The sequence below is a fragment of the Hesperophylax consimilis genome, chromosome 24, assembly GCF_061612785.1.
Source record: "Hesperophylax consimilis isolate HC1 chromosome 24, BYU_Hcon_1.0, whole genome shotgun sequence".
In the NCBI taxonomy this organism is placed as follows: domain Eukaryota; kingdom Metazoa; phylum Arthropoda; class Insecta; order Trichoptera; family Limnephilidae; genus Hesperophylax; species Hesperophylax consimilis.
Genome location: NC_142859.1, coordinates 11,714,399 through 11,786,487, shown reverse-complemented (window position 1 = coordinate 11,786,487; position 72,089 = coordinate 11,714,399).

Genomic DNA, 72,089 nt, shown 5'->3' with positions numbered 1-72,089 from the left:
TTGAGGTATATTGTAAAACAGAAGAGAGTGAGGAGTGAAAGGCGATAAGGAAGATGAAGGTTTAAAAGAGCCAGCCTGCTCTGATCTGGTCTCTAAAGATTTAGATTCTCAACCGTGGTCCTTCATCTGGACGATCTTGAGAATATCTACTAAGATGTCATCTAGAAGGCAGGTGCCTACATACCAGTGACGGTCCGTGACTTTTCAGTGATCAAGAGTGGTAAGATTAAAAAATGCGACATTATTCATATTGTCATATATGAAAAGATTTTTTTTTATTTATTTTTTTTATTTTTTTTTTATTTATTTTTTTATTTTTTTTTATTATTATTTTTTTTTAATGAAGATTTTCATTATTATTTTAGTTGAGGGAAGCAGAGCATTCCTAAACTGAAATTTTTAATTTTGAAATAGTAAATATTTTCAGCTGCGACATTATTGAGGCGATGCAATCACATCGTGTAACATTTGGAATCGGGCTAGCAATAACACTCCTTATGTAGATGGCGATAAGATTTAAATTAAGGTACCTGTTTTGATTTACATTTAAAAAAAACATCGTCATGAGTTGTATTTTAATTTATTTGCAAAGTTCAGAAACAAATATTATGTATTGTAATATAATTTTCTTAAGAACTTAATTTGCCACATTATACAATTAAACCACAACCAAAAGTGGGTTTGTAACTAGGAGATTTGGAACTTTAAAGGCAGTTTTTAAAGACTTGATACTATTTTTTTCTTGGCTTATAAAAAGACTGATCGAAAATATCCTGCATTATTTCAAAGGCCAAGAAGTGTTTTATTCGCATTATTTAATTAAAGAATTTTAAATATTTCAAAGCAATAATTAAAACAAAAAAACGCATGATTTAGAATTACTTATGTCGTTCTTTTCAATTTATTTACTGCTTTAGCTCACTTAAAAATATATATAAATTAATAAATAATGAATAAAAATATTTTGGTTTTGGCCTCCTCCACACTTACATAATGTAAAACATTGTTTATAGAAATACAATATAGCCATCAGAAAGGTATCTATTCGCAGTTCAACTTATGTTATTGTTACACGACGGCAGAACAATAAGCTAACAGCTGTTGACATAGCAAAACTAACTGAGCCTACCATAAGACATAACATAACTTGGCTAAAAGTTCTAGCCGTCGCTTTGTGTAATTAAGGCTGTAAAGCTGTACCTAACATGTATGTAGGTATTAGTCAGGAATTCCTGGTTTGCCCCAGTTGACTGTAACATAACCTCGCGATATCAGATTGGGAAGTTTTGTTTTACTGATATTGTAATCATTGAAGATCATTAATTAAATATAATAAACTAGCTAAAGTCCCGGCGTTGCCCGGGCTGTACGCAGAGTTGTTATAAACCAGATGTAAACAGTATTTTTACCTCTCGTTTTGAACTTCAAGTGTGCAAAATTTCATAAAAAATCTGATTTAAGGGATGAGAAAAGGGGACGGGGGGTGATTCGACCTTCATTTTGTTTTGAGAGTGAAATGTGAATTTTCATCAATCTTGGAATAAAACTGTAGATTTGTATGAAAATCAAATCTACGCCCCCGCCACATGTTGTGAAAGAACGCCCGCTGCATTCACTCCCCAGCGGGATTGATGAGGTCCACAAGGCGACGCCTGAGGCCCTTGACTAGCTAACTGACCTAGACGTTCCCATCTGACTCCCCACCATACGAAAGAAGAAGAAAAATAAGTAGATGTTATTCCCTCCACGTGTTTAATTCTCGCAGGGAGTGGTAAACAACATCTAGAAATAAATTTGCAAAAAAATACAGTAAATCAAGGCCATCACAATAAATACATTATTAACGATTGCGTATTCAGGATTACTGGGCACTCAGTACTAATATCAGTACTGTGTGGCCAGGGGCGGTGATATAGTACTACATTGTGTCAGGGCGTATGTAACGGGTGGCCCAACAATTCGGCGGAATATTTTTGGTGATGACCCTTTTTGGCTTTTTTGCACTAATTTCCGTCCCGGCTTTAACTGCGGATCCGGAATGACTTATTTGATACATATATGTATATTCGCCCTGGGTCAGTTTTATACGCATCACGACTGTAATAAATTCTACCAGTGGCGTAGCGTAAATTTAGTAATTTATTTTCTTCAAAAGTATTTTACTCAAGTTTTAAGATTATTCGGTTTTACGACAGAAAGCTGAATGATGAGGGTTTTTGGCGACATCCGTGGCAAAATTGTAAGCTCTTTGTCTCGGGATCAAACGGTGCCCGGAAAGCAACCCGGTGACCGTATGCGAATCTTATCTTATTGACATGGCGTGTTTTCAACACATAATTTGAGTAAAATAATGTAATATTTGATTTTATGCAACTTGATCCCCAACAGTTGATCCTTGAGGTATGTATATAGTATTTTATTATAAGCAACACTTATTCTTCTGAAATACTCAAACAAATTGAGAAAGAATAAACGAAATTTTTTTTTTTCAAACTATTTGTTTTTTATAATAATGAGTTTTTATGCTATGCATATAAACCTTGTCTTATGAACATAAGTTTATTTTTAAAAATAATAATATTTGACAAGTCGATATATGTCCCACGCTGAAACACCACCACAACCCAACAATTTTATAAATATTTTGGTGTCAAATGGTTTAACCAATTACCTCTTAACTTAAGATTGGAAACGAATTATAAAAAATTCAAAAAGTCAATAAAAACACTACATCAATAACATATTAAAATCGTTTATACTTAAAAACACAATATTATTATAATCTCTCATTTTATTACTATATTGAAATCCTTTTCTCTTATTTCTTATTCTTATTTTCTTATTTCTTATTTCTTATTCTTATCTTTTTCCTTCTTTTACATCCTTTTCTCTTTTCTATTTTATTTATTTATTTATTTAACGCCCAGAGGGCTTTTACATGGTTGGTAGTATAATTTTAATTTGACAAATACTTTCAAACTTAAAAAATAAGAATAAAATTACATTTGATAAAAGCTATGTAACAAGTTAAATAAACACAAGAAACAAAAACAGAAAATTACAGCTATTTGTTGGTTTACATGATGTGTTTAGGAGTATTGTTGAAATAAAAGTTTTAAATGATCCACAAAACTTGCCAAGTTGGTATTGAATATGTCAACATCACCCAAGTAATGATTTCCCATGGTGTGAAGTCGTTGTATCGGAGAGTGGGCAATGTAGTTACGCTTATGTGTATTGTGTGCTGCTGTAGAATATTGTATTTTGTCGTGTTGTTACTGTGGGTGTATGTATGTTTATAAGTTGCAGGAGTTCACAACAGTCGAATTTAGAGTTAAGTATTTTGAATAAGAACGTTAAATAGTTTATTTTATATAATTATGTTATATATGTGTTAAATTATTATTTACACGCGTTTTCTCCGCCTTTTCAACACGAGCATTTGCTCTAAAAAAGGTGTATCAAGATGTACTAAAAATAAAACACACTCAATGTAATTTAATAACATGTAATTGTAAATTTAATGTTATATTTGAACTTCATCATAACTTGAAATTACCTAATAAAATAAATATATATATATATATATATATATATATATATATATATATATATATATATATATATATATATATATATATATATTTCGACGCGATTTAGTCGGAAATTTATATTTATATATAAATTTATATATATATATATATATATATATATATATATATATATATTTCGACGCGATTTAGTCGGAAATTTAGCACTAATAAAGCCTTTCCCACAACATTTAAGTTGGTTGTTTGCAGGTTGAAAAAAATCTAATAAGCAATATTTTATTAATGAGAAATACCTGTACATATTTAAATATTTTGCGGGTTTGGAAAAGGCCGACGTATCTTAATGGTCAGAGCAGCTGACCAGCAATCAGCTTAAAGGGAATTTTTTCAATTTTTAAGGGTATTGCTTATAATATTTTTTTATACTTTGTGTTGTACATAAAAACCCTGTCTTATAAATATTAGTTTATCATTACAAATAATAACATGGTATTTTCGCCAAGCCGAATGCACAAATAAGCTTGTCGTCTTTGTTTTTCGGTGGTATATCCTTTCTGCATACTCCTTTGGTACTCTTAGTTATAAAACACTATTCATAAGTCTTAGTTGTATGCAGAGATGTGCTTTATTTCAAATAAATCCATTTCAAATGGAAATGCAAAATGGGTATTTTCCATTTTGCATTTTAAATGCTTTTCTAAAAAAAATTTTGCATTTTGCATTTTAAATGCTTTTCTCAATGCATTTTCAATTTTAAATGCTTTTTTGCAACATTCTTCCTACTATCTCCACACATTTTTTTTTCATAAGCCCCAAATATCAGTCGGTCCTCAACCTCGCTATGAGAGATAATTTACATTTGTCAAGTTGCTCCCTGCTAGGAGCCCTGGCAATTGAGTGATACTGATTCAAATATTGAACATGGGGCCATGACGCTGTAATATTAAATATTAGATAGCAGTTTCTATGTTTTTACGTTGGCAACATTAGTCCCGCGCAAATTTTTTGTGGTTTCATAATTTGTAGTGGTGGTGTTTTTGGATATACCATCATGTAATATGTTTGTTTTACATTGATGTCCATTATTAAATGACAAAATTGTTTAAAAATTCTATAATTATTTTTATTGTTTGACCCGAGAAACCATTTTACATTTTCAATGCATTTTGAAAATAGGTATTTTGCATTTTGCATTTGAAATGCTTTTCTAAAAACAATTTTGCATTTTGCATTTTCAAATGGAAAAGTTTTGACCCATTTCCATTTTGCATTTCAAATGGTTTTGGGTACCCATTTTGCACATCTCTGGTTGTATGTCTCTAGCTATTTATCTTAATTATAAGCCACCAGTAATAAATCGTAGTTATGGTCTATGAGGTAGGAAATATATTACATTATAAATTACGTTAAGCGCTCTTGAGGTTGTTTTCTCACGAAAACGGCGCTATAGAAATGCTTCAATCATTATTATTACTATGGTATTATTGGTTGTTAGCAAAAATATTTGTTCAGCGGATTTCCAGTCAGGACGCTTGCTGATGCAGGTGTATGTAGGTATAATGACTCTGTGGCCGTTAAAAGAGACGAAATACAATATAGATAATCATTTTGGGGATCAAATATCCAAGGTATCAGCAGAGGTATCAACCGGGGTATCAACGGTCGGGAAGTTAATGTCCCGTTCCAAAGCGGTAGCCATTGTTCTATTCGCCTTGGTGAAAGGCTTTCATAGCATTTAGAAATAGATAGCATTTCAACACGGCTTTAGCCATGTTTAGTACAAGATATCAATTAGACGGGTAGGTACTTTCTGACTCCAAACTTCCTCTTTTTCGTTACTTCCTTAAGCCAAATAATATACCCCAAATTAGGGATGCCTCAATCCCACTTGATCCGGGCAGATGGGGCTCTTGTGCGGTAATTATTAGAATGATGGTAACAAAATTATCAAATGTGTTTAGTGGCGCCATCTATATTGAAACAATGTGTAACATTTCAAATAAATTTCAAGAACAATAAAGATTATTCTTTTGTCTATTGCGAAAATCAACGTGTTTTAATAGGTTAGGTTAGGTTAGGTTAGGTTTTGCGGTCGAAAATCTGTTGGTGCTTGACAACCTCGCAAACTATATCAAGTCGGAGCCAGATAAAAATTTCGAGTCAAAAGCATCAGATGACGCAAGAGCCAAGGCGAAGCTAGTTTTAACTATTGACCCTGGATTGTACGTGCATATTAAGGAAACAAAAACAACTTTAGAGTTATGGATTAAACTGAGGTCTATATTTGATGACTCAGGCTTTTCTCGTAAAATATCTCTACTAAGACATTTAATCTTGTTACGACAAGAAAATTGTGATTCCATGACTTCATACGTCACGCAAGTGGTCGAAACAGCTCAGAGATTGAAGGGCACAGGATTTACAATTACAGAAGAATGGGTCGGATCGTTACTTCTCGCAGGTCTGCCAGAAAAATTCATGCCAATGATTATGGCGGTGGAGCACTCAGGAATGCAGATTACCACAGATTTAATAAAATCTAAGTTGATTGATATGGAGGTTTCAAAGAATGACGTGGATTCCAGCGGCGCAGCATTTGCTGCAAATAAAAGCTACAAGCAGAAATTTAAAAATGGCGCGACGTCATCTAAAAATTCGTTTTAAGTGTTTTAATAGTAATCATAAAAGAGGGTGTTTAGTATTGACACAGTTTTAGATAATACTTATAATTTTTTCCATCATTTACTGTCATACCTACTATCCATTTCCCTCCTTAAAAACAGCCTTACCCACACTTGGAAAGAAGAAGATGATTTGTTGCTTTGTAAATTGTCGCAAGTACAGCATTCGAATGCGTGTCGTGTAGCAAGAAGGTGCAATCGTCGTGTCCTCGTCTTATTATTCACATGATTTGTGCTAGGTTTGCAAAATATCAAAATCATATTAAAGATTATCTCGTTTTGGAGGAAATTTCATCCCGTGAACAGTGCAAGTTTCGCCGAGAGCCCTATTGCCGGGATTCTTGGGAATTCAATTTAGGCTGTTCCTTCATTCCACTTTTCCCGTGATTTTTCAAAACCAATTGAATGACCTATACATTCTTATAGCAAACGAAAAACAGTGAAGTGAGAGTATGATACCTTTGTTTAATTAATTATGTTTTTAATTTCGTTTAAAGTAGTAATAACGGTTTACGGCAATAAAAATCGGCAAGCACATTTCAAAATTTGTTTGAGTTCAAAATTCTAGTATTAAAAAATTGCATACGTGGATTTTCAAAACTAAAATCTGGTCTTTCGAGTCTTTCGTCTGCTTTTAAGAACAGTATCTTGAAATAGTTCTAAAACAGCGAATCTATCTTGTATCGAATGTAATATAAACAAATTTTCCGAGCAATCTGCATTCTGACACTTCTCATATGTGATGCGAATTGCAAAAAGGCAGAGGCTTTAGGGCTTAAATTATAGGTACTTACTTTATTACTTCCATGGAATTCCACCAATTATTAACAGTTGATAAAATAGACATAAAGAAAAGTGTTTTGAAACTTTGTCGAAGTTAGTAACAAAAAAGGTTTTATTAAAAAATGTTCTAACATGACTACTGCTTGCGTATAATATTCAATAATTATTTTTCCACATTTCATTCGCAACATTCAGCGAAAAAAATGACATATAAAACAATTTTATTTCGTTATTGCCCTGACCGGGAGGAAAATATGGCTGGGTATTAAAATATATTGCCTTTTTTGGTTTTATAGCGTCGCTCTGGCCAATGCTGAACGCGGACCGTTAAGTTTTAAGTCTCTGCAACAGAATATGAGATTGCTAGCAGTAATGAACGTATGTCTAAAAGGTATGGAAGAGACATTCGTATATGAAAGAGACAGCATGTATAAATGGGTATGTCTTATTTTGCTAAATCTTTTTTAGTAGTGGCTTTCTAAGTAATACGTACAAGTAGTGCGACAATAAAATGCAAACAGTGTACCTGCACTCCTGCATTATATTATTGTAATTATACACAGAAGAATTAGTTCATTCGCCACAAATTGGTGTAGTCGATAATGTAGAGATATCATTTACCAACGAACCAAAACGCCATTTCTGCAGCGGTAGGTAGAGAGGATAAACCAACAGACCACTTTGTCTTGGCACACACTTTTTATTTCACACACCGTCTAATGCATACCTACTTTTCTGATAGTCTTGACATGATCCTACTCAAGTATGTGATTCACTTGATCGTGCCATATTATCTTCCTGAATGCTGTGTTATTACATTTCTTATTTTATATTCTTTACGTTAATTTATTATTTTCTTGATGTATCCGAAACTGCATACGAATTACCAGCTTCAGATAAACTTGAAATGGACTATAAACAATAACGAAATGAAATTGTGTTTGATGGAATTGAGTGCTGGTATATGAAGGATAGAAAAAGGTATGGAAGGAAAAATAATGAACAATCACTTACCATTGCGAAAGAGAATACACCGTTACCACCGTGACACCTCGAAATAATTATCGCTAAAACGAAGGAATGAGGTCTAAAATTTTGAAATATCCAACAATTTGCTGCCATGACAGACCATAACATCTTCCTTCTTTGTTCAAAACAAAACAAAAAACACTCGAACTCAATTTTCTTGCAAATGTTCCAAGTTTTTAACAGTTTTCCAGCTAGTTCCAGGATGAGCTGTACCGGGGAGCAGCATCGGGCGAGCGCAGTTTTCTCATACTTCTGAGCTCGCAGCTGCCATTCAATTGAGCCGTCGTTCAATTGAGTAGATTCTATGAGCCGTACGAAAACATAGAGCTGGTACCGTGGCTCCCGCTCTTAATAAAATGAGTCACGACCCATCGCTATAACGAAAGTAATGTATATTTTTGCTGTGAAGTTCTTCAACGAATGGCCAAACATGTAGAAATCGTACCAAATATTATGACAACCTACCCGGCCGAGTGATTAAAATCCTCAGCACCGGATCCATAGATCGTGTGTTCAAAACCCGCTGTGGGCAAATAGATCTGTTGTTTGTATTATTTTATATCTAAGTAAAGTGATATAATTGTGGCGCACTGTGGAAGCCAAATAGTGCTTGAAATGACTCTAGCCGCAGTTAGCAACGAGATCAAAATAGCCAGGTACTTCCGAACCTTTCTCTTTCCAACTAGGGATGCCACTGGCTCCGGGAAGTATCTATCCTCGTACAATATTCATATTAAAAAAAACATGAAGAAAATGAAAATATACTGGCAAGATAAATGGTATTCCAGAGGAATATTGGTGGTAGACGCAATGGAGGAAGACAAGGGCATCTCGTGATTAGTAAACCTTTGTAACTGGTACCGATGCAATTCCACTAAATCGTTCTGCACTGGAGTTAGTGGGCTAAATATGGCCCCGATGATAGCCAACCTCCAATAAGAGAGGGCACTAGAAGAAGACGATTGACTGAAAGTATATAGTTGTTATTTTTAATGGAACCTTCAAAGGATTTTTTTCGAACAAAAGACATTTTTATACAAAATTTGAAAACTGCATCAGAAAGTTTGGTTTGATTTTAGCGAGAAAGACAAATGTGTAATAAGAATGAAAAACTTTGTAAAATTATAACGTATTGATAAAAGCCATTTAGAAATGAATCATTTTGAAATATCAATTAAAAATTAAATTGATTCAATCAAAACTTTGCTGAAATCTTTCCTACAAATTGAATTAAACTTTGTGAAATCTTTCTCACAGCGAAGGCGATAAGAAAGGCATTCCGAATTTGAAAAGAGATAGCTATTTCAATTAGTCGAAATTTTCACAGAAGTTTCAGGAAATTAGTTCTTCTTATAACGCCTTAATAAAATATTATTATTTTTCAAATTTTCAAATAGAAATAAATACCTATTTAAACTTTTTCTTCTCATAATATGTAATTTATTCATTATTTTTATTTCCTACGTATTTTTTACGTGAATACAGAACAAGAGTCCCAACTGCTCTCAACTTTCCAGAGTCAGTGGGACTATGGCATCTCCAACTGTCAAATCCATGGTTAGGCTGAAGTAGAGAGAGGGAGAAGATGGAAAAGAAGATAGGCGTAAGAACCTGTCTAATCAGATCTGGTCACAATCACTGTTTCAATTCTGAATGGAGGTTTTTAAATACTGCAAAGCTGAAAGTATCTGTCATTCTGGAATATAATTCGTACACGAAGAAAATGAGTATTGCTGATTTATTAAAATCCAATTAAAAAAGTGATAGCGAGCCATTTCCTAAAAAACTTACATCAGTACTTACATAATATGTCGCTACAAGTGTTCATGCAAACTCCAACGGCTCGGAGGGCTTTGAAGCAGAGAATGGACGGTTATCTCGAGAGTATTTCCTCCTAGGGTAAAAGTAATCTCGTCGAATTTAATGTTTCAAAGACCCAATCCTGTCTGATTACGTCTAAAAGGGGATCTAAATGATAATCTAGTCTCCTTCAACGGAAGCAATCTTCCGAACAGGCCTTCCATTGATATGCTTGGTGTAACTATAAGTGACCAGCTCAGGTATGGGGGCTCCATCGAAGCCAGAGTAAAGCTGGCCTCTCAGAAGCTGGGCGTACTGTACAGGGCCCGCAGATACTTTAATAATACACAACTGCTGACCCTATACAAATCGCAAGTGCGCCCTACTGTCGAATTTGGCAGCCATCTCTGGTCCGGAGCCCCTAAATACCTGAAAAAAACCCTTGACTCTGTGCAAAAACGGGCGGTCCGTTTGATAGATTCCCCAATCTTAACAAACGGACTGCAATCTTTAGAGCACAGGCGTCAGGTAGGTATGCTGTCCTTGTTCTATCGGTATTACAATGGAAGATGCTCTGAGGAACTAGCGTCATTGATCCCTTCGGCACCGGTGCGTAGTCGGGATACACGCCAAACGCGTGCCCAACATTTGTACACGGTTGACACTTGTCACATGAGAACGGGTCGCTTCTACGATTCGTTCTTAAGTTCAACAGCTCGGCTGTGGAACGAACTGCCGGCCTCTGTGTTTCCTCCCTCCTACAACATGGGACTCTTCAAGACCCATGTTCACTCCTTCCTCTCCACAAAAAGACCCTCCACACAGCATCCCCAAAGATGACATAGGCCCTGAGGGAAATTATTTTCTTCAGGGCCTCCTGTGTGGAGTTAATATAAAAAAAATAAAAATAAAAAATGCAGCTCCGTTAATCCTGTTATTATATAATGACGAAATGCGAACATATTAGAATTTTTATGAACACGTATTCCGACATCACCATAAAACATTCGTGTTTTATTGATAGTTTATTATGTAATCTGTCAAATCATTCGTTAAAGGCCTGCAGTCCCGTTTTTAACTAAAATACGAATAATTTTGCAATATTTTAGATCAGTTAGTTCCTCCGTGTAATATTAAAAGTTAATTTTTAATCAATCTGCCATGACAATTATGAAGTCATTTTAGTAAAATTGAAAATTGTAAAATTTGAGAATCAACTTTTTTCAATCCGATGATAAAATCGTTTTTCTTAAAATAATGACGGTAATTATTTGCGAGGACTAATATTGCAAAAGTATTAAATATTTATATTTGAAACTCCATAGGTCACGATGAAAATAACATTGCAACATAATATTCTTCTTCTGTCGGAGGTTGGCTGTCATCAAATTGTTGGTATGAAAAACGAAAATTTGAAACAGAAAAATCGTATCTTCAACTGATTTTTCTGTTTCAAATTTTCGTTTTAGAATCGCTAATATTGTCTTCAATAATTAAGTGAATGTTTGATTATCATCCTTTTTTAAAAACAGATAGAGATAACGATATCTCCAATGGGATCTCCCATGTTGAGGATTAACTTTAAATGCTAAAATGAAAATACTTTAAATAAAATGTAAATGTTGTTATTACATGGTTTTTTTGGTGCAGTTTTCGAGTGGAAGGTTTCGATTTCAGTCTGTATTTGGTTTAAGTAATTTTTTTTATTTCTGATCTATGTTTTGCATTCAGCTTTTTATTTGTGATTTAAACCTTATAATGTTGTTGTGATTTTTGAATGAGAGTGGGATTTTGTTGCAGAGTTTAGTACTATAGTACCTATAAGAAGCTCTTTTTGCCCAAATTTTGTAATTGCAGTTGCATGTTGATTATGTTTTTTACCCCGAGAACTAATATGTATATAAGTTGTTGTTTCTCGTGTTTTGTATTTATTAAAACAAAGGATTATTGTTCTAAAATAGAGTTGTTTAATTGATATGATGCCAAGATTAATGAAGATTTCATCAATGCTAGTTCATAATTTATAAGCGAAAACTTTTCTAGTTTACGAAAATCAACAAAATGTGAAACTAGATATCACTTTGTGTATTTGAAAGCGACCATCACAAATAGATTCTTTGTATTAAAAAATAATCAATCGCCCTAAGTTCCTCGAAAAAATTGAAAAACTTTTGAAGTGCTCTGCTGACGATTCAACGTGGGTTTAGGGTATGTATTATATAACTGCAGAGGGTACAGAACGAAGAAAAAATTAGGAATAATGGTAAAAGTTTGAAGATGTTTCAAGTAATATATATTATATATAATCACCTTTCAGACAAAACATAATATATCCTTATTCCCTAACTTAGCGGTATAGTATATACATAATTTTTAATCTTCTAATAATTCTCTAACTTTTCCATCCACTTCTTGCAACCCAAACTAGCCGTACATCATTTTTTCTTATTTTTCTATTTTATTTTATAGTAATGTATAGATTCTATGTCGGTAAAATGTAAAATTCACCCGCCATAACACAGGGTCATCACTAGCATGGAGGGTGAAATAACACAAAAAACCACATGTACTCTCTAAATCATGTATCAATAAAATAAATAAATAAAATCACGATGGCACAACATTTAGATACAATTGGCAATGTTCATGATTTCGTGATGCGATGAAAAATTTATTTGTATAACTTAAGGTTGAAAACATACTAGAGAATATAGAATACATTAACAGTTTCAAGCTTGTCACAGGGGCATTTTTGTCAAAGTTTGAATTTTCATGTTTTATGCATTCCATTTCCGTTACTTTTAGGTTCCACTTGTCCAATATCAGAGCAGACGTGTTTACACATCTGCCCCGATGATGGACACCAATGCTGTCCAAAACATTGGCTAAAGAAGGAGGAAGCGCAACATTGCATACTATCCCAAAACTAAATATCTTTCGTACTTTTGAAGTGAAAACCTTAAATTCAGAATTCGAAAATATAATTTAAAAAATTACGGATTATTAGAGATGTATAAAGGGAGATTAGAGATAGGTAGTTAGAGTGTAGAATGTATGGGTGTTTTGATTTTTTGTATGAAGATTTTCAGGAAATTCAGGAAAAAAAATGATATCTGAAATTTCATGAAAATCTTTTTACAAAATACGTAATTTCGAAAAAAAAATAATAATCGTTTTCAGCTACAACAACATCAATAATGCCATTTTTTGTAATATTAGCACTCTACTAAACTCAAAAGTCACGAGCCGCCACTGCTCAAATACCTACCTACATCATTACAACCCATATAATATTTTATGTAACATTATTAGTCTACAAAAAATACAGCATTACGGAAATATTATGAAATAAACCTCGATAGATCTTTTTCCATTTAGTTTGTGTAACCGTTTCCCCTGAGAGCAGATCGCGAAACTTTAATCTTTTTACTTGGGGAAAATTGATCGGTTAAGTCGTCCTTGCTCCGGAAACGGGCGCACAATGGCGGCGGCCATATCCTTTTTGTGGCGATTAGGCGGAAAGACCCGGACTAAAGCGCCATCTATTATTTCATTCGAAATTTTTGCAGGTACCTACTTATTCAACGAAGACGCGGACAAGTTTGGTTGAAAGGAAAAATTGTCGATAAAAGCATTAATTAATTGTAAACTTAGAAACTTTTTCTCTTGTTTTGTACATTTAGGTATGAAATAGAATACGGGGAGGATAGAACAATCCCACATCACATATAAAAAGTGTGTATAAGTGTAATATAATAATATATATGTAATAGTGAAAATTTACCTAAGCCCACTAGAAGAAAAACTTATATCTTATTTATTAATAACTAGTTATCCGACCCGGCTTCGCACGGGTGCAATTTACCAATTTGGTGTCATAAGAATCTGATCGAAAACTGAGGTTGGATTGTTTTAAGCTTTCACAATTAATTCAAAAAATTTCTTAAACATATCTTTAATAAGTAGTAAACGGATTATCACAAAAACGCTCATTTCAGACCCGGCATTCTGAGTTTCAATCGACTTATTAAATACACCTCTTGAACACTTAGACAGGTTATTTATCGAATTTAAATAATTCTCAACATTTCAAAGTAAAAAATCAAGTTTTGTTATTACATCATTATGGGCCAGTTGCTTCTAAGAACTGAAATAAAAACACACCTTGAAAGGAACTTTCACAGAAGTTGAAAATTAACTTCGAAATTTGAAGAACTGTCCAAATTTTGTGAAATAACTGGCTCTAAGTTTTAAGCTCTTATATTATTATTATTTATTATTAGATAATTAACGGATTTACGTCCAATATATTACAAAGCGACACGAGATTTGGGACAGTGTAAAATGCAAGAAAGGATGGTACATAAAAGCAGAGACAAACAGAAGAAAATAGAAATGATATAGAAGTGTAAAGTCAAGTCAAGACCTTGCTAAAAATAAAGTGATGCAAAATATCCTCTATTGGATAGTGAGTGACAAAAAACATTCTGACTTATACCAAAAAAAATCCAGGTCTTGACTTGAGTTGACCATTCTAAATATTCTGGACAATGGTGAATTAAAATCAAAATTTGTCGAGTGTTGATTGAGGAAGAGCAGTTCTTTATTTCTGAGTCTACGAGAAGGTATATTGAATGAGATGAGTTTTAGTAATGTAGGTGAGTGAATAATTTAAAAAAATTTAAAAGAATTTTAAAGAAACAAATGAGTTCAAATTTTTTCCGACGGTCTTCTAAAGGAGAAAGGTTAAGAATTTGTTCAATTTCATAATACGAGTAATTGCCTCTTTCTAATCCTAGCCTACTATCAATCCCTTTTAGGAACCGATGTTGAACGGACTTAATATAACGAATATGGATAGTTATAAAAAAATCACTGCATTTCTTCAAATGCTACTTAACTCAGATGTCAAGGGTTGCTCTATTCTAAATAATTCGAGTTTGATGCAATATTTCCTCAAAGTCGCTTAAGCTTACCAATTATAATATATATAATATTAACGTGCTCCCTCTAGCATTTGTATTTATATATTATCTCCTTTTCAAACTACCTTACTTCTTCTTATAATACTTCTTCTTCTTGTTGAACGCTTATAACGAAGCCTTAAAGATAAGCCTCATTTATTATCACAATACAGCCATTTCAAGCAACCTTGAATTTCTAATACTTGGCTTATAACAGGGTGATACTGCAAGTAACTTAACGCTGTGAAAAGTTTGAATATTAAATTCAGAGTGACTTTAAACGGCAGCACTTTCCGTAATGTTAAATGTATGGAGGTATGATAATATGGAGGTTGAACTGCTGAAAGTAGAACTGGGTCGATCGATCGTTTTCACTGCCGAATTGATCGGGTCGAGTGTACCCGCTCTTTTTTTACACCTGAAATGCTATAGAGAAGAGTAATCGATGCGCCGGCTGACCGTAAGTCGAAATAATCCGCCGTACCCGAGACCCGAGTATCCGTCGAATCAGCACAAGTGGCAAGATGTTAAAATATCAAAAATAAAAAGTGGTTTTTGTCATGATATACTCGTATAATATTGGCAATATTTCTAAAAATGCAAATTATTGGAAGTGAGCGGGAAGAGATTAATTTGTATGTTGGAAATTGTAACGGTGGTACCTATATCTGGGTTTACATGACCCTTCCCCGTACTTACAAGTACCGCGCAAGGGTCTCAACTGTTCCCAAAGGTCTGGTGCCATCTCCAAGAGTATCCCCAAATTGGGTATGTTGTGAAGATAAAAGTAGTAGAGCGAGGAAACAGATGGGGAAAAGGAAGGTGGGAAAGTAACTGAATATTCAGAGCTAGCCACAAACGCGGCTAAAACGATTTCGTTTCTGAATGGAGGTCTTTCACCAGAGCCGCAAATATACTACATATTATTTTTAATTAATAAATTAGATATAACATAAATAAATCAAATAAAATCAGGATTTGAACCCGAGACTTGCGGTCTCGTAGCCAAGGATTGTTATCACCACAGGGAGGCCGCACGTTATTCTCTTGTGTGGATTAATATTCACAAGTTACATAGAGTTATTGACGATATAACAAACAGAAGGAGACACTTAAGGCTTAATAAATTAAAAATAATTTGAAAAAAGACGCACATTCTCAGTTCTGTTGTTTCTACATAATCTGCTAAATAATAAAATAGATAGTCCCGAATTGCTATCCCTCATTGGTTTAAACGTTCCAACGAGGCGTACCAGGCATACTACACATTTTCATATTGAAACCGTTTATTCTTTATTTTATATTCTTTATTTCAAATTATGTAATTAATTTTTTTTAATAGGAACACAATAGGAAATTTTATTTTAAGTTTATTATAGTTAAGCGCACTTGAAGTGAAACAACACAAAACTGCGCTATATAAATGTTATGTTATTATTATTATTATATAAGCCAAAAATACTAATGAAGCAAACAACTCAGTAATTACTCGCGCAATCACAACTTACACCCACTATGAAAAATTACTACATTTAGACATCTTCCATGATTTTTTTCTAACATCCAAAACTTACTTCTTTAATTTCTTAGCGTGACATATTTCAAAAATACTTTCAATTCATTTTTCAAAACTTCTATGTGTTCGAAAATTCGTGAGCATATTATAATTCTTGATTTCAATTTATTTATCTCTCCACACACTTTCTTCCTTTTATAACAATCTCAGGCGAAATTACGTAATGATATTTTATGGACATATGTAATAGGTATTACAACTATGTAATAACGAAAAATATCCTTAACTGTATCTTATTGTACTGTGTATGTCTTAATAAATAAATATATATATATATATAATATAAAAATATAAACATATAATAGTATTTTATACATTGGAGCAAACATTATTATAAGTTTGAAATAAATGACATCCATTTCGACCTACGAATTTACTAAAACCGTACGTAGTTTTGACTAAAGGCTTCCATTCCCTTTTTCAAATCCGTCATTAAATGCTCCTCAAAAGCCGTCCACAAAAAGTATTATAATTGGAGCGAAATTAATGATACGTCAAGCTTTAAGTAATCCGGGAACAATTACACAACCCCCCACCCCTCTATATCCGCGGTTAACAACACTTTTCACGAAAGGATTGTGTTTAAATTAGCCCGGGGCACCGGGAACATGCTTGCAGAGTGATTGTGGAATTTGCGCATTAGTGGCTTAGCCTAAGAAATGACTTCTTAATGTTAAAGAGAGGAAAACGAATTAAATTTTAACATGGCAGAAATTCGCAAACTGTGATCCGTTGAGTGATAGGTACTCTCAGTATCGCCCTGCTGAAAGATCATCATTCAGAATCGAAAAAATCCCTTGAAATTGTTTAAGATGTATTTGGTTACAAGACCTGAGTAGCCAGATACTCTCTGTCGTTTCTGGTCACAGCCAGTAGGTTGATGATTGCTCTGATGATAGCCAACCACCCTTGGAAAGGATACAAAAAGAAAAAATAATATATGGCAAAGAGAAGTCACCAGAAGAGGAAGATGTAGATAGAACGGTTAGTAGCTGAGGGAATATGTGTGTAGGGTTCTCACTCAGGCATCGTCGTTGGTTCACTTCCCTCCCAGCTAAGTTCAACATCATTAACCCCCCGCATACCCAATTTCTACCAATTTGTTACAAGTTTGTCTTTACGTTTTTAAGGTCCAAAAAAAAAATTTGAAGATAGTGTGATAGTTGTGCCGAAATGTTAGTATATGAAATTCTCTCGATGGAAAAAAATCGCAAAGTAAGGTTCGAAAAGTATTTAAAACAAGTTTTATTGCGTTATTTAATATGTCATAGGCATCAAAAAATTTGCAGTGCATCTTTAAAAGCAACTAAAGAATTTTTCTAAAAATTTTTCAACGAGTCGTGTTTTATTAAATATTTTCACCATTTTCGCTTGTTCTAACATTAGTATTTACATATCGCCCTTTCAAACCATCTTTGAACATTTTACACTTATAATGATTGTAGCAGATAAATACCGGGTTTTCCAATAAGTGGTGTTATTTTGAATAGCCCGCTATTTTGGTAGATGTTACTTTTGAAGCTGTCATTTTTTGACATTTGACAAGTAGAAACTACGACATTAATACAAATGGAATGATACACGCTTCAACAACGCATTGAAATTATTAAAATTCACTTGAGTGAATCAATTGCATTGATTCACTCAAGAGTGATGAGGCCCATTTCCACCTCGGTGGCTTCGTCAACAAGTAAAATTGTCGCATCTGGGGCTCGGAAAACCCAAAAGTTATTGTTGAAAAGCCTCCTCAACGTGTGACTGTTTGGTGCGGTTTATGGTCCGGCGGTGTCATTGGACCATACTTTTCCGAAAATGAGGCTGGAGCAACGGTGAATGGATTGCGCTATCGAGAGATGATTAATGATTTTTTATGACTAAAATTGGATGATATTGATTTAGACAACGTTTACTATCAACAAGACGGCACTACGTGCCACACAAGCAACGAAACCATTGATCTTTTACGATTGAATATCAAAACAACACCTCTTATTGGAAAACCCTGTATATTGTCAGGTTATTTATAACCCGGGAATTATTTGTTTTACCTTCAAACAAAATAAATCTTTACTTCTATTATTTAAAAACACAGTTTAACAAACGCCTTTAATAAATTCAGCGGCCTGGTTTTTTCACTGTCTAAATATTAAAATTAATCTCTGAATAAATTAATTTTGAACAAACAGCCCGCAGCATATTTCTGCGGAATATATAAATTAAATGGCCATCCATCCCTCATCCCCTAACACAAAGTTACGCTCTCTTAAAACGTGGATTAAAGTATTTGGGTTTCTATTTACATTAATTTGTGGACGCAGAGTTTCGGGTGATTGTCTGCCATGCGGGCTGGTTAAATTATAATGGACCATCTTAATTCACAAGGTCGTGGATGTAAGATTATGGAAAAGCAATTTTGATAGACGAGTCGTGATGTGTTTGAAATTCTTGCGGGTTTCGAAATCAAACCATCCGATGGACTAACAAGTGGAAATAAATAAACAACTTTTATTTTTTAAATATTGAAGATTTGTGATTTTTAAACGAAAATTTAAAAGAGAAAAGGTGTGCTCACATCTAGGACTTGAACCCATGTCCTTCGCCTTGCCGGATCGCTGCTCTACCAACTGCGCTAATTGGACCCTATTCCCTTCAAAAATATAAAAAAATATTCATCCCAGAATCATGAATTTATACTATGTTGTATGGCTGACAAGCCAACACGGGTACTTTGTAATACTTAACTTAGTCAGTAGAATGTTATTGTTATTAAATTTAAACGTACTGCCTAACTATAATTATAGTTTGAATAACTGTAGTGTTCATTTTTGTAATCATTTTGTAGGTTTGTATTTTCATTAATATTTTAATTTAAAAAGTTTTTATTTATTTACCACAATTTTTAAGTTGCACATCTTGACACAAATCTCCCTAGTAATTGTTAAAATTAAGAATCTATATACAAATAAAAATGTAAATGTTCGTTTGTTCAAAATCTTAAATCTCCGAAAGTTCTTTACCTATTGTTTTTAAATTTAGACACAATGTTGCATTCGAATACGCGTGGGTTTTTATATACTTATGACTTATTTTTAAATAGCGCCATCTGTAGGACATTAAAGCCACAGGCGCTATTTTATCTCTATCTGCACAGACAGACTGCGCCACAGCAACGCGGCGGGTACAGCTAGTTTTCTTTAGTAAATAAATAAATGTTAATGTTGACCATCAAGGTTTGGACAGTGCGATTGGTAATGTGAAAGAAAAAATACGTATTTAACCGGTCCCTTGTATAGTTCTAGTTACATTTTTTAATCTGCAAGGCAGGACTTCTTCGGCTAATATTTTTGTTTATTGAGGCAATGGAAAAAACGTGTCAAATGCACAGCGGATAAAATACGAACAAAAGCTTTAGAAATTGAGAGGCGCGTGTGGCCAAACAATGAGCCACCCTATACATCTATACCCCGAACACGGTCCACCCTGGATGTTGTTATATTACGATTTCTGGAACAGAGGTTGACAAGCTTTTGTGTTTGGAACACCATTGGTGATTTTTCAATAATTTCAATTAAAATTTTTACATTTTTTTTAATTACCAATCAAAAAGATAAATAAATACAAAAGTTACTTTCTAAAAAAAGCAATATAAAATGTGGTCGTTATGTCAAATTATGACTTATATTTATTTATTTGTTTTCAGGAAATCAACAGTTTATACATGTCAAAATAAAATCAGTTTTAGCATTCCTGTTTGTGACTGTACCTCCTTTTCTCAACGTAATAAGAGTAAAAAATATAAATTTATTAGAAAATAATTTAAAAAAAATTTGTTTGTTTGATATTTAAAACATTAAAAATATCTTCCAGCTGGAAGGTTCTAGGTTCATGTAAGTTGCATTACAATTCTAGGTCACCTTTACTCTTTCAGCGTGCAATACAAGATCCGTATGTACAGTTTTTAAACGTACTGTGGGGTAAATTAAATGGAGTTTACATCTCCCGAAAATAACTTCAATATTATTTTTACTAAATTCTTGTGAAGCTGGTATCATTGTAAACCTGCGCGCGGTACCTCGCGCGGCAAATAATATCATTCTATCTCCAGCAGTCTTGCCGTCGGGTTGACCCTAAACCTCCTCTAGCGTACGCGATATATTTGTTCATAAAATTATTTTGTGTGAGTTTTGTTAAAATAAAAAAAAACTAAATTAGAATTATCCAAATTCTCGTTATTTCACATTGAGAGTAATCACGCAACCTCGAATTCTCGTTATTTCACACTGAGAGTAATCACGCAACCTCGAATTCTCGTTATTTTACACTGAGAGTAATCACGCAACCTCGAATTCTCGTTATTTTACACTGAGAGTAATCACGCAACCTCGAATTCTCGTTATTTCACACTGAGAGTAATCACGCAACCTCGAATTCTGCGGATTGGAGAACAGCAGAATCATTTAGCCAACGACCCATTTAAACTGGCGATGATAACCAATCCTCCAAAGTACAATTATCTTTTATGAAATAAAAGCTCTAACGTTTAATTTTAAATGTAAATACCTCATAATAGTCCCAATTGTCTGGAGCCAGTAGGACTATTGCATCCCCATTTGGGGTATGTTGTGAGACTGAATGTGTTGGGGAGGGAAAGAAGATGGGGAACAGGAACGTGGAGAAGCGCCTGACTCTTCAGATCTGGTCACCCAACAAGACTCATTAATATAATAATCAAGAAGTGATACTGAAAGTATCTCTAGAATACCCTTGAAGGGTAAGAGTCAGAAACATATAAATAAATAAAATAACCTTTTCCGTTCATATTCATGTTTACCTAAAATAGTAGGGAAATTTTGATAAAATATGATTTAAATATGGCGTAAAAAGTATTTTCAAAATAACTTATTTTATTTTCTGTTTTGCAGGTAAAATCCTTGAACATTGATTATTTACTGTCTCGGAACATTTACAGAGTATAAATATTATGTAGTTATATAATCGGAATTGCAAAGGTGTGTGTGGATCTGTTAATAATCAAATTAAAAATGTTAGAACTAAATTAATTTTATTATGTATAACAATTAAAAATAACAAATTACCGACAAGAAATACAAATAAATAATATAACGTAAAAAAAAATACAAAATATTTTAAATAATAACAAATTATTATAAGCTATAATTATTAGCCCAAAACACCCATACAATTTTAAAAAAATCTTCCGAGAAAAAATAATAAATGCCGTGGACGTGTTATTAAAACATAATAATAATATTCGATATTTCAAAATATTTTGCCAATAAAAGAAGAAATACAATGTGTATCAACCCCACCTAGTAGGAGATGCAGTGTGTAACAATGCCTTTCCTACAAAAATGAAGTTGTTTTCATGTAAAAAAATGCAATAACAAATAATTGTTGAATTAAAATACTATTAATAATTTGGAGGGTTTTAAGCCGACGTAGCGCAATGATGGAGTAGCTGACCGGAAATCAAAAGAAAGAAGATTTTTTGAAGTTGTATGGGTTTTTCAGGCTAATAATTTGTTATCCTTTGCGCTATGCATAAAAACCTGTCTTGTAAACATTAGTTTATCATAAAAAATAATATTAAATTACAACAATTCATATTCAAGTTGAAAGATTGAACTATTTATTCACACGACACGTCATTTTAGTATATTTCAAATTTTTGTATATTTTTAACCCTTCATTACTTTCATCACATTTGTTCAGTTTGCAATTTTTTCTGTGTATTTCAATTGCGCTATATGCATCTTATTTTTAATTTTCCCTAAAAACAAATACTGTTTTAGAAACAAGACACAATTATCTTTCCGGTGTATGCATTTAAAATAAACATTACCATATCTAAATAATAAAATTTAAATATCAAACGTAAAAAATGTTGTAAAAAACGAAAACCCCATTTTTACTTAATTTTTTAGTCCAATCATAGAAAAGTTGAGAGAACTCAACATTTCGAAAACACGTTCGTTTTTTTTGGGGAATTCTTAAGAAAACTTTACCTTTACTTTAATCTCGTTCATATAATAAAAAAACCTTTTTTTTTATTTTAACCGATTATTACGAAAGCGGCGCCAAATTTGTATTTATCATTTTGGCTTTTTTAGGATTTGATTAATGGATTTCAGTATAAATATTTGAGACAAACTGAAAATAATAATAATTTTTCTTTCCATAATATCTAATATGCGATTTTTTTATAAGCTTATATTATAGTCAAATCAAGTAGAACAGGTTTATTGTGCATATTATTAGATTCAGTTTTTCATAAACCAGATGTTGCACAACCCTGAAATGAACAAATCTCTGAAATAAATCCTAATCTCTGTATTGAGATCACGCCCTCGCAAGGCCGATGCCAAATTGAAAGAACTAGAACGAAGAAATCTCTAGATTTATGGCTTATGGGACTAAAGGTGTTTTCTGGAAATATAACACATAATATGGCTTTAATATTACTTCAATGCGCCAATGCGGGGCTATTAATTGATCGGCTAATATTGCTAACCTTTAATATATAATGTCCCATCCACACAACACTAAATTACCAAATCTTTTTAATAACAATTTTTTTAATGTGGTTTTATACCGCACAAGAAGAGTCTGTATAATCGTCTGTGGCCAGTGAGACTATGGCATCCTCAATAAATTGGGGTATGTCGTGAAGCTGAAGGCAGTGGGGAGGGGAAGGAGATAAGGAAGAGGAATGTGGGGAAGAACCTTCAAATTCACAGCACACAAGAATATGTGAATGTTGTAGCGCTAACATTGTAAATTAGTATTCTTAAACGAATACCTTCCAGACGCATTTGATTATATATCGATAGAGATAAGAGTCGAAACTGCTCCTATACGAGTGGAGTAAGTGATACTATTGCATCACCAATTGCGGTATGTTGTCAGGATGAATATAGTGGCGAGGGGAAGAGAACGAGTAAGAGAAAATGAAAGAAGTACTAGGCTATTCAGATTTGGTCACAAAATACGACTAAAGTCATTTAAAGCAACGTTTCAATTTTTACTGACAGTATTTTATCGTGGCGATACTTTAAGTATCTACGACTCTGGAGAGTGCCTTAAATATTTTTTTTAAAAAACAAAGACAAACGTTCCCGAGTTACAGATCACCTGAAATTTTTTTAAAAATCTCCTAATACCACCACACTAAGCGGAAAATTTTGTTGTGTTGTGATGGAGGAATTAACGAGCCGAAGAATTGAATACACTACGCCTGGGTGAGACCCAAACGCGATGTCAACTCAGCCACCGACCGGTCAATTCTAAACTACGATATATTATTTTAAATTAATAAATTGTGAAATAACGCAAAATCAGATAAAATTAAATTGCGCACACCGGGATTTGAACCGGTGTCATCCGGATTCGTTGCCAAGAATCGTAACCACTCAACCACGGAGGCCGTTGGGATCTGGTCACCAAGCAAAGCTAAAGCCATTTTGAGCAAAGTTTCAATTCTGGGCGTTGCTGGGAGTACCTTTAAATCTTGCTGGGAGTCATACATACAATGCAGGAGAATAAATTGTTATTATTGATAAGTTTATATAGTTTAAATTAATTAAAAAACCTCCTAGAACGCACCCATCAATCAAGAGTAAAATATTCGGCTTTTATTTTAGCCAAATTCTAAAAAACCTCCCTCATCAATATCGAGTAAAGCCTCCACCGGAATGTAGAGCCTTCTGTAGGCAACCTTCCCTACATTGTATGCATTATTATTTATTTCGTAAATACACCAAGTATTGACGGGATATGATATTCATCCCCTAGGAAAGGAGGAATAAAAATGAGGCATCGCTTTGCCGCTCTGGAGTTTACAATATAAACCCGATATTATTTTTTGCCTGAAAATCGAGCCTTTTTCTTTACTTACTGGTTCATCTTTCCACTATGTCCACAAGGCGGGGATACGAAAAATAATATAAAATCTGTCAGAAAAATTTGAAAAGGATAACTTTATTAAATACAAGCAGACACCACAATGCTTCTCTATTGCTAATGTTTTTTTGTCGCCGACTTCTTTCATTTTATACCACAATGTTACCTTTAAAAAACTACATTACACCGATTTTAATTCGATTTCGTATCTCATTCTGAGGCAGAGTTATTGTGTTAAGTATTCCTGGGGCGTCCTCGATATCTTCTACCATCTAAACCACTCCTGGCACTAATAAAAACAAACTTTGAAATTTTCAGCGATATCGGTCGACTACTTTTCGAGTTTAGCGAGCACAAACATACGCAGGCTCAATTTTTATATATTAAGATTATCTGACATGTACCCAGCGTTACTGTGGGTTATCCTTAGGAGATAGCCATACACCATTGTTGAATTTTCTATAGGCCTTTTTAAGATATATAATTCCTTAATACATAAGTTTGATGTTTCTCTTAAGGTTTAGCCAGCGTTAGCAATGTAGTGCCCGAAAATATATTTTTTCAACTTTATTATAAAACATCGGCTTTTCTCTAGTTTTTATAAATATAATACCCTTGTATTATATACATAAACCTTCCGGAAGAAATTTTCTAAACAATAGTGAAAACCTTATCAAAATCCGTAGCGTAGTTTAGAAGAACTAAGTGCACAAACAGACAGACTCGGAAAGTGAATTTATTTTATACTATTTATAAATTAAGATGTACCATAAATTTTATTGGCACATTTTTTGCTTGTGTGTGTTAATGTTATTCTTATGCTTTTAAAATTACTGAATAACTTCATAGACTGAAATATACTAGACTCCACTATCTTTTTCTCTGTGACAATCATAGCAATAGCGATTCATATCACTCACCCACACAGATCTTTTCGAAATACACATTAAAACCTATCTGTATGCATAAAAAAAATTGTTGTAAGGGAAACTTATATGTATCTCTGTAAAATGTTTGGAACAAAATAAGTATTTACTGTACATACTGATTTACTTATTTATATTTCTGAATTATGTTAATTTTTTCAACTTGTCTTATGTTTGTAAAGGTTCTACGGGCCTTAATATAAATTTAAAAAATTAAATCTTAAAAAAGTGAAACCCTGAAAAAAACACAATTTTTTTACAGAGTTATAGGATAATAATAGACAGGGAAAATGAAGTACATAATGCTAATTTATTTAAGAATCTCTGTTAAAATTATTGTTGATTCGGTTAAAAACAAGATTGCAGGCCATTTCACATGTTCATGCACCTGCATTTACGTTGATATTATATAAATACTGATATTATATAATTCTTTTAATTAATGTCTGTATCTGTGTTTTCTCCTTAAATAAATAAATAAATGACAAAATGCGATAAATATTATAACATGTGTTCCGACATTGTGATAGTATATTAGTATTTTACTTAAAGTTTAACAGGAAACCTATTAATTAATTCTTTAAGGGCCTGCAATCTCGTTTTTAACCGCTTTACAATAATTTCAAGAAATCTTAATAAATAAGAAATTCTCACTTTTCTCCTTGTGGGATCCCCATTTGGAGAATGTTATGAAGCTGAAAGATGTAAAACCTGGATCCTGCCTAATCAGATCTGGTCACCAGTATTTTTTTAAAAATGGTTGTACCGCACATAAGACCCAACTGCTCCCTGCTAACCGCAGCCAGTGAAACTATAGCATCACCAATAGGGATATGTTATGAGGCTGAAGGTAGTGAGGATGAGAAATATATGGGGAAAATAGAGGTGGGGAAGCTAGCTCTTCACATCTGGCCACCAAACACAGCTAAAGCCATTTCAAGCAACGTTTCATTTTGAATGGTTGTCAACATCTTACAATGTCTAATTTTTCTATTCGTGTTTTGCTTTTCGCATTATTTTATTTTTATTTTTAAACTTGTCCCCAAAGTAGGTCCTCAATGAATATATTTTTTTTATTATTGTAGAAAGCAATGACTTTGTGGTTTGACATATTTAATAAAATAAAATACTTTTTTGTTTTAAAACCACGATATTTATTAATTTAAGAATCGACCGGTTTCGCTTTACTTAAGCATCATCAGGGTACAAATTAATACTAAACAAGAAGTACATAATGTGTGTATATATATAACAAAATATAGAGGGAGACAACATGATACAAATATAAGCAACACAAAGACGGTCATAAAATACATTAACATAAGTGCACAAGTAATGGGAAAACCGCCAGATAATTATGTAGACTAATGGGTTATATCAATAAATCGGGAGAAACAAAGCATCAACTAGCATGGTGGTAAGGAGGTAAGGAAAACTGGGAATTTTTTTATTATGGGTTTATTGGAAACAGACCTAATATTGGACTACTTGATATGTCTAATTGATTATTAAGTATCTGACTTTTGGTTTTTACAGCTTTTTTAATTTCTAGTGCCTCTAAATTGTTTAGTCTGTTACCATGCCCGTTTTTATGTAAGATGTGAGCACCGGTGCTATGACAGGATGTATGATCTATATCGATATATATTTAAATTTTATAGATTTAATCTTAAATAAAAAACTAAAACAAATAGCCATTAATCGCTTCCTCTTCGCTAGTCCTTGTCCTCAAATCATTGATAATAATATTAATTATCAATGGCGGCGAATTTTATTCATTAATCACTTTTCTACCTTAAGTGTAAAAAACCTTCCTTCTGAAGTCAAACCGGCCTTTTATACCAATAACAATATAGGTAAATTTCTAATTAATTCTAAAGATAAGGACGATAAATTAAGTCATTCAGGGGATTTATAAATTAAATTGTAATAATTGTTCGGCTTTCTATATCGGTAAGACATCACGTAATGTTAATATTAGGATAAAGGAGCATCTTCGTTGCCTCAATAATAACGGTTGTTCCGAATTCGCAAATCATCTGATCGATAAAGATCATACATTCTGTCATAACACCGGTGCTAACATCTTACATAAAAACGGGCATGGTAACAGACTAAACAATTTAGAGGCACTAGAAATTAAAAAAAGCTGTAAAAACCAAAAGTCAGATACTTAATAATCAATTAGACATATCAAGTAGTCCAATATTAGGTCTGTTTCCAATAAACCCATAATAAAAAAATTCCCAGTTTTCCTTACCTCCTTACTACCATGCTAGTTGATGCTTTGTTTCTCCCGATTTATTGATATAACCCATTAGTCTACATAATTATCTAGCGGTTTTTCCATTACTTGTGCACTTATGTTAATGTATTTTATGACCGTCTTTGTGTTGCTCATATTTGTATCATGTTGTCTCCCTCTATATTTTATTATATATATACACACATTATGTACTTCTTGTTTAGTATTAATTTGAACCCTGATGATGCTTAAGTAAAGCGAAACCGGTCGGTTCTTAAATTAATAAATATCGTGGTTTTAAAACAAAAAAGTATTTTATTTTATTAAATTTTTTTTTTTATTTAAATACGTAATTTTTATAAAATGATCTGTTACAAGATCATACTGTTTTACAATGAAAGGTCCGACCTTTGAAAGTAATTAAGTCGGTATTACACGACACGAAACTAATTTTTATGTCCCTTGAACTTCGCCTAGAGCTTATGAAGATAAATCTGACAAAAGAAGAGATACCTCCCACCCCAAGTCTAGATGAAACGATGATTTCCTCGCACAGACAAATTATCGCCGAACAGCCTTTAATATACTTTTAGACAACAGTCAACTAATAAGTACCATAGAGCGAAGAACCTACCTAGACTACCTACCGTCAAAAAAATATGATTTATATTGAAAGTTGGTCGGTGGAATCAAAGGTTAGTTTGTACATTTAAAAAAATAATTTTAGCCGCGATTTAACGTGTCAAATCATTATTATACTGATGACATTATTGTCTCTTGCTACATCTGTTGTTTTTACACTTTTTAAATCATAAAGACCCCATACCCAATTAGGAATTTTATGTGGAGGTGAAGGATATGTTTATTTATTTATTTTTCATGTTCTCCGTAAAACGGTTATTCACCAATACATTATGGAGAAGATTACAAATTAGACAAAAATTATAGCAAAACACATAAAAAGGTCAGTTTCACTACTTTGTGACATACGTCAAAAGATAATTGTTAAACTGCCTGTAGGTTACGTTAAAAATGTCGATGGTCAATGCAGACTCGTTGAGCAGTTCAGTCGCTCTGTTGACTGGGGCGTTCTGATAGGCAGAAGTCCTCGCTTTTGGAGCATAAAAAAGGGTATGGGACCTTCCACGAGTATACTTGTCTGGGACATATAAGTTAATCTCTTTCAAAATAGGTGGATTATGTATAGTTCCAGAGATTATCTTAAAAAAATGTTTTCCTAAAAATATTTTTCGGCGGGCTTCTAATGTATTAAGATCGAGCATTCCTGCTAAGAATAAGGATGGATACAGGAAAGGGTAGTACATATATTCCCTCATATATAGGTAACGCATGAATCTCTTTTGTACTTTTTCTATTTCGAGAATATGGTTTTGCTCAGAAGGGGCCCAAATAATGGAGCCATATTCCAATATATATATATATATGTGTAAGAGAAAGGTGGGGAAATACAAGGCTTTTCAAATCTAGTGACCAAAACCGGCTAAAAACTTTATGATTTTTAAACATGGCATTTCACTAGGGCTGTGCTGAAGGTATCTACACTCAGGAACGCTGCAAATATACTATACAGGGTGTATCGGCAAGTACCCGACAAACTTTAACCAGCTATTCCTCAGCACATTTGGAGTAAAAAATATTATGGGCGCTTTGCTGTCTGGTAACATTTTTTTCCATTAAAAACAAAAAATAAATAAATAATCCACACTCCGTCACTGTCATTTGCAGTTTTTCTCGTGTTTAACAGCTGTTATAAGCAAGTGTGTCAAAAAGTGTCCTCGCTCTTTTGTACACACTAAATAATAATAGTTAAAAATGAGACGAATGGTGCCGTGCCATTTCGTTGTGATTGTAAAAGCGCGCCAACGTAGGTACGTACGTACATTATTCAACGAAACTCGAACAAAATATTGCCAGATCGGTTTTCAAACATTGACAAAGGATAAAACATTGGTGACATGTGGTGAAAATATGAATAGTAATTTTTTTATTAAAAAAAAATGTTACCGGACAGCAAAGTGCCCATAACATTTTTTACTCCAAATGTGCTAAGGAATAGCTGGTTAAAGTTTGTCGGGTACGTGCCGATACACCCTGTATATACTTTATAGTATAGTATATATAATATACTATAGTTGTATTACTTTCAATTACAAAATGTAAAAACATACTATTTTTTTACAATTTTTTTATTATTGAAACTGTACAAGAGTCCCAACCAACAGGAGCCAATGAGACTGTGAGATCCCCAATTGGGGTATGTTGGGAGGCTGATGGTTGTCGGGAGGGGAAGGAGATGGAGAAGAGGAGATGGGAAAGTACCTGGTTATTCAGATCTGATCACCAAACGCAGCAAAAGCCATTTCAACAACGTTTCAATTCTGAATGGGGTCTTACACCGGGGCGATACTGAGAGTATCTCCCACTTTGGAACGTGCCGCAAATATACTATACATTATTTCTAATCAATAAATAGTGAAATAAAATAAATGAATCAAATAAAATTTAATTATTGAAGACAATATTAGCGATTTCTAAACGAAAATCTGAAACAGAAAAATCAGAAAAGGATACGGTCACATCTAGGACTCGAACCCAGGACCCTTGTCTTGCCGGGACACCCGCTAATGGGACCCTATCCCCCTCGGTCACTTTTAACTGTATCATACTTTGAATAAGAACTAACAACATAGTCTTCATTTTTTCACCGCACATTTTTTATTGGCAACTATCTTTATGTATGATCGCAAGATTCAACCCGAACTAAATGCAATCTAAACAGCGTTGTTTTAGATAAACCTATCATATTTATTTTTTATTTTTAATGTGCGACATCGATTGCCTTTTCTGCAAGTCTAGAATGAATATTTATTTTTCGGAATAACTTTATTGAGTAAAACTTTCCGAAAAATAAACAAATAAAATTTACTTGCGCACGCCGGGATTTGAACTCGCAACCTTCGGCTTACTAGTCGATTTTAAATTAATTAAATAAAATTTAGTGTGAACGGGACCTCCGGGTTTGTAGCCAAAGATCGTAACTACGCAACCACGTGACCGTCATAAACCTTGAAATCAAAAAAAGACTACAAATGTATTGCACCAACCCAATATGTTGCATCAATAAAGAAAAAGGAACACAATTTTGAAACTTCCTCACAATCTACAAATAAAGGCAACAATATAACTTTTTCCGAAGTTAAAAAAGCTTTTCGATTCCACCTCAAGAGATCCCCACCCTTCTTCCTTTTAACTTTTCCCCAGCTTTTAATATACTCTCCCGTTTTCTGAAAGTCTCCCCCTCTACTTCTTTCTCTTTCGAGTCTTTTTCCAACCTATTTTCATTCTCTTTCCCATCCCCCCATCTCCACACTCTTTTCCTAGGCCATGATATTTTCCTTTAATTAAATTCTTTGTTATAATATATCATTTTACAGGGTGAATTGGATTTGATCCGATATACTTAAATGCATAAAAAGAAAACATTTAACAGCAAAATACTGGCGATAGGTATGATATTCTCAGATATTCTACTTAATTATAAGTATTTATCATGTGCGAGCACTGGATGTTTTTGAAAGGAAAATTTTGAGGCGCATCTTCGGACCGGTTCTGGAAAATGGATTTTGGCGCAGACGTTATAACAATGAGCTCTATACTCTGTTTAAGGAGCTAAACGTCACAAAGTTCATAAAACTGGGAAGACTTTGGTGGCTAGGTCATGTGGAGAGAATGACCGAGCATCAAGAACCAAAGTCCCTGCTGAGCTCAAGACCGATAGGGAGAAGGAGCCTGGGAAGGCCAAGGTTAAGATGGAGCGACAACGTCCTCAAAGATTTGTCTGCCTTGGAGCTTCGAAACTGGAGAGAGCTGGCGCGGGACCGAGATGAGTGGAGGAAGACTCTTGAGGAGGCCAAGACCCACCAGGGGTTGTAGAGCCAAAATTGATGATGATGATGATGATGATGATGATTTGTCATTAACTTTAAAAATATCGACTTTTGACATCAAAAAGAAACAAAAAAATAAGAATAAACTAGCTTAAGGACATTTATAATTTAAGATTTTCACGGCCAAAAGTGTTTTTTTTATTTGTTTTTGGGGTGTAATGCCGTGTTGCGCTAACTCCTTCTTTAGCTAAAATTTCGGACAACGTTACAGTGTCCATCATTCACATCTGCCCGTTGGTTAAAGAAGGAGTTAGCGCAACACGGCATTACACCCCAAAAACAAATAACAAAAATAGCTTAAGGACAATGCGAAGCTTAATGCTAAATCACTATTTTGATTATTCTTTTTAACGAATGTTTGTACATTATGAATATCAAAAAATATGCTTTAGATAAATTGAAAGTTTTCCTATCGTTTCGCTTGAATAAAATACAAATAAAAAATAAATTATCAATAAAAAATATTTTTTCAATAGAAATGTATGAATGCGTAAAGGAAACAAGTTTAAAAAATACAGTATAATAGCTAAGATTATCTGTGACAGTTTCACTTGATTAATTTTTTTGCTTTCTTATAAAATTATTTACAAAATAAATAATTTTGTGCTTGAAATCGAACGTTTCTAGACTCCTTTTGTCAAGCGATTTTAATGCCCTACAATATAAGGTATAACCTAAACCTACAATATAAGGTATACCAAGAATATATACATTTTTGGCTTGTAGCTCTTCCTCTTAAGTAGCGAAGTAACGACTTTGGAAAGCGAAAAAGAATAAACTGCGGGATGCTGGTTCTGCTTACGGCGGTTGATTTTTTTACTCGACGACATCTTTATCACTTCTCTTATGTCCTCGAGTATTTTCCATCAAGTTGGAGACACCCTGTACAATTTGATAATGTAAGCGGAGTTCACAATTTACAAATTACATTGCGTCGAAGCAATAAAATAAGATATTATTAATTATATGCCTTGAAAAAGGATACACAAGGTTACTCGCTATTTGTTCAATTAATTATTAACTATGTTATTAGCTCTTTGGCATACAACACACTGTAATAAGCATTCATTTTAATATATATCTTATAAAATTTAATTCTAGATAGATGGATAGATTCTAAATAGAAATCTATTTAAAATATTAAAATATATTTTTAATACTTTAATTTTAATCAATTTAATAATGTCATTAATTTTTTGCAAGTGTTTTAGTTTCATTATTGTAACAGTTATTTTGGCGTTTAAGGCCATTATTAAACTGTCCGATAATCACATTTTGATAGTGGCCTAGTTTTGATAATAGTCTAGTTTTGATAATGGCCTAGTTTTGATAATGGCCTAGTGTTAATAATTCCCTAATTGTGACAATGGCCTATTTTTGATAATGGCCTAATTGAAGCCTTTTTAGGCGTATAGATAAATAAATCTGTTATAATAATGCAGCGACAACATAAGGTAACAACATAAACAGAGTAGGGAGGGGGAGTGCATAGTAGTAATCGATGGGTAATGTTCACATTTTTCGAAGGTCGTTCTCCCTCTTGATTAAAAAAGCAAACGCCGCTGTGTCATTTTATAATGTCAGGAATCATTGGTCAAAGCCAGTCAAGTAAGTCCCTTAATAATAGAAATACTGTAGCCGTCATTTTGACGGCTGCCCGATGTAATGTGACGATATTTTGCTTTAAGTTTATTATAATCATTTGATTTTTTTTTTTAAATTTCATGATTATTTTATAACGACTATGGTGAAAAATACAGGTAGGTACCTACGTATCTTTTTGATATATAATGATTTATAAATTCAAAAACTGCCACCATCAATGTGGCCGTTAGGGGCCACTAACGTGAGTTTGTTTACAACCTTTTTCTTCCAAGTTTACAACATACCCATTCTTCCTCGCAAAATGATAGTACTAATCTGTCTCTTTCATTAGAACTCGATCTGTGCATTGTTTGGTGTCAGTTGGCAGTATTCTCTCATATTTATCTCTGTGCACGTATTTCAAGTAGCCGAATATTTTATTCATTTGTGTTTTTGCAGATCGTAGTCTACCAAATCTGTACCGAATTAAATAATAAGTAACAAATTCATTTAAAAAAATAAAATTTGATAAAGGCCTAATTTTGATAATAGCCTAATTTTGTTAACGTTCTAATTTGTATTTTATTTTATTTGGTACATTATTTTTTGCAATTTATGTTTTCCAGTAATGTATAGTGGGCTCATTTGCGTAATGTTGTGAGTCTGAAGCGAAGGGGAGGAGGTGGGGTAGAGGAAGGTTTGGAACATTCCATTTTATTTTTTAATTTTAAAATATTACAATTTAAGTGATTTTCTCAACTACTATACTAGGGTCGTGCCCATATAGAAATGAAATTTAAGATTAAACTGATTGATAAAAAGATATTTTCAAGAAAATATTACACCAAATTATTATTAATTATTTTCAACACAGATACGTATTTATCTAGAAATGTATATATTGTCACATAAATATTTTGTGACAAGTGTAGTTCTTGGCTAATTGGGGTTATTTTGTCTATGGTATTTTTTTTGTACTTTGGCAATATTTTTTAAGGAAGAAGAGAGAGTTTTGTTTATGGGCACTTCCTCCCCGGGCAGCTTGGGCAGCTGTTCGCGGATCGAGTCACTCGCCGGTTAAGGTGTTTTAATCTGAGTTAATCATGTGATTAGAAGTTATTATTTACTTTTAAAAAGGGCGCGGGATGTTTTTCCTAACACGATTAGTTCGTGTTGGTTATTATTTTTTAGTGGAGGTTATGAAACCCCGCTTTTTTATCGAGTGTTGGCCGGTGGTCATGTTTGTAGTACTCGTGTTTCGGACTTGAAACCGCAAATAGATTGGTCCTAGCTGTGGCTTGAAGTTCAAGGCTGATTATTCCCGCGTCGCGAAGGGACGGATTGCTGTTCCCGAAGTCCGTAAGACGAGTCTGGTTGGTTACCACGTGCTGCGGACTTGAAGATCCTACAGGCGCACGTTGAAGGAGTTGCGCCCTCCCGTCTCCACTAAGTGAAGGATGTCCTGGCTCCGTAAGACGAGTCTGGTTGGTTATCACGTGCTGTGGACTTGAAGATCCTACAGGCGCACGTTGAAGGAGTTGCGCCCTCCCGTCTCCACTAAGTGAAGGATGTCCTGGCTCCGTAAGACGAGTCTGGTTGGTTATCACGTGCTGCGGACTTGAAGATCCTACAGGCGCACGTTGAAGGAGTTGCGTCCTCCTGTCTCCACTAAGTGAAGGATGTCCTGGCTCCCACCACGGGTCTGTTCCCCTCTACCGGAGTCAAGTTTTCGTTCGCCACCCGTTGTTATTCCTTCGTTTCTCGGCCACGTAAAGTTAGCTTAGTTTGGTTCAGGAGTCCATCTGGTATGTGCCTACTTTTATTCCTATTGTTACATGGTTATTATTTGAACTCCTATGTTGTACTTTTGATGGTTTTCAATATAATTTCGATTAAGTATTTACTCTTATTATTTTTGATTTCCCTCCTTACTTGACAGAAAATAAACCCCACAATCATGAGATTGAGATCTTTGCTCTACCGTTTTTGTACCCTCTACTGGATCCTGGAGATCTCACTATTACATGTAAACATTGGAATGTTCCTACATTACACAGGCGCTCCAACGTATCCTACGTTACATTTGGCGCCCCAAGCTACTACAATGTTAGGTTACAGTCACGTTGTCACATTTTAATTTGAATTAAATTATCCGATCTAGTCACCAAACAAGGCAGCCATTTCAAACATTTTGAAGCAAAATATCTAATATTTATTTGCGCATGCGGGATTTTATCCCGCGACCTCTCGATTCGTAGTCGAAGATTTTATGCTGGAAATAGTGCCACGTGTACGTCAGTCACTTGCGATAATAATGTGTAGAAGAATGAATGAAGAAATAAAGAGCTGTAGTACCACGAGTTTGCTATGCGCTGCGTATGAGGATCATCGGTCCAGCTCGTCAATGTGACGTCGTCGGTTGACAGATGGTACGCGTGGCACTATTTGGCCATCTGAACTGCAGAACTTTTGAGGCAAACCTATTTTATATAAACCTGCCACATTCAATAAAATGTATGAGAGAAAACTAAGGCACACAATTCATGCCCGTAGGAGGCGCTCTAAAATGTTGCCATCAGCATGTATAGGGAATGTCAGAATTTTTTTTAAATTTTTCTGATTTTATGTCCGCGTTAAATCTTACCCATAGGAAAAACTAAGCCCTTTCACACACTTTTCCACAAATGATCATTTAGTCAATCAACATTATGCGAGTGCATTATGTAAGCAAAATAAATACAAAACAATACAAGAACAACACGACAACTCACAAGAGATCAAATGGGAAAATAATTCACCGACTCCAGATATTTTCATATCAGAGGGTTCGGCTCGGTAGAACTCCTAACAGGACCTATAAATCCTACTGATCCCTCTACATAATTATTTAAAAAATCTTTCGTTATCCTACATGTGTTTAAAATGACTGATTTTTGCATTTTTATATTTAATTTTTTTCATAGATCTAATACGCCTAAATTTTTAATGAGAGAGCTAGGTATAGTGCCAGTAGCCAAAATAACGAATGGTAATATTTTTATACTCTGAGAATTCTTTCGCCAAATTCTTTTTATCTCATTTCCTAAATCGGTGAAAATAAAAAAGAAATAAACTAAATCGAGGTATTATTAATATTATAGGGTTTTTACATAGATTCACCAGTTTTCAGCTTAAATCACTGGTTTTCAGACACCACGCATAATTATTTTTTATGTTGTTTGGAAATATACAATTTAAAAAAATAATAAACATGTGTGTTAATATCTGCAATGCACGAATGTTATCATTAATTCTATTTATATCTTCATCAGACATATTTAAAACTTTGCTGCCTGCCTCTGCGGAAATGAAGATTGATCGAATTTTTAAATTATTTTGGTTAGTTAATTTATAAATTATTTCCAATACGGCTTTTAATGCAGTCCGGAAGATTAGCTCCATGAATAACCTTTCGGAATACCGAAAACGGGCAAGGGATTGTAAGAGAGTTCTAAATAGAGCTAAGAGCGATCACGACCAGAGAATTGCGAAAAAGCTGGCTGACTGCCCCACTGGTAGCCGTGCTTTCTGGTCACTCGCTAGCTCGATCGGAAGAAATTTCTGCAGAACCACTTTCCCACCTCTGACCAAGCCTGATGGTCGGCTGGCTAACTCGGCCCGCGAGAAAGCTGAATTATTAGGCAAAATTTTCGCGGAAAACTCAACTCTTCAAGATAACGGAGAGACTCCCCCTTCCATTCCGCACTGCGATTTTCAAATGGAGGAACCGAAGATCCGGAACAGAGAGGTTCTCCGAGTCTTGAACGAGCTGAAAGTCGACAAAGCCAGTGGGCCGGACGGAATACCTGCCTTGGTCCTCAAGAGGTGTTCTGCAGAAATGACTCCAGTGCTCGCGAAATTATTTAGGCTCTCTCTCAAAGGTGGGAAGGTGCCAGATCTTTGAAAAAAGGCAATCGTCCACCCAATCCCAAAAAGGGGGACCGCTCCGACCCTTCTAACTACCGCCCCATAGCCATCACTACTCTCGATAAAGACTCCATTGAAATGCTTGGAGTTACTATATCAGACCAGCTCAAGTATCGGGGATCCATAGAAGCCCGAGTAAATAAGGCCTCCAAAAAGTTGGGCGTCTTGTACAGGGCTAGGAGATTCTTCAACAGTGACCAGCTGCTGACCCTGTACAAGTCTCAAGTCCGCCCAACTATTGAATTTGGGAGCCACCTTTGGGCTGGTGCCCCAAAATACTTGATAAACCTGCTTGAATCTGTGCAAAGGAGAGCGATCCGTCTGATTGACAATCCGTTGTTAACAGACCGATTGCCTTCTCTAATGCATAGACGCAATGTAGGCATGCTGTGTCTGTTCTACAGGTATTTCAATGGAGCTTGCTCCAAAGAGCTAGCAGCATTGATTCCTGATGCACCGGTGCACGTGCGCGAAACTCGACGGACACGAACTGAACTCCCGTTCACGGTTGACGTTGGCTTCATGAGAACGGGCCGTTTTTACGACTCGTTTTTATGTAAGTCGGCTCGTATGTGGAACGAGCTACCGGCATTTGTTTTTCCTCCCTCCTATAATCCGAGCCTCTTCAAGGCCCGCATTAACAAATCCCTTCCTACAGCCCCTACCTTATTCCGCCTCACAACGCCGCCCAACCGGGTGGTGACATAGTTCCCCTGTCTGTATACTGCACAGGCAGGGAAACTCTTGTGAGGTGTCACATAAAAAAAAAAATAAAAAAAAAAAGCTGAGAGGAAGTTCAATCCGCGTATTTAATATCAATGGTAAAATCAATAAAACACCATTTAATAAATCAGCTGTCAGTATTGGAAATTGTTTTTAAAGCAATTATTTGCTAGGGTGAAGGGTTGGGGCTGGACCCTAAAAGGAAATAGAAATCTAAATTAGATATATTTTGTCACTACCACTGACTAGCTGTAACCTAACCTAACCAACCTTTTCTTACCCCTTGTCTAACTTTATAAACCTACTCTCAACTCTTGTACTAATCTTTAAACATTTAAACAGTAGTAGTTTTGTGAACAGACTTCGCGTCTAAAAAGTATGTTTACAATTTTTGCTTATTTAATAAATAAAAACCCAAAAATTCCTCTGAAATTTTATTTAGGCACTTCTATCTACGTACTTAACCAATTGAGAGATTTTCTGCATATTATACCGAGTTTGCAAAACGTTTCGGAGAAATCGCGCATTTACGTTTTTTTTTGTTTTTAATAAATTTTAATATAAAGGATAAACGGTGAAATATAGGTGAATTCATTGGCTATATAGCACTATAATCAGTTTATATGTTATTAAAATTCACAGGTGTGATTTTTTTTTAAATGTGAGTCAGAAATATCTGACTAGTTCGCCAATCAGTCAATTCATATTGCAGTTATAGACACGATAGCTCAAGTGGTTAATTATAAACCATAAATTTTATGTAACATTGTTTTTTTTATTTCAAATAACAATTTAACCCAATAACCGTCACTACATCTGTTGTGTTCCCACAAACAGTTCTCCAACTCGTCGTGGAAGGAGATTTTAGAGAATAAGTTCTTTATATTAAATCAGGGATTTATTCAATACTTCGCGTACTACAAGAGTGGCTTTGATGGTCGACCTAACTAGGAGATGCCTAAATGAGATCTGCAAACACCACGTTCGTCTGGAAGCAGCCTAACTGACCCTAGCGACTACTGACTACTAGCTGCCATCTTGCGGACTTCCAAGCAAGCTCTTTGCACTGCCCTCTATGAGTGCATCTGTGAAGCTCTTAGTTAACTCACTTCCTAACAATTTCAATGCAATTCCTTTTTTAAAACTATCTTACTTGCGGGTAGGTACCATACTATTGAAAAAATGTAAATAAGAAAGTTCAAATAAACACGACGCCAAAAAAAATCTTTAGTGAACCATTAAAACGACCACCATTTTTAAACATATTAGCAGACAGACGAAAAACAAAACGGTCAAGTTAAAAAATAAATATATGTTTCTAGGCCTAATGTATTCTGGTTGATCATCCTACATAAATCGTGCTACCTTTACAAGCTGGACTCAACTTATGGACTCGATGTTTCGATGTGTGCCAGTCAGAGGTGGCTCTAGGGGTCCAGGCATGGTAGGTCATTTGAAAAAAATATGTGACTAATCTTTATTTGATATTGTGAAATATGCCCATATATTATTATCTATATATTTGTGGGTAGGTACGTCATGAGTCAGCGACTCAAAATATAAATTTATATAAATATAGTAAATTGATAATAACTACACAATCCCTGTACTTACAGCAAATTATTTTAAAGAGGATACTTTTTAATGTAGTTGTGCACAACATTAAAGTCAATAAATTAAAATAAGAGTTTGAAACACCCGTCCGCAATATCCAAAGATATTGGGTGTTAAGCAAGACGTTTATCAATTCCATTTGAATTTACACTTGCGATTCTATTTGACAGCGGTCTTTTACATTTATAGTTTTGTTTCATTCTTCAGCTTCATTCTACATCGATAGTAACATAAAAAAATATTCCGAACCTTTCCCGAACTGTTCAATTGGAAAACAACTATCGTTCCACACACGTCACCTACTCCTTAAAACATATAATATTCATCGTGTTGTCTCCTCCATGACCACGACCTAAGCGTCTCTAAGCTTTCTTCGGTACCTAATTTTTACTTAGACGAAATACATAGTGCCATCTCGTACATTCTATTTTATAGGGACAGATGATGCCAAAGCCATTCATTCTTTAAATTCATCCAGCGAATCATATGGACTTGTGAATGAAAGCTTCTATTAGACATGATAGATGTCACTGCTCGTCACTCGCTGCCACGGCTCGCAGTCCTGCTATTTCGCGGTACATTTCAATTAAGAATAAGACCAGTTTTTTTTGTTGTTTGTTTTTGGGGTGTTATGCCGTGTTGCGCTAACTCCTTCTTTAGCCGACGTTTCGGACAGCGTTGCAGTGTCCATCATCAGGGCAGATCCGGTAGATCCGAAGATGTGACTCAACTTATGGAATCGATGTTTCGATGTGTGCAAGTCAGAGGTGGCTCTAGGGGTCCAGGCATGGTAGGTCATTTGAAAAAAATATGTGACTAATCTTTATTTGATATTGTGAAATATGCCCATATATTATTATCTATATATTTGTGGGTAGGTACGTCATGAGTCAGCGACGGATCTACCGGATCTGCCCTGATGATGGACACTGCAACGCTGTCCGAAACGTCGGCTAAAGAAGGAGTTAGCGCAACACGGCATAACACCCCAAAAACAAACAACAAAAATGCTTTTGGCCGTGAGAATCTAAAAACTTACATAAGACCAGTTGTTTTGATGCCCATAATTTATTATTATTGTTGCCTTATAATTGTGGGGGTCAAAAACCAATTGACCTAAGGGAAGATCCACCCCCGGTGCCAGTGACCTATTGATTTTGCAGAATTTGTGCAAGATCTACTTATCTCATACATGTACATTCAGAAATGAAATTCTTGTAAAACAAAATAAAAAATTATAAACTAAATAAAACCACCGCAAGCCGTAATATCACTCCACATGGCAATCCTTCTATGATAATAATAATATTTGAATATGAAATAATACCAGGATTTCAATACAGAACATAGTACAGACCAGTCCACGCAGCATCCCTTCACGTTGCTACTGACCCAACCCAGATAGTAATCTGTGCGAGTCTCCAAACCCGCATCCTTTCAGACTCTCCGGTCCAACAAACCCATTAGGCATTAGACATTAGGCTATCGCAGAGATAATGGCGTGTTGAGATTGTAGACAAATGATGACCAAGTTAATAAATAAAAAATAATTAACAGATATAATATTAGGATGAGATCATTTCGAAGCATATAGATTCTAATGCGAACCTCAGAACAAAGGGGGAAATGCCAAATAAATATAAATATATATGTATTTATATGAACGTGATGACATTAACATTATTTGTATTTGTTAAATAAGATTCAATTTAATCTACCTGCGCGCTCCATACGCTCTTCTATCCTATTCAAAGTGGATATGACAGAAGAGCGAATGGAGCGCGCAGCGTGGAACTGTTAAATATAGAAGTCGATAAAATAGTATTTTTCTGAATAACCTCTATTTTTTAATGTTCACGCGTATTCTTATTTTATCAAAATATTGTATTTTTATTTTTGTTTTAATCTAAACAAGGAGAAAGTCTTTAATTGATTTTTTTTTAATTTCCCAAAGATAAATGAATGAAGTAATTACAAGAAAAATATTTCTCCGGTGAGTGAATGAAATAACTGAGAAAATTTGTTAAGTCTGGAGCTACCCACTCACTAGGCAAGAACTATGATAAATATTTGAATAAATAACAAGAACTATTTACAAAATAATCCTTTATTAATGGTAAAATTATGTTTTTACAAGACAAGGTTTTTATGAAAAGCACAAAGGATAACAAATTATAATAAGCACAAATTACAAAAAAAATTGCTTGAATAAATAAATGCCGCCGACGGAAATTGAAGCCGCACTTTCTGATTGTCGGTCAGTTGCACGAAACTACTGTGCTACGTCGCTAAGTAAAAATAATAATAATACTAAATATGTCTTCGACGAAAGACTATTTGGTTTGACAAATGAAAAAATGAGAAATTCAACTTTTTTTCATATAAAATTTTTTATATTAATTATTTATACAAAATTCACCCAAAAATTACTTAGTACCATTTCCGGGAACGTTTCCGCGTCTATTAATTTAACCACGAACTTTGAAAACTTTAGCCACAACTACTTGAACTGCATTCTTCAACGAAATAATAAACTTAAGTTTCTACAAAACTTCATGGATTCACAATTTCCACAATTCATAAATATTCACATTGCTTCCCTCAACTCAACAAAAGCCCAAGTCAATTACATTTTGAGGTTCAATATTGAATAATTATAAATGTATTGACTTGGAAACAATGATATCTCTGAGGAATTGTAGATTCACATTGTATTGAACTATTGAAGAAAAACTATATTTGTTTGTATCATTTCCACCTTAGATAATATATACTAAGGGGAAATGATTATGTTAAGGACTATCGAAGCGTGGAGCCAATGAAAGTTATGAGCTTGGCGTGTAGGTTAAAACAACTAATTACAGTAGTGTAGGTGAATGATTTTGGCGGTTTCATACCCCATGGATGATGATCTGGCGTGTAAATAACACAGACCATCGGGGAATATTTTATTTCCCTATGAAAATAAATTGATTGATTAATAAATTCACTCTGCAGGAGAAAATAACTTATAACCCAGCCACCAAACATACATTTGAACAGAGGACTCACCAGAGAATACACTTGCAATTGAGTTCGGCTCCTTGATTTCCAAAATTCGGCAGCAGGCAGCAATTAGCACAATAACTTTGCATTTGCACTATGAGATTATAAGATCAAGCTCTCAAGAGAGTAGAATTAAATGGTCAGATGAATCAGCACATTGTGATAATACCCACAGTCACATTATTGTCAAAGAATATTTCAATTAATTTAGCCTTCAATCAATGCAAAAAAGGTGTCGGTAATCAGTTATCACACCTGCAGAGCAAAATCCATCCAAAATTGACAAGAGATGTCTCTTTTTTCCATTATATATATTAAAAAATTAATTAATTCATTTATTTTTATATTATAAAAATTAATTCCCATTAATTATAAATTAAATTTTAAATCGACTGCCTCTCCACCCCATCTTTCTTTTTTTCTCTAACCTATAATCGATAGTATCTATAAATAAATAGATTCTCATTATTATATACTAGTTGTACATCACAACGTGTTTTTGTGGCTTGGTTTGTCTGTACAGAAAGATAAACAATAGCTCGTGTTGCTGCTACGTCCAACAGATGGAGCTGTTTTTAAAAAAAAGTTTTTACTTGTCAAAGGTGACATTTATATAATATAATTACACACGCGTATTCGAATGCAAAGTTGTGTCAAAATTACAAAGCAATCGGTGAAGAACTTTCTCAGATTAAGATTTTGAACAAACGAATATTAACATTTTAATTTATATAGATAGATACATGGTAAAAGCTGATTTTGAACAAACGAATATTAACATTTTAATTTATATAGATAGATACAGGATAAAATATGATTTTGAACAAACGAATATTAACATTTTAATTTATATCTAGATACAGGATAAAAGATGATTTTGAACAAACGAATATTAACATTTTAATTTATATAGATAGATACAGGATAAAAGATGATTTTGAACAAACGAATATAAAATTTTTAATTTATATAGATAGGTACAGGATAAAAGATGATTTTGAACAAACGAATATTAACATTTTTATTAATATAGATAGATATAAGCTAAATGATGATTTTGAACAAACGAATATTAATATTTTTTTTATATAGATATCTATCTATATGGTAAAATAAATGAAACGTCATGACAAAATTTCAAAGCAATACGAAGTTATAAAAAAACCTGTTAATTAAATCGTCAAAGGTCTGTAATCGCGTTTTTCACCAGATTACCAATTTCAATAGATTCTTAATAAATTGGTAATACTCGTTTTATCTCCGTGTGTTCGAGAGTTTGAATTTCGTCAGAAAAACGGTACTATCTCAGATTTATGATAAGGGCAATGTTTACTTGCTTTATTATTTATGGATTTTTCAAAAAGACAAAAACGAAAATCGAGCCATGCGAACTGATTTTTTTTTAAATGCGCCTCTAGAAATGAAAATATTCGTTTGTAAACAGCGTTGCTGATTTTGCAGGTTTAAATCGGGACATCATTGGCTTTGTCGGGATATTTTAGGTTTTTTCGGGACAGAGGGCTTGACAGTCCCAATATATCGGGACGGATGGCTACAGGATGCTCCAAGACAAGAGAGTTGTGGGGCGGCTCATGCTATCTCACAACCCTCGCGGAGAAACGGTGTTACGGTTAGTTAATAAGTTAAATCACAAAATAATCCAGTTTTTAATCTCAGTAACACATCGTACAACGTTCTTTCATCCCCAAGCGATCACAATGTGTTGAGTACTGGGAGTCCAAATAGCGCTTCAGAAAATGTTCTAACTTGAACCCTAACAGAGATCAGGCGCGGATTTAACCCTAGAGTGGTGATTAATGGATGTTTTATGGTAATGTTTTTTTTTGGAATTTTGTAAAAATTAACAGTGATGAGAAAAATTAAGTACACAAGTGACCTGCAATTTTAGGTTTTGTTTTTGATGAGTTAATCGACGATAATAACTGAGTTGGAAATAAAACTTTTGCTTATCACTTATATTTCTGTATTGATATCGTTCTGTAACATCGAATATAATATGAAAAAAAAATCAAAATTAACGGTACCCTATAAAAAAGCGATTCTCTAGGTGTCATTCCATATGATTAGGACTGTTGCATAAGTTCATAAAGCTTGGTTAAAGAAATAAGCAAAATTGTACTTAAATGAAATAATTATTTCATGTTCTAGTTAGTGGCGGCTTGTGACTTTTTGAAATACTAGAGTGCTCATATAAAAAATGGCACTATTAATTTTGTTATAGCCAAAAACATTTAGGTTTAGAAAATTCGTTTTTTGTATGAAGATTTACAGGAAATCGGTACGCACACTGAAATTTCTTGAAAATATGATAAACAAAAAATTGAAATTTAGAAAAAAAAAAGGAAATGAAGAAGGTTAATAAGCACTTGGCTATTCAGATATGGTCACCAAACACAACTAAAGCCGTTTTTAACAGCAGAATTTCGATTCGCAATGGTGGTCCTTCATCTGGGCGATACTAGAGTATCTAGTAATCCAAGATAGAGAGTTGAAAGACAATTAATTGAAATTTTTTGACATTTTTATATATTTGTTCATTTTACGTCTGTAGGGCTTCTACATAAGTATATGTGGCATAATTTTAGCACAATGAATAATTTAGAACAAGAGAATATAACAACTACTGGTTTTTTGACAACTATCTCAGAGATCGAAAGTTCAGACCATCTCTCAAGGAATCATCAAAATGAAAACACTTTATACAGTTTACTGATATACCATTACTTGGCAACAATGTTATGCGTATTATTACGAAATTATCTTAAATCTATTGCATGGAACAATTGTATGCTGGAAGTTACTGGCTTTCTTTCACTACGCTTTTTAAAAGTATTATGTATTTAAAGCGTTCACTATTGTGAACCGATGTGGTATGCTTTTGCTGTTTCTTTTGTTGCGCTTATGCATACAGCGGTAGAATAGAGTATTGTATGAATATGAATAACAGCAAAACTACTAAAATATCAGGAACCAAATATCTACAAGAAAACTTTTGGGGGTCTAAAAAGCGCCACTGTCCAAAAGATTGATTTTTAAATTTTAGTCGTTTGAGGGTTAAATCATTTATAAGCAAGCCACGTCTTCAAAGATCTAGAGAAGACAATGCAAACAGACCTACATTATTTGTGGGGTTCGGGGGATATGTTTAGCACGGAATTGCTAAGACCCCAGTCTTTAGATTATAAATTACTTGTTTTGTCTATGACTTCGAATCTTGAATGTACATCTGTTTTTCATTTTCCTTAACTGATAAACGCATTAATCAAACAGTTATATTATATTAAACTACCTACCTGATATTCTTTGTCTATGGTTAGATTAAGATTATATTTTTATATGAATACCCCAAAAGAAGGCACAATTTTGTGTGGCTGAAGGTTGTGGGAAGGGGAAAGAGATGGGAAAAACGAAGGTGAAGGAGTACCTGGCTATTCCGACCTGGTCACTAAACACAGTTAAAGCCACTTTAAGCAACTTTTCAATTTTAAAAACGTTCAATTTTAGGAACGTTCTGTAAGTATATAATGTATTATTTTGGAATGCATAAATTGTGAAATAACACAAATTCATCTTATAAAATTTACTTGCGCACGCCGGGATTTGATCCCGCTACCTTCGGATTGCTAGTCGAGAGCTAAATTGCTTTACAGGTTTTCCGTCTTACTTATTAGATTTTTAAGCGGCGTACATCGTTGGTATAGTTAAGCCGGCCTTGAGCCAGCCTATTATTAGTAAGGGTAAAGAGCTTTGTCTAAATGCTATATAGATGCATTACAAGTAATTTTAGGTTTTTTTTCAAGGAAACCGGAATTTGTAATATTATTTTGAAAAAAAGCGAAATTGTCCATAATTTTGATGAATTGTGTCAACAATGTCAAAATGTTTGTTGATTAGTAGTGTTCTTTAGTGAAATCAAATAATTATCTTGCAATAGTGTAGACTTTTATTGTAAATATGACCAAGTACCATCATATATTAATAAACTAAAACTACCGAATCCGGTCTACGCGCACCGCTTATCGCGTTCTAATAGTGGAAGTTTCGACGAGATATTAGTACGCAGTGGCGCCTCTTATTGTAGCTCTATGATGCCAATTAGTTTATAAATTTTCCTACACAAAGGGTGGTTGAAAAGTAATGCCCTCCGAAAAACACGATTTCTCGAGGCTCTCAAAATCGTTTCATCTTCATTCGACCCAAATCTCGATGGTTCGATGGTAAGACCATTTCTTAACTAACTAACTAACCATCAGGGGTAGGGGTAGGCAGAGAGAACGGACCGCCAAACAACTAGGTCTTGGCACACACTCCTTGCCTCATTCACATTCATACATCGTCTCATACATATTCATTACTCTATTATTCTGACTCTTGACATAGCCCGACTCAAATATCTGATTCACTTGGTCGTGCCGTGTCTTCCTCGGGCGTCCCCGATTTCTGCTAACATTCACATTTGCATCGTATATTCTCCTTACACTTCTTTCTTCGCTCATTCGGTCTACATTCCCAAATCATCCAAGCGTCCCATTCTTGATCTTACGCATTACGCTTACATCAGCCTTGCACTCTTTGCGGATCTCCATATTTCTCACAGGATCATACATGGTTTTACCACACATATGCCTCCTTTCTCATCTCATTTCTACAGCATTCAGTCCACTTTCATCCTTTCTCAGCCAGTTCCATGCCTCACTGCCATATATCACTGTAGGTACCAGCACTCCATTGTGGACTTCTAGCTGCGCTTCTTTGGAAATTTTTTTTGCGTTTTAAAATAAATAATCACATAATAAATAAAACAAATCTCGAGAAGATGGAACCAATTCGTGGCGCAATTCATGGAGTTTCGCCATTTCGTCACACGGTAAAAAATACCTGAATAAATATATTGCGAATTTATTAAAAAATCTCTTCAAATTAATTAACAAATAAATCGTATTCCTGTAAAAAAAGGGATCGTATGCCATTAACAAATGCATTGATGCATTAAAAAAACTTAAAGTAACTTTAAGTATTTCGTCCTGATATATTATTAAGACCAACAAAGGTGGATGAACACGTGTTCCGATAATTTAACGAACTTACCAACACTTTATCGGGAAATGGCTTACAGTCCCGTTTTTAAGAGGATGACTAATAATTTGAAGAACCAATGTTTGCTTTCTTTGGCTTCGATTCGCCCGGAGTCGCCGAGTTTTTTGATTGTTTCTTGGTTTTTGCTGTATTTTGATGGATTCATATCTTGTCCACGGTCACGAAAAGTCATTCTTATCGCGGTAGTATATTATTAAAAACTCCTTTGAAATGTTGAAACGATGACGAATGGGGCACCCATTTGGCAAAGAGCTTTCTCATTCCCAAATATAAATACGCAGTCTCAACTCTCAAGTGATTATTTCCTTGTTGATCGTCGACTATTATTTCATGTTTTTTATCGAACATATCTGATCTCTTTTGGATGACCTGGGTATTGATTTTTCAATCCAGGCCGCTTGCAATCGCCGTCGAAAGTACATAAATTGGTCAACAATTTTAGTCTCGTCGAAGGTACCAAATTACATACGCCAAACGTCAAAAGTCAGTCCACACTTGAATCGCTTGAGAGTTGAGTGGAATGACTTCGTAGAGAATCGAGTCCCTGGATGCTATCATCAAAAATGATTTCACGACCACGTTTAAATTCAGCTGTCCAATAATTAACAGTCGATATCGAAAGTGCATAGCCCCCATAAAGTCGTACAGTTAAGTATTGATCCATCATTTGTTTTTCCATTAAAAAACAAGCTTATCATTTATTGCCTCGGTTTTTATTCATTTTTGCGTAAATGCAAAAGTTGTTCGCTTTCAATGACTGTGAAATACAAAGTAAATCTGATACCGGTGGTGCCATTTCTTGCCTAGGCCGATTATTTTTCTAAACACCACGCATACACAGTGAGGTAACCAATACTAAGAAGAAGCAAATATATTTCATAGCACCCGAAAAATCATTTGACGTATTTTTTATAAAAAGTTATTATTTTTTTTCTATAGCCTCATTGTAAGTTTAAGTTAATTTCAATCATGAGTATGTTTACATTCTTCAATTGTTTTGCCATTTTTTTATGGAGGGACTAGTACCGTAAATAAATTAATATTCTATACAAAATGGAAAGCACTATATTTTTAAAACATTAAAGGGCGTTTACATAGAAATTCAGAAAACACTCTCAGTTAGAAAATGTTTAACCCAGAAACAGACTTAATTTATCTAACAAATAATTAAGATATTATCCGGAACAAATTATCTCAAATTCAATGGGATTTTCGGCTAATTGAAATAACTATCTCTTTTCAAATTCGCAACACTTTCAGGATCTGCCCCGAGAAAGATATCGTAAGGCTTGATTCAATTGTTTCGAAAGATCTAAAAAAAGTTTTGATTCAGTCATTTTTAATTAATAATTAAAAATCATTCCTATGTGTTTCTAATATTTTAGGTATCAACTACAATTCCAAAGAATGTCATTCTGTTTATTTCACGATCAAGTGAACCAGGTACTTGGATTGGGCCATGTCAATAATCGGAAAACCAGAATAATATGTTTGAATGTGAATGAGACAAGGAGTGTGTGCCAAGATCAAGTTGTTTTGCGGTCTTTTCTCTCTGCCTACCCCTGCGGGGAAACGGCGTGATGCTTAGTGAGTTAGTTTTTTTCTAAAACAGTTAATAGAAGACTTAAGTGATTTTTTTTTCAAAGTTTCTTCTGTTTAGCTAACGTATCAAACGAAAATGTGAACTGAAAAATACATTTGTTGGCCAAGAACTTGCAGAATTGTATAATTTTGATAACATTCTAAACTGTTTCTTAGTTCAGAAAGCAACTCAACGTTTAAACGATTCGTTGAATTGATTGATGAATCCAACCCTTCGGTTCAAGCTGATTGATATTTTATTGCATTATCCCGTGGGGGTATTCAATTTTTCCTCCCCTTTTAAATTTCCGGTGGAAAAATATTTCAGGAATTGGAGATTCCGTACCGTACTACTTCTCCAAACCGTCTGGAGCCAGTAAGACTATAGTATCCTTAAATGTGGTATATTAAAATGCTTTAGGTGATAGGGATGGTAAAGAAATGAGGAAGAGGAGGGCGGGGAAGTGCCTGGCTGTTCAGATCTGGTCACCGAACACAGCTTTATCTATTTCAAGCTTAAACAAGCGATGCTAGAGGTTTTAATGCCTTATACAATCATATTTCTCTGTATAATATTAAGGATTTACATTAGAGGAGAAAAAATCTATTGTACAACAATGAAAAAAAATAATAAAGGTATAATGGCGATCAAAAATGATTTATCAATAACTCTCTTATATTTTACCATCTCGCTCAGGATCGTGAACGATATATTTTATTCGGCCGCGCCGTGAGGTCGTAAGCTGGGGGATTATTCACTTTGCTACCCCCACTTCTCCAACTTCCGACCCAAGCCTCCTCAAACCTACCCCATGCCGAGTCCACCCGTCAAACCTTTTACCACCCTCCTTTCCTACCCTGCCACTCCGACCACCCCTGTCCCTCTTCCCATCCTCTGTATTCGCTGCCACTCTGTGACCGTCCATTAAAATTTGTTGCGAGCGACTAGCAACTAGGAACACTAATTGACGCTATGGTATGATGTTTATTTATTTTTTATCATGTCTCTCGTGACAGCTGCGAAGGATTTAAAGTAAGGATTGAAGTATTTTTATGTACTTAATTTATGTACGTATTATTATTTACTTATTATTACTTACGTGTTAGTATAATGGTAGCAGAAGTCGGGGACGCCCGAGGAAGACATGGCACGATCAAGTGAATCAGATACTCGAGTCGGGCCATGTCAAGAGTCAGAATAATAGAAGAGTATGTATGAAACGATGTATGAATGTGAATGAGGCAAGGAGTGTGTGCCAAGACCGAGTTGTTTGGCGGTCCGTCCTCTCTGCCTACCCCTGCGGGGAAACGGCGTGATGGTTAGTTAGTTAGTTAGTTAGTTAGTATTTATTGTTATTTTTTATTGTCAGTATGTTCACCCTATGATTGTGACTGATAAGCCACCGCAGGTACTTTGTAATACTCGTTTAGTCAGTAGAATGTTATTTGTTATTGTTGCCAACTTTTAACGTACTGCCCAGCTGTAATTTTAATCTGAATAACTTTAGAGTGGGTATATAATGTTATGGGTTTATTTTTTCAAAATTATATTAAGTTTGCATGTATTTTTTTATTTACTATAATTGTAAATCTGCACATTTCGACACATGAATTCCCTAGTGAAATGAGGTGCTCATGATTTTATTGTAATATACTATTTAAAAAGAAAAAAATAATGAATAGTGGGCTTATTTAATTTTTTCACCTGAAAACAAAATTTTGAAATTAACAATTGATGAATAAAATATTAGTATTTATTGAATTATATAATTTTAAGTATTTATTATTGGGATTTAACATAGAAACTGTAATAGCAAGTAAGCATAGAAGTAAGAATATAATAGTTATTTTTTAATGTGAATACCGCAGAAGAGGCCAAACTGTTCCCTTATTTATACTATTTCAGCCGAAATTGAAAATATTATTCAATTTCGGTTGGGATTATGTCTTTTGTAAATATGTCCGTTTATAACTACGATTCAATAAATTTTAAAATTTTGATTAGAAAAGTGTCATTTTCAAAATTAGAAGTGTTTTTTTTAAAGAATTCGGAGAGTAAAATAATAACTAATATGCATGTCTTTTCAACTTTACATTTAACTTCACTCAGTGAGAGAAAAAAACATTGGAATTTATGTGGGTGAAGTCAGGTGAAGCCAAAAATGCAAGGAATTAGCGTTATTTTATCCAACCTTCTTTAATTCTTTAATAAAGTATCTCAAGCAGCCATGGCGAACCATTTTATTCTTTGAAATAATACTGTTATTTAAAAAACCAATATATCTAATTATGTTTAAGCGTGTAACAATGTAAAAAAATATTTTTGATTTACACCAAACATTTCGGTTCCATGATAACTCATCAAAATGACAATACAACAAACCTATTTAAAGTGCTATGAAATTATGAAAAGTGATGAAACAAAAACTAAAACTGTTTTTGTTTCATCACTTTTCATAACTTTATAGCACTTTGTGTTAAATTTTCATTTTAATGAGTTATCCGATCTCCGTCAATAGCAATTTCAGTATTTGTATGAACACGTGATCCGCAGTCCACATCAAAACATTCGCTTTTGACTGATAATTTGTTAGGAACTCTTTCAATTCATTCGTTGATGGCCTGCAGTCCCATTTTAACAGGAAAATTAATAATTTTACTAGATTTTTAATAAATTAACAGCATTCCATATCTAAATACGGGGGCTCCATTGCCAGAATTATTACTCCAGAATTACTCCAGATTACTCCAGAAGCCAGAGTAAAGTTGGCCTCTCAGAAGCTTGCGTACTGTACAGGGCCCGCAGATACTTTAATAGTACACAACTGCTGACCCTGTACAAATCGCAAGTGCGCCCTCGTGTCGAATTTGGCAGCCATCTCTGGTCCAGAGCCCCTAAATACCTGAAAAAAACTCTTGACTCTGTGCAAAAACGGGCGGTCCGTTTGATAGATTCCCCAATCTTAACAAACGGACTGCAATCTTTAGAACACAGGCGTCAGGTAGGTATGCTGTCCTTGTTCTATCGGTATTACAATGGAAGATGCTCTGAGGAACTAGAGTCATTGATCCCTTCGGCACCGGTGCGTAGTCGGGATACAGGCCAAACGCGCGCCCAACATTTGTACACGGTTGAAATTTGTCACATGAGAACGGGTCGCTTCTACGATTCGTTCTTAAGTTCAACAGCTCGGCTGTGGAACGAGCTGCCGGCCTCTGTGTTTCCTCCCTCCTACAACATGGGACTCTTCAAGACCCATGTTCACTTATTCCTCTCCACAAAAAGACCCTCCACACAGCATCCCCAAAGATGCCCTGAGGGAAATTATTTTCTTCAGGGCCTCCTGTGTGGAGTTAATATAAAAAAAAAAATAATAATAAGTTCAGCATTCGACATTGTTCTCCACGAAAGACCCTCCACCGTACAAAGAAGATTTTTTTAAAAAGTAACTTTTACTATAGGTATCACAGCGAATGTTATCGCAAATACAGCACTCACACAGATGTTTATTGTTTCTTCACATTCTACCTCTTATTACGTTAGAATTTTTAACCTCACTAGGACAAGCCTGTGTTGAGGTTAATAATTTTACAAAAAAATATATATAAAGAGAAAAATATTGCTACATTATATTTTCTACGAATTGGGTACCTACATGGTAGCTATTCATATAATTCCAGCCAATTCATTACATTATAATGTAGTAAACATGTAGGGTGACCATGATATACATTGATAATTAAACAAGAAAAAGTATTATAAACTATTATTTATAAAAGTAGAGAAGAAGAAACAATGCATTGTAAAAGGAAAAGGATGAAACAATATACATATAAAACTTATTATGCAAAAGGACAAAGATGAAAAAAAAGTTGGAAATTCATAATTTAACATTATTTTTAAAAGTACACAATGAATGCATTGAGTAGATTGAAAAAAGGTCAGTTAAAAATAATAAAAACTACAACCTGCTAACTATGTAGGTACTTGAAAAGTTGATACTCGTAAATCAAATTCATGCATTAAATCACATTCATATGTTTTAGAGAGAAGACGATTAAATTTAAAGCTTTGAAAAATTAAATTAAAAAGGGAAAATTCGGAATGTCAGCGACCCACGTCAATGCCACCTAAAAGAAACTGAAACTAAAACCTCATCATTAATACGAGTATCACGGGTTGCCCATGGCTGATTTAGATGAACCCTCTGTTTGGGTACAGGAAAAATGTTGCCACAAATTTCGTAGGTCACATTCTTTGTGCGGTTTATTAAATTAATTTTCTTGTTTAGAATTCAGTACGAATTAAATTTACATGAGAATTTATTTAATGTAGTACTAGTCACTAGATGTCGATGCCTTAAAAATAATAAAAAAATACAGTTTGTTGAGACAAGGCATTTAATGGAACTATTTATAATAATTATTTAATGGTTGAAATATGAAAGAATAAGTACATTCAACTGTAACTTCGGTTAAATGAACTCTAGATAGAGCTCGGATTTGGTTTGATTTTAAATTACAGCGGTAAATTACCTACCTGTTATCATGTTATATGGTCTCCTTTTTATGCTATCCATATTCGTCATATTGAGTCCGTTCAACATCGGTTCCTAAAGGGGATTGCTAGGAGGTTAGAATTAGAAAGAGGCAATTACTCCTATTATGAAATTGAACAAGTTTTAAACCTTTCTCATTTAGAAGACCCTCGGAAAAAATCTGATCTCATTTGTTTCTTTAAAATTATGAACAATATTATTGATTCACCTACCTTACTAGAACTCATCTCATTCAATATACCTTCTCGTAGACTCAGAAATAAAGAACTGCTCTTCCTCAATCAACACTCGACAAATTATGCTTATAATTCACCATTGTCCAGAATATGTAGAATGGTCATGTCAAGACCTTAATTTTTTTGGTATAAGTCAGAATGATTTTGTCGCTCACTATGCAATTGAGGATATTTTGTATCACTTTATTTTTAGCAAGGTCTTGACTTGACTTGACACTTCTATTTCATTTCTTATGTTTTCCCTCTTTGTCTTTGCTTTTATATACCATCCTTTACTCTTGCATTGTACATTGTCACAAATACCGTGTCGCTTTGTAATATATTGGACGTAAGTCCGTCAATTTATTAATAAATAAATGATTAAAAATTTTTTTTGGTTCATGCCTGTTATACAATATTTTAACAGAAAATTGATTTAAATGTTTTTTTTCGCATTTGGAATCCGATATCCCGTGATTTTTCTCGGCTTGTAAATAAAAATGTACAGTTGAAACCCGTCACTTTGCAGTATATGGGTTGCTAGTTTAGTTTTAATGGAAATTAAAAAATATATATAAGAACCTTAAAAATAGTTCATTCGTTCGTTTGTTTATGATGTTCTGCAAAGTCCTCTTTCTTATTTGGTATCTTTTGTTACATTAACTCTATACAGGTGGTCTCGAGGAAAATAATTTAAATCTGACTCGCCAGAACTGTCTGGCATCCACCTACTGAGGTGGGCAGACGCATTCGCTGTCAAGACCTAGCCGATCCTCACCCCATGAACCCGGGCACTCCTTCTAAGTCACCAAACGTTGCGAAATACTTGGGGCGTCCTATGTCAGAGGTGTTAGATATCCAATAATAGGTTCCTAGGGTGGCGGTACGTATTCCTGCGTCCCAAATTATTTTTTTTGGTCGTCTGGAATGGTAAATATGCTAAGCTGTTCGTTTAGGATTTTAATTAATTGCCTTGCAAATACGATGATTACACCTACATTTTAAATAATATTTGGCTAAAAAAACCAAGCAAATGAAATGGTTCAAGTTAAGCATGAAGCTCTGACTGAAAGAAGTTTTACAAATAAATTTAAAAAAACATTAAAAGCTTTATAAAAGACACCAAACAACATTAAAAATAAATTCAAGACTCGTCGACACGAACCCTGGAGCAAAACTTGTTTGAAGTTAGGGAGAAATATCTCCGCTAAAAGATTTTACGGTTGTTTGAAGTTTGGAAGAAATATCTCCCCAAACAGATTCAACGGGTGTTGGAAGTTAGGGAGAAATATCTCCCCAAAAAGATTCTATGGTTTTTTGAAGTTAGGGAGAAATATTTCCCCAAAAAGAACCTCGCTTTTTTGAAATTAGGATGAAATATCTCCCCAACAAGATTCTACGGGTGTTGTAAGTTAGGGAAAAATATCTCCCCAAAAAGATTCTACGGTAGTTTGAAGTTGGGGAGAAATATCTCCCCAAAATGATTCTAAGGGTGTTTGAAATTAGTGAGAAATAATCCAAAGTTGCTTATAGGGGTAGACTAAATAGTTTTAATATTTATATCTTAAAAATGTTTGGGATTATCATTTCAACGCGTAATAGTTCTTTCTTAAATGTGATGTTTGAATTGCATTCCATTATCTATGTATACCCCTACAGTAAATGGCATGACAATTATTATATTACAATAATATACACATATTTGATTTCTACAGAATAAACGCAAAACAATAGCTAAAATGTTGGTAACCTTTCAAAGTTCATATCGTGGTGTTATGAATTCTGCCAAAATTTCTGCAAATATTTTAATAAAAGTTGAAGACGGTTCGACAGTTTGAAATACGGCTTCTGTCAGATAAATCAAACTACACAAATAAACCAAATATCAAAACTAAAAATACTTATTTTAACGTAGGTATTTTTATTTTCGCCTGATTGCACGTGAGACCTGCCAACTTTTCTAGCCTTTTGGAACGTGATTTCTCGCTAATTATTTTGGGAGTTGCCGCGATTCCATGCCTCCCCGTTAACTTGATCCAATTAGCACAAATGTAGTTTTTTTACTTTGCTAATAAAACAGCTTGTAGAATATTTCGCAATTACGAAGCTGGTTTTTTTCAGATTATAATATTGTGAAAACAAGCTGTGTTCGAAATTTGGAATTCAGAAATAAAAATGGCAACATTTAATTTGTTTCTTTAACACTTTTTTATTAATAATAAAAGATTTTTTTATTTACTTCAGAAACTGAGCAAAATATGCTAAATATATATTATATTACACCATATATAATAAAAAAAATGTTTTATTGTCTTCTTTTCTTAGTAACATATAGAGATAATGATATCCTCACTGGGATCTCCCGTGCTGAGGATTTCATTTACATAATATAATTTAATTATAACAAATTAATATAACAAAAAAGTACTATATGAATTTGTGAAGTGTGGGTGTAAATAACATAGTCAAATCTGTACCTAATTCATTAATATTGTACGTATAACCGTAACCGCACGGAGAATAATTAGTATTTCTGATTTATTATAATCTGTTAAAAACGGGATTGAAGGCCGTTTTCTAATAAAATTTTAGTACATTCAAACCACCTCCATCTCATTTTCCCAGCTCTTAAAGTATTCAGAAACCGGTAATTACACACATTATTTTGTAATTCTTGCTAGCTAATTGACTCAATCATTTCATTCTATATTGTGTATCAGATTAGAGAGAAAATAAATCGTCCATAATTGGACTTAATTAAAATAATCTATCAATTTGTCCCAATAAAACCTATTTACTAATAATCCTGAAATCTATCTAATCAATTTGATGTTAACCCCCCCCCCCCTCTCTTACTAACTCCTGGATTAAATGTAATAATACCTATGTATTATCGTGATCTCAAACACTGTAATTTAATGTAATTGATATCAATTCCTCTACTGAATGGGATACTGGAGCTTATTAACTAAAAGGGCAAAATCAATAGTAAATAATAATCATGTTCTGTTAAGGCTAATTTGTTCGCTTTTGAGAATCTCATATTATGGTCTGATAGAAATCGTTGTCTCCCTTACTGCCATTGTTAGAGATATGATCTAATCGATGTTAGAAAGAGAAAACACCAAGCTTTATATTCAAATATAGAAGTTAACCACAGAATAATTAAATTGTAAAACTTTACTAAACCAAAGTTCCACCGCAATTTGAAAAAAAAAATATGAAACTTTGTGAATTATGTATTTATTATTTTTATATGAAAATGCAAAAAAGTGAGCTAGCCATAATTTTTATTATAAATCTAGTAAAACATTTATTTTTACTTTGAGTAGTTTTTTATCTTTTGTTTGCATTCAAAAATTTAATATTTAAAAATGTTGTCTTTACTTCTAATAATAATTAATTTGAAACCTATTTTATCGCTTTTCAAAAACAGTTTTTATTTTTAGAATATGCTAAGAATTATTCCATTTATTTGGATTTTATTGCAAAGCGGAAATGTTCCGACCTTCTGAGAGAATATGCGAGAAGCCTGAATGGTTTAGGATAGCACAAAAGCGCAGAATAAATTATTCTTCCAAACAGCTTAAAATGATAATAGGAATAATGTTGTAGCTTGAGGTTTCAGAACAAACTCATTTAAAAATAATATTTAATAGAGGTAGTAACGGCCGTTGTTCCCAACATTTCGAACGATCAATCTCAGGGTCCGATCAGCCAAGTGATTTATTCAGTAACATTCGATTCGCCTGTTTCCAAACATCTTTACTGTTGATTATCTTAAGTGACCATGCCCACTATCATAGACAGTAAAATGACATCAAAGTTAAAACTTTCAATGCTAAATTAACATTGAAGAATTAATTATTGTATTTATTATTAATGCATATATTTTTTAAGTACTGTAATACGTAAACCGATATTTAATATTTAAGCGTATGAAATATGTTAAAAATAAAGTATTAGCTTGACTTTAATGCCACCGTGCTTTGGCCTCGCAAATATGTTTCACTCTGTTGACACTTTTTATAAGAAGTCATTTACTGAGGCAAGCTTAATCCAGTAGTTTGGCCTCCTTAAATTGGTTGATCACTCAGTTGTCACTTTTCCGTTGGAAAGAGCATAGTTGTGCGTTTGAGCAGTGTTGAGCCAAAATTTCGGCTCAGTAGTTGATCAGTAGGATTGGGAAGAACGGCCGTAAGTCTCTCGACCCGTCGCTTTGAGCCGCAGTGGGAGGAATATGGACAGACTGATCCCTAGATTCCTACCTAACCATCATACCTTTTTCCTTCCTAGAACTCCCTCTCCTCCCTTTCCTTAAAAACGATCCATCACGCAGCATCCCAATAGATGACATAGACCACGAGGGAAATTAAGGAATGACTTATTATAATATACAATTATTATTTCCCCAGGGTGAGGTTAATGTAAAAAAATATATGTGTACATTTTAAAGAATGAATCTTCTATATAAATAAATATGTAAATATTCACAATTATTTTTATAAGCAATAATTATTAGCCTGAAACACTCATCCACATTGAAAAATCTCCTGATAAAAGATACATGATGCCAACGGGACTTGAACCCGTGTCCTTTCGATTTCCGGTCGACAGCTATGGCCACTGAGCTATGAGAAAGGCATTGGAAGTGCTAACTAGATGGCGTCGAGACAAATTGTCTACATTTTTTGGTGAAGATACTAGAACTTGTCAAATATTAATTAATTTTTTTTTTGGTTTGATTTGGTTTGAGTTTTGAGTTTGGTTTGGTTTGAGAGTTAGGACTTACAATGCCTTTCTCATATAAAATAAAGTTGGTTGTTTTCAGGTGAAAAAAATGTAATAAAGCTATTATTAGAAAGAGCAAGGTATTTTGAGATTTTATTGTTATTTCAATAACTTGGTTGTAAATGTATGTAATACGTTATTTTCACAAATGATAAACAGTAGAGGTCCCAGAACTGTACCTTGAGAAAAAAATGAAATCTGCTCCATAATTTAGATATGTCAGATATAGAATACTTAGCGCCTATTTTCCCCAGTCCCAGCTATAAAAAGAATAATAAATAATAGATCGACAATACCTGAATAATAATAAACCGTGTAGTGTTCAAGTTTACAAAATAATAATTGGGAACATCAACTTTCTCTCGAAATTATCTACATCACGTAATATGAACCAAAATTACTTACAATTTTCTCGCTAAAATTAGCAAGATAATGAGCTAGTTAAAATCCTCATTATTAAAAATATCCCTCGTCAGTGAAACGTCAACATGTCCTGACTTAGGCAATTTACCTTCATAACATGTTTTTCAAGTTGAGAGAAGCTTTTATTTGAAGCGAACTTTATTATAATTTGTTGTTTTATGGTTAGGTAAGGCAGGGAAAATAGGTTTCTGAGTCGGGGAGACTGTTTTTTTTTTTAAATACAATTTATAATGATCGTGTTGATCTTCGGACTATCATGTAATGTGTTTTTTAAAGTGTTGACTTCAAAGTTCCAAATAATGGAAAAGTGCATTAACTTCGGGGGGTGATTCTAAACGATGGTACAAGCATAAAAGATATACTCGTAACTTTGTTTGAAACATCGACGTTTCAGGGTACTTTAAGATAACAAAATGTAAAAAGTGAAATTTTTTAAACATCTAAGCCATCGTTGTTTCTTATTGTGTATGTGCTGTTTCGATAGATGCAGATCAACCACAGATGTGCGACAATTCTACTATTCTCTCCCGGCCATGGACCTAATTATCCCTGAACGGAACTATTCGAGACAAATGTGAAGCCATGGGTGATGGGAAAGATGTGAAAACATGCTTAAATATCTTAATGACATATTTCATTATATGTCTCATTAACCACCTTTAAAAATTCATACGCCATTATGCTTCCGGCTTATCTATTTATCGGGCTAGTTTGACTTCACACGTTTTACAAGACTTTTAGTGATTGTACTTTTGAATGGAAAACAAGGCAGTAGAATTTTGAAAAACACCCGCCCTCGTGTTAATCAATCTTCGATAGGAGAGGGTAAAATAATAATACAACTTCTTCAATAATTGCATTTATTTCTCATAATAAAATGTAAAGGTTTATTGAAATGCAGCTACGAGACTACATTTGAAATTGCGAATTTTCTTGAGAAGGACAAAAACCAATGTTCAAATTTTAAATTGGGTTTGATAATTCGTCAAACAAAAATGATTGAACCCTGACGGCAGTTACAGGGGACAGTTTTTGTAGTGGTGGACATCGAAAAATTCAAAATAGCCCTGATTTCCGATTTGAAGTCAACGTCAAATGTGACGGGATTCAAACGATTGAGCCTGCGGATGGAGATAAGCCACGAACTGACCATGAATCGTAATTAGTATGAAACCAATATTGTTCACCAATACTTCTGCAAATCTAATCCACGCACAACGGAGATCCGACTTTTTTCTAACTACACATACACACACCAAGAGCTGTTCTAATCAAAAAGATAAATACTTAGTTTTTATAACCATAAGCAGTAGAACTGCAATTTACTAACAGAGAATACACATAACGAAACGAAATGAAACAAGTCGAAATACATGTACATTCTTGCGTAAACACATGCAAGCCACCAACAGAGTCGTCTACTCGCTGCGTTTACACACACAACGAAGAGACACACGACCTGACGGTATTGGATGCTATATTCAGTGTATTCAGTATCCAAAAAACTGAGAAGATTTCGGATTTCGCGTATGCTTATTCACTCCCGCCTGCGTAGGTCTTTGAAAGATAAATAATTGTAAGAGCATTAGGCAAACAAAAAATTACTTTAATGCATATAGAAATACGGCACAGAATAGCACACCTTATGACATCGGGTGGATTGTTTTCAGTACGTGTTTGCTTGAAGCATTTTTGACAGTTTTGTTATAAATTTGAATTACTGCCACCGAATTATTGAAACAACGAACATCCTTTGATCACTTATTTAATTCATAATTTCATCATCTCTATTGAGATAATACCGTCGCTGGCAGGAGAAGACAAGACGACCGTGTAATTGATGAATTTACAAATAAGAAATGAAAGCTCAGGCAAGTCATGAATTTTGGTTTATTTTTCAATGACGCGTTTAAGAAATTTTGGATCCGTGATAACTGATTTTTAGGAGTGTTAAGTATTTAGGTCGGTAATTAGATTTTTTTTTTCAATAATTGCATCTTATTCGTGGTGTAGTCTGTACATACGTATGTTTAATAGTAGGTTAGTATACCCATACTTGTTAACTGTCCAAAATCACTTTTACGAAAAGTCACCGACCGCCACTGCTACACACCGAACGCATTAGTTTTATTGCGTAGCCGCTTTAATATCACGACAGTCAGCATATTTCCGTGCTATACAACCCTTTGTTTCTATTATCATAAGTAAAATATGCGACGCACGTCCTTAAGCACTTCCAATATAGTCCTTTTTTTCAAAGATCATATACACGATAAACAGCAAAACTTTCTTCCAATAGTTCAATTCTTTTTCTGTATTGTTCCAAAAATAAATGCACTCGAATTTGCAGTGTTCTTGTTTTAACACTTTTTCAGCAAGGTAGGAATTAAGTACACTCTCAAGCAAATCAAGAAGTATATCTTACTTGTACTGATATATTTTGTACTTAGTAAGTAAAATATTCATTGAATTTACCTATATGAAGAAAAATAAAAAGTACAGCCCTGTTTAAAGGTTTAAGTCGACCCAGTATCGATTTGCATCGCAGCGAATGCAACGCTCGCAATTCCCAATAGATTGTGCATTTTCCAGCAATCAGAGGTGCAAAAATAGTGCAAAGCAGTGTGTCAACCATATGCGCTGCCGGAGATTTATATATTTACGTGCAAATGCAAATGCAGAGTGTACCAGATAACAGGATTAATGACGGGTTTCTCGAATCAAAGCCTAGCGAACTACGGATTACTCATTTCAATTTAATCGACATTTTTTACTCTTTGGCCCGCGCTCAGTGTCTAAAAATGCAAGTAAAAATTATAGATAATACTTATGGGGTCAATAAAAACGTACCGTTGCACATGCTCTAATGCTACATTTCTGAAGAGCTGGACCGGATTCATCGAACTCAAGAAATCAATGTCCACTGATATGCTAATTTAAAGAATTCACTGTCTATTACCTGGATGGAGAATTTCGGGAGATCGCTGACAAAGCGATCTAGTTCAACATTGGGCAATGGAGTTTAGACTAAAATCTAAGACAAAATCTAAGAAAACTAATCAGCCGTAATAGTGCCACTGTGCAGAGATTGATATGCATTTGGTGAATTATAATATAGAACTGCAATTTTGTACGCTCCGTTTCGTAATTTTTTTTTAACATTTGCTTCACATAAGAGACCCTGAGAAGAAAAAATCCCTCAGGTCCCGATTAATGCAACGGCATTTATGCCAGCCTTTCAAAATATCAAATCGACAAACTTCAATCAGTGTTTAATGCAGCAGCACGGCTCATAACCGGGGTTTCAAAATATTCGCACATTTTAGAACACCTTCGTAACCTTCACTGGCTCAAGTGAGTATCTGGGCCGAAGGCTTGGAATAAACTCCGGAACTAAGATCCATAACAAGTCCAACAGAATTCAGGTCTAAACTAAAAACTTACCTTTTTTAGCTGTCGCACCCTTAAATTAAATATACCAATCCTAAGAGAAAGTCCAGTTATATTCAATTTTTCAATTAAGTCCTAAATCCTGTATCTAAATTTCGCCAATAAACAATTAGATAATGTTAATTAAGTGTTAATCTCAAGTGACCTACCAGGTAAGTATTGTACTGTATATTTTCTCCATAAATAGTTAAGTAATAACATAGATCACTGTAGAAATGTATTATAAGTTTGTAAAGCGCCCTTGAGGTGTTTTTGTACAAAAACGGCGCTTTACAAGTCATCCAAGTATTATTGTTATTATTTAGGTCCTAAGCCTTCTTTGGGGATGCTGTGTGAAGGCTCTTTTTATGAAAAGAAGTAAAAATTTATTTATTTTAATATCAACGGTATAAAATATACCATATACAATAAATTATAAACAGTGGCATCAGAAAATATACAATTAACAGAAACTCTAGATGGATATAAAAAGTTAGAGATACAAGTACATGCAAAACTTAAAGGTAGACTTGGTTAGATTAGTATTGATTATATTATATTAAAATAGCTAAAATGTGTGCATTTATTTTCAGGTTTTGGTTGAAAGTAGGTAAGTGCCAATCAAACTGTTGGTTCACCGTATTTACTATTATTATTGACCCATGTTTCCTCAGTTGCCCCAGGCAGCTCATTTTATATACATATTTAAAAGAACAAGAAGAAGTGCTGGGAAGGACAAGGTATAAGGGTTGGGTAGGAATCTGGAGTCGAATTCATCCTTCCCACTGCGGTGAGAGACGATGAGTCGTGAGAGTGCTGCTGGAGTGGTCAAAACGTCTCCCTCAACCAGTCTATCCCTGCTAAGTCACTAAACGTAGTGAACCACTTGGGCTATGGCAGAGGTGTTGGATATCCAATTAATGGTTCCCGGGCCGGCGGTACCCGTATCCGCCTTCCAAATTGATAACTCTGCTTGGTAAGTCCGAAGAAAATGTTTTCAGATTACACATACAGTAACGTTTGATTTCATAGAAAATATATATTTTGTGACTCTTTTGCAAGAATTACCCTCCCCTCAAATCTTTTTCCTTCCCAGATTTTTCTATCCTTCCTTGGCTTAAAAAAATCCACCACATTTTCCTCAGGGCCTCCTGTGTAGAGCTAATGTAAAAAAATAAGATTTACTTCGCGGCGTCTGGGTGGGAACCCGACGCATTTATTCACTCACTTCCTATCCTCTCTACTTCATTAAGTGTGATGTTAACTTATAACTTCGAAATTGATATGTTTTACGGATTTCAAAGACTTTTTTTTCCAATTTGTTGGATATAAGCGTTGTGAAAGTTGAATCCCATATTTATGAGTCCTTCATGTATAAACCTTTTAGTATGAATAATATTAAAAAAAACGTGTATCTTGATTTACTTTAACGTAAAAATGGGACATTCTGTATATGCGATATCCAGCCAATGGTCGTATTCTCGTGAAGGTAGGTACCTACTGCGCCACGGTAGAGTTTTGCTCAGATAAAACTTTTATACGGTTACTTTCGACTGATATAATATTATCAACTTGCTTCGACATGGGAAAACTAATACATTGTCTTTTATTCACTGAAATTTATGTGATTTTTCTATTTATGGCGTGCATTATTTTTATTTTTTATTTATTTATACGCCCATTGGGATTTTTCCATAGTTCATAAAAAAATATTCTGAAGATTGTAAGTTCCGATAGTAACAGTAATAATACATATAACCATATTCATTTGACATTTTATAACAGCAAGTAAATAGTAAATGCATAAAATATTTTTTTTTGGTATAAACCTTTTGTACAAAGATAAGAATATGCCTACTCCTAAGGTATACAAACGTAAATTAGTTAAAAAGAAATGTAAAGTTTATATGTACATACTAGGTAGTGGAAGCAGTAACAGGATATCATAGGACACATAGTGTATGAAGCCTTTGAATTAGAAATTTAACGAAATAATTATTGGCGGTATTGTTAACAAAATATAGAGCGTTTGACTGGCTATCGTGGCCTGTTTAATCGAATCGAGTTAAATATAACCTTCACCATTTGACATATAAAAGCAAGGGGCAATTATGGGGGGCATATTATATACCACGCAAAAATATCAAGGAGGAGGAAACGTTTCAAAATGTTAAAAAATATATTTGTATGGTAGCAGATATATTTATTTACATACATATACAGGGTGTATCTGCACGTACCCGACAAACTTTAACCAGCTATTCCTTAGCATATTTGGAGTAAAAAATCTTATGTGCACTTTGCTGTCCGGTAACGTTTTTTTTAAATAAAAAAATTATTATTCATATTTTCACCACATGTCACCACTGTTTTATCCTTTGTCAAAGTTTGAAAACCCATCTGGCAATATTTTATTCGAATTCCGTTGAATAATGCACGTGTGTACCTATATTGGCGCACTTTTACAATCACAACGAAATGGCACGGCACCATTCGTCTCATTTTTAACTATTATTAGTTAGTGTGTGCGAAAGAGCGAAGACGCTTTTCGACGTACTTGCTTATATGAACACGAAAAGTAATGCCAATGACAGTGATGTAGTGTGGAAATTTTTAATTATTTTGTTTTTAACTGAAAAAAATGCTACCGGACAGCAAAGTGCCCATAACATTTTTTACAAATGTGCTAAGGAATAGCTGGTTAAAGTTTGTCGGGTTAGTGCCGATACACCCTGTATATATGAGGAAATGTATTCTCTTAACTTTTCAATTTTGCCGCGTTTCGCGTTGTCGATAAAATAGTGCTCCATAGTTAGAATGTCAATGTTAAAACAGACAGATGATGTACGACTTGAAAGATAAAACAGAACGCAAACTAAGATGGCGATATTTTGTCACATTTTTACATGGCCGAAGTAACCAAAAGAACACCTACAGATTGTTGGAAAAAATCTTAAATGGAAATTGGAAAGAAATAGACTTAGGATGGGTAGTTACACAAAATTTGAACAATTCATCAAATTTAAAAGTTGATGTTCAAGTTCTGTGAAGGTTCTATTCAAGTTATGTTATTATATAATTATTGGCCAGTTATTTCACAAAACTGAAATAATTACAGAACTTGAATAGAACCTTTACAGAACTTGAAAATCAACTTTGAAATTTGATAAATTGTTCAAATTCTTTGAAAAAACCCTTAATAAAAATAATAATTGGTTTTTTATAGGTAGGAGTATTGGTAAAAAGTGTGTTAGTTTAGTTTGTTTTGTGATGTAAAACTGATAAAATAAAACACTTTTTTTACAGAGCAACACAAGTATTTCATTAATCAATCATATTAAAGGAATAGAAGTACGATATTATAAACATGCACATTTTTTATCTTTCTGATAATCAATATAGGAAATATAAAGGAAACAAGTATAGCAGTCCACGATGGGATCTTATACCAACACTGATGTGTATCGATAAATACGTGGGCGTATTATACGTAGAAGAAAGTATACTGAATAATGCCACTTCAACAAATAAACTGGTAGTCAGAACCACCAACTCCATTCCTGTCCTCTATTTTTGCTCACCAACAGTGTCAAATGTAATTTTTAAACAATTTTTTATTGTGAATACCGCACATAAGAGTCCAAATGCTCCAAACCTTCTGGAGCCAGTGAGACTATGACATCCTCAAGTGGGGTACGTTGTGAGGCTAAATACAGGGTGTATCGGCAAGTACCCGACAAACTTTAACCAGCTATTCCTCAGCACATTTGGAGTAAAAAATGTTATGGGCGCTTTGCTGTCCGGTAACATTTTTTTTCCATTAAAAACAAAAAATAAATAAAAAATCCACACTCCGTCACTGTCATTTGCATTGAATTTCGTGTTCAACAGCTGTTATTAGCAAGTGTGTCAAAAAGTGTCCTCGCTCTTTCGTACACACTAAATAATAATAGTTAAAAATGAGACGAATGGTGCCGTGCCATTTCGTTGTGATTGTAAAAGCGCGCCAACGTAGGTACGTACGTACATTATTCAACGAAACTCGAACAAAATATTGCCAGATGGGTTTTCAAACTTTGACAAAGGATAAAGCATTGGTGACATGTGGTGAAAATATGAATAGTAATTTTTTTATTAAAAAAAAATGTTACCGGACAGCAAAGTGCCCATAACATTTTTTACTCCAAATGTGCTAAGGAATAGCTGGTTAAAGTTTGTCGGGTACGTGCCGATACACCCTGTATAGTAAGAATGGGAAGGAGGTGTGGGAGAGGAAGGTGAAAAGTATCTGCCTCTAGTCATCAAATACGGCTAAAGCCATTTAAAGCAGCGTTTCAATTCTAAATCATGACCTTCCACCAAGATTGAACTTGTATAATTTATAATAATTTTTGTGAAAGAAACCAAATTTATGTAAAACATATTTCGAGAGCCTTTCCGCTCGACCACCCTACTACTATTGTAACCAATTAATATTGATCATCTTACCATAATAGTTTAATATAAAAAAATGTCAAGTTGATCATCTCAGTTCCTCTACAAAATGTCACAAAAAATATACATATACTAGTGTGCATTCTCGCAAGGAGTCAGAACAAATTGAATTCCAAACTTTGTCTTCATATTTCAAATAATAACATTATCTTCCCATAGTACCTACATACAATATCATATTCCTACGTTCTTCGAAAAAAACTAATATCGTTTCATATTGGTTCACCCGTGTATAAGGTACGTAATCCGTGTTCTAGCATAGCGACATTGTCTCTGGCTTTGTAATAACATGAAAAAGATTTTTTTGACAAATCCCTTTACTACATTTTTACTTATTTCTTTGAACGTAGTATCTACTGCTGCGAGAACTTGATAGGGGAACTCAATAATAATAATATATAAGGGCGCGGAGAACAAGGGATGAGAACACGTTATGTGGAAATTAAAATAAATTGGGAATGCGGCAGTAATGAATTTACAATATTATGCCAAGGATAATGGGATGGAAGGACATGTTTATATCGTAGTATAAGCTAAGAAAGTGTAAACTAATTATTATTGGGATTGAAATATTTTCGTACGTGCTAAGCTCTTGGAAGCACATTGCCGTAAACAGCTTTTTCAATTTATAATAAAGGAGCAAACTGTTTATGAGATTTTGTGCTTAGTAATTCACACGAGCAAGCTTTCAGTTTTAAGGGGTATTAGCTTTACAAAGACTTTGTTTAAATATAATATAGGCAGCAATCTTCATCTTGTATTGAAGATGCAAAATTTTAAACTATCGGGATAAAACTGTAGATTTGTATACAAATCAAATCACGCCGCACGCTACAGGACACAAACACTCTTCTTTACATAAATAAATTTCACAATGTCCGATTAAACTGTTGATTAGCTACTGATCGAGTATATTTAATCATCAAATTATAATAGAGGGAAAAAAACCACTTGACGCATAGTGTTACTCAGGGGTGGTGAAATAGGTAAATACGCTACTCGACGAGTAGCGCTAATTGGCATTTGTGATTGGTGTGATAAAATACACCATAAAATTATAAATTAATATAATTTGAAACAATTTTTTGTTTGCTCCAACCAACAAAGAGTCCCAAATGCTTTCAACCGTGTGGAGCAAGTGAGACTATGGCATCCCAAATCCCCAATTGGGGTATTTTGTGAGGCTGAAGGTAGTGGAAAAGGGAAGGAAAAGAAGGTGGTCTTACATCAGGGCGATATTGAGGAACTTCCACTCTGGAACGTGCCGCAAATATACTATACGTTATAGAGTTAATTCTGAGATATATACATTACATTACAGAGTTAATTGTGAGTTAAATACGTTACATTACAGAGTTAATTGTGAGTTATATACGTTACATTACAGAGTTAATTTTGAGTTATATACGTTACGTTACGGAGTTAATTGTGAGTTATATGCGTTACTTTACAGAGTTAATTGTGAGTTATATACATTACGTTAAAGAGTTAATTGTGAGTTAAATACATTACGATACAGAGTTAATTGTGAGTTATATACGTTACGTTACAGAGTTAATTGTGAGTTATATAAGTTACGTTACAGAGTTCATTGTGAAATACCACAAATTAATCATCCAGCTTGATAGTCGAGAGCCGAAACGTAACCGAAACCGAAACCCTCAACCACGGAGGCCATGTTTTAACTTAATAATATGGCATTTCATCTTTCTGGAGATTTTTTGTTACGTTTCGGTTCCGGTACAAGATGGTGGCCTTGTTGGATACTACCTGTTTATCCTGCTGGATAAACAGGTAGTATCCAACAGTGGTTCGCATGATCGTGGTTCCTACTACAAGATTTCAAATAGGAATAATCCATATTATGATACCTACAGGCAAGAAGAAAGTTCAGAAAAAAATTGTCATTGAAACTGTATAAATAAAATATTTCTGTCGATGAAGAAGAGGATAGTACTATTTAATATAAACAAAACATGAAACAGACAAAGGAAACAAAAAAATAAAAATTTAACGGTCTTAACTGGGAATCAAACCCAGGATCTCTTGTCTTACTGGGACAACGCCTCTAACCACTCGGCCATTGGTTATTAATTATTTTACTCATATCTCATATTTTGAAATTCAGAATCAACAGTATTATCTTCAACTGATCCTGGATTCGATTCCCAGTTGAGGCTGTTACCTTTTTATTTTTATGTGTCTTGTTCTGTTTCATGTTTGGTTTATATTTATTATTTACTATAACATTGATGGTTATAACCTTAAAAAGTTATAACAAAACGAGTTGTTACAGTAAAATTTTTATATTTACGGTTGATCTTTAAGCATATAGGTTTTAATTTATTAAATTAGAGAAAATTAGAAAAATACTTTATTGGGCGCGAGATCTACCGTTTAAAAACAATTAGTTTAGAATTTAGGACTTGTCTAGGCTAGGTATTACATATAAATACGCAATGATTAAAACCTTTACCTTCCCAAAATCATTTTAAACAAGGCTTTCAAAATAAAATATATAACCCCTGATCCTTATTCCTGCTTCCCATCAGCCCAGACCGCTTTCAGATAGATCTGTATTGATCCAACTTAGCCTAAGCGGGCTGGGACGAGAGCCACTCGGCGTTTACAAGGGTGTTGTATAACTTATAACTTTATAACTTATTTCGGCAAGCTGGTGTTTAGGCAGCTCTAGTCGACTGGTGTTAGCAGCTTACTCAATCTATCCTCCACCTAGCAATCTGTTGGATATCAAACTTTTAGCTGTCGAGAGGTTTAGCAACAATACTTACGTACCGGAGCCTATATCACAAAGTAGACATTTTGACAGTAGTGTTCAAAAAATTGAATAAAAGATCCGACAACGTACTATAGAAGAAAACCTTTAAAGAATCAGCGTAGCACAGTCGATCGACAAAAGTTAGACAATGTCGGTAACTTGTCATACATATATATTGATCGTTAACGAACAGTTCACAATGACTAAGGACGGGTTGTTTCGGAGAATTTGAACGATTCATCAAATTTCAACATTCATTTTCGGGTTCTGTGAAAGTCCTATTCAAGTTCTGTTATCATATCATTATAGGCTAGTTGCTTTAAAAAACTGAAATAGTAACAGAACTTGAAAAACTCTTTTACAGAACTTGAAAATTAACTTTGAAATCTGAAGAATTGTTCAAATTCTCCGAAACAACCCGCCCTAAGTGTTCTTTATTTCTTCAACGTGAACTGTTGTTTGTTCGTATGGCAATCTGCATTCATGCTCGGGAAAAATGACAAGTTACCGACATAATCACTACAATCTTTATCGATCGACCCAGGAATAGTTAAAACATAGCCTAAATCTTCTAAAGTTTCTAATTTTATTTGTTGTCAAATGTTAAAACTGTCAAAACATGCGATAAATCAAAATAATGTTGGAACATACCCAAATTGGGGATGCCTTACTCTCTTTTGATCCAGACGGTTGAGAAACAGTTGGGACTCTTGTGGGATATTCAGATACAAGAAAGCACTAACGATGCGATTATACTTTTTGACCACCCTGAATGGCCATTGGTCGATAATGTTATATTTTGTGTGAAACAATCTGTTGGTCCTCCTCACTAGGAGACTCTGTGCTGAAGCGAACTATGTAGGTTTTGGATAAAGAATTATCACCGTCTTCTTCAACTTCAAAGTTTGGGTAGATGGGACTTGCAAATAAACAAAATTTGTAAAAGGCTGAGGGCGATAGTGGGTAAACTGTACAAATTGAAATGTTTCGTTCCTGTGAATATTTTAAAAATAATTTACTTATCACTTTCAGAATCTACTTTAAGATATGGAATAACCACATGGGGACACTCTTGCAAAACTAACTTAAATTACCTACAATTAGTACAAAATTCTATGGTTAAATTACTAGTTCCAAAACAGATATTTTCACAGAGGCGAAAAATATCATTATTGTATCGGAACTTGACTGTCTTACCGGTACAGGCCTTATTATGGCACAAAATATTGATTCAGCATATATCTGACTCCGAATATAAGAGGAAAGTCGAACATGAACATAATACTAGGTTCACAAAAAATGAAGGAATGCTTGTACAAAAACATAACAATAAATACGGACAGCGAACCCTGGAATACAACGTGCCCAAAATATTCAACATTTTACTAAGCAATATAAAAAAATGTGAATTACCACAGAGATTCAGATATATGCTGAACACATGGCTACTAAGCAGAGATACTCTGTATTAGTAATACTTTTGATTATGGCAGTGGTTGGTGATAAATATGATGTATAAGTTGTATTGTAATAAGTAATAATATTATGAAAATATGTTAAATTGTATTTGAACATGAACATCCTGTTGACAAACTGCTTAGTTGCGGTTTAATGGGATTGTACTTTGAAGAACAATAAAAATAAAAATAAAATTGTGGCTAAGTATTTTCTATAACTTCCATGACGTTGTTTTTCAAATAATTCCTTAAGCCAAGATTTGCTGTATTTTATGTAGTAATTAATAATTGATTCAACAATATGTGGGAGTTTGTTGCAGAACTTTAGAGAGAGAAATTCAGAGATTCTTTGTTCAAAGGTAGTATTACACTTAGGCATATTTGACTTAAATTCTATATGCTTTGTTCTGTTTTTTATTATTATGTTAGGTGTTTGCCCTTTTGTCTTTTTTGAGATGGTGAAGTGTTTCCATCATGGGTTTTGCATAGATACTTCGAACGTCTAACTGCTTAAAGATTTCTATTATTGACATCCTTATAGGCTGGCTTCTGATTGTTTCCGGTTGATCAATATAACCATAACCATCTATCTTTTTATCTTAAATAGATAAATACAAATTTTAATGTTCGTTTGTTTAAAATCTTAAATCTCCGAAAGTTCTTCATCGATTGACTTGAAATAATGACACAACTTTGCATTTGAACACGCGTGTGTTTTTATATAACTATATTATATAGATTTCACCTGTGACAGGTAAAACTATGCTTTTTTTTTTAAACATCGCCATTTGTTGGACTAACAAGATTCAAACAGCGATATCTGATGGACGTAAAAGCAACACGCCCTATTGTTTCTCTATCTGCACAG